The sequence below is a fragment of the Lolium rigidum genome, chromosome 1 (genome assembly GCF_022539505.1).
Source record: "Lolium rigidum isolate FL_2022 chromosome 1, APGP_CSIRO_Lrig_0.1, whole genome shotgun sequence".
NCBI lineage: Eukaryota > Viridiplantae > Streptophyta > Magnoliopsida > Poales > Poaceae > Lolium > Lolium rigidum.
The window spans coordinates 93,977,805-94,049,893 of record NC_061508.1 but is presented as its reverse complement, the minus strand read 5'-3'; the positions used below and the strand labels follow the sequence as shown (position 1 = coordinate 94,049,893).

The 72,089-nt window shown below is 43.6% G+C and overlaps 4 protein-coding genes across 5 annotated transcripts; 3 read left to right on the top strand and 1 right to left on the bottom strand.

Annotated features, from left to right (window-relative positions):
• Positions 1-9,726: 9,726 nt before the first annotated feature.
• LOC124649139 lies at positions 9,727-13,735 on the top strand. Its single transcript, XM_047188808.1, has 2 exons — positions 9,727-10,154; positions 13,166-13,735. Exons 1-2 carry the CDS (start codon positions 9,727-9,729, stop codon positions 13,491-13,493), a joined length of 756 nt encoding a protein of 251 aa, XP_047044764.1. The 3' UTR covers positions 13,494-13,735.
• Positions 13,736-14,812: 1,077 nt separating this feature from the next.
• Positions 14,813-15,883, top strand: LOC124649128 (heavy metal-associated isoprenylated plant protein 28-like). The gene is made up of 3 exons (XM_047188799.1): positions 14,813-14,908; positions 15,384-15,456; positions 15,696-15,883. Exons 1-3 carry the CDS (start codon positions 14,900-14,902, stop codon positions 15,881-15,883), a joined length of 270 nt encoding a protein of 89 aa, XP_047044755.1. The 5' UTR covers positions 14,813-14,899.
• Positions 15,884-51,359: 35,476 nt separating this feature from the next.
• Positions 51,360-54,325, top strand: LOC124677947 (geranylgeranyl transferase type-2 subunit beta 1-like). The gene is made up of 9 exons (XM_047213882.1): positions 51,360-51,483; positions 51,560-51,713; positions 51,818-51,934; positions 52,546-52,612; positions 52,710-52,858; positions 53,282-53,415; positions 53,499-53,597; positions 53,720-53,795; positions 53,914-54,325. The coding sequence occupies exons 1-9, from the start codon at positions 51,421-51,423 to the stop codon at positions 54,012-54,014; spliced, it is 960 nt and encodes a 319-aa protein (XP_047069838.1). The 5' UTR covers positions 51,360-51,420; the 3' UTR covers positions 54,015-54,325.
• Positions 54,326-54,472: 147 nt separating this feature from the next.
• Positions 54,473-58,045, bottom strand: LOC124697412 (AT-hook motif nuclear-localized protein 10-like). Of its 2 annotated transcripts, XM_047230094.1 has the most exons (6): positions 57,702-58,045; positions 56,771-57,425; positions 56,553-56,605; positions 55,635-55,766; positions 55,290-55,451; positions 54,473-55,023 (listed from the first exon to the last, which is right to left on the bottom strand). In XM_047230094.1, exons 2-6 carry the CDS (start codon positions 57,315-57,317, stop codon positions 54,766-54,768), a joined length of 1,152 nt encoding a protein of 383 aa, XP_047086050.1. In that variant the 5' UTR covers positions 57,318-57,425; positions 57,702-58,045; the 3' UTR covers positions 54,473-54,765. The 2 variants fall into 2 exon arrangements, with proteins under 2 accessions (XP_047086050.1, XP_047085989.1); XM_047230033.1 differs by lacking the exon at positions 57,702-58,045 and having other exon boundaries at positions 56,771-57,694.
• Positions 58,046-72,089: the final 14,044 nt, after the last annotated feature.

Here is a 72,089-nt window from a genome sequence, read left to right as displayed (position 1 = left end):
CTTTAAATCTCTGCCACTACGACATAGCTGGAGTTTCGCGAATGTGACAATTTAGTTTTGTAATAGCTGCGTGTTATCACAGCTTTCTAATAAATAATTAAGTAGGCTGTGCTTCCAGATAGTATCTGCTTTGGTGCATCTGCAGTGGTTTTGCATAGCCTGATGGTCAGCCTAAATTAACTAAATAGTTATATGTGCTTAAATCCTCATTTAGAACACTAGGTTTGCTTTTAAGTTGGAAAGCTCGCTAATTTGTGCAAATTCGATATTAAGCAACGATGGTGAGCTTTTCTTATAGCATAATGCAAGTAAAATTTACCAATTCAGTGGTGCTTACTCTCATATGGGGGGAGAGGGCAACACTCCTCTGTTAGATATCTCATATCTGCCCAATCTTGCTGCTATGGTGTCTCTAATACATAGCAAAAAAAAAATAGCAAGAGTCCTCTGTTAGATATCTCATATCTGTCCATTGGGCCTTTAAACTTACAAATGTTCTATATTTAGATTATGAGCATACAGTATGATATCCAAACTTCAGGAAGTCATATATGCATGCAACAAGATTGGGGCTAATTCATCTCTATTGCTATAGTTTCCTCCTTGGTTCATAGGATTTGGTCATCTCCAGTCTTATAGTGTACATACTAGAATACAGAAAAATCTCGAGTTCATCTTCAAAATATATAGGGTCTACATGTCCTGCCACTGTATTTGTGATCTACATTTTGCATTCATAAATTATGCTGGCAAATACGAATACTTCATTGACCCATACGAGAACTTTGTCCATGGGTGGTCGCTGCATATATGTAATTACGCAGATAGATCATTACTTTTTTACATAGGGTGGTGCTGGACTACAGGGCGATGGAGGATTACCTGTGAGCACCAGGTGATCCTGTGCAGTGTTTCCATATTCTGATATGATACGAATTTCTAAATAATGATTGTGCTACTTCAAATTAGATTATAGGTACTCAATTACATTTTGTTTTCATAGTAGTGTTACAACCTTAAGATTGCAATGCCTTTGGTATTTAGCTTTAAACGACAAGGCATATGAGCTTCAAACTAGACCTACCTGTCTGCCATCCATGCATCCATGCAGTAAGTGCTTTTTTTCCTTTTTTTTTATTTACTCCGCCTACTGTGTGATACTTAGTCCTTAGACTGCCCTTAATAACTCAATTGTGCATCTGCTAAGTGTTCTTTCTTACTGTTTGCCATGAATAATACACAACAGCAATGGAGGCATGGTTGATATGCTGATCAATTCATAGGATGCTACCAGGGTTACATTTTTTTGGGACAAGGAGAGGCGCCCAGGTCACCAATTATGGTTTAGCTCAAGCACAATATACAGATTGAATTACATAGGCTGTAAATTTTGCTGAATTAAGAGCAGCACAAATAAGGCATTGGCTATTGCTATGAGCTGACCAATTGTATCTAAAGATAGGCTTTTGAGAGCTTGATGTACAGTCATGACCAACCCAACTGAGGTCTCTTTTTTTGTGAAATATTGCAGCCTGTAGCTGAGCAAGATTCTGAAAGGGGCAAGGACAACTCTAATTCCCTACGTCGCCTGCTGCGTAGAAATGGAGTTTGCTGCTACAGCTCTAGCGAGCCCGAGATTTCTATTTTTTCGGGGGGTAGCGAGGGATTTCTATAAAAAAAAGTGTAGCAACAGTGACTAGCATAGGATTTTCACGAAGTACATGAACTCTTATTTTCTGGAGGCGCGAATCATCTGTATTGGTAGATGACTTATCAGTTTAACCTGGCCAGTTTGTGCTTGGTGTTCAAAACAAGATAGGAACTGTGCAATTATTGTGATTGGTATACGCTGCTGAAATAAAAATTATGATAATTAGGATACATAATTTTCCAGTTGTATGACTGGCATGTGTACATGGGGAGAAATTTTGCGTATACAAATAGTATTTTTGCTGGATCGCAACCCTCTCCGTGTGTTAAACGCTTTCTCTGTATCAGATTATAATTTCCTAATACTGCATGAAATATTATCTGCTTTCAGCTTGCATTTACCACCTAGGCGAGGCGTGCCGACGCGCCATTACATGCTAGTATAAATTATGTATCTACAAAAGTTATACCTTTAGATTCATATTTCTGAAAGCTTTCTAGTGATATATTTTTTTTCTGACGTATGGTTCATATTTTATTGACTAAAACAATGATTGAAGTGTTTTTTAAACTACGTATGTGTCCCTTTAATTGGTTCGGAGGGAGTATATAGAGATGAGCTAAAGGGGATATGATCTAACTAAATACTAGTCATTACCTAGAAAAACTAGACGAAGTGGTATTAAGAAAATAAAATTAGCCTAGACAAAGTGGATATCGCGATATGGTGGCCATATTCGTAGCCGGATACCTACCCAAATGGCACGCAGTTGCTGCTTATAAAATTTTGATACTCTACTATTTCAGGAGTTAGAGCATGTCTGTACATGCCGACCATTAAAAACACATATAAAGAGCAAGGTAAAGATGATTTAAAGGCTGAAAATGTATCACGTACTACCTCCATACCGGTTTACAGAGGTATTACGCATTTCGAGGAGAAATTTTAACTATAAATTTGTTTAACAAAATATGAGATATATGCGTAATTTTTGTGATATACTCCCTCCGATTCAAGGAATAAGGCGCCCTCGTTTTACGTGTTTTTTGTTTGACCAAGAATTGCTTCAAATATATAAATATTTTTTGTATGGAATTAGCATCATTAGAAAGTGCTTTTCAATACGAATCCAACGGTACTAACTACATATAATATAATCAAGATTTTGTTGCTCAATTTTTACGGTCAAAGTTCGTCTTGGAACACGCGTGCGCCTTATTCCTTGGGTCGGAGGTAGTATATCTTATATTTTGTTGACTAAATTAGTAGTCAAAGTTTTGTCTCGAAATGCGTAATCCCCCTATAAACCTGTATTGAGGGAGTAGAACAGATCCTGCAAATATGCCACTTAAAATCCACGTGTAAGTGTTTTTTTCTATTTTCTTTCCTTTTCCTCCTTAACTTCATCTTTTTTTTTTCCTACCGACCACTAGCCGCGTGCACGGCACCGCCCGGGCGCCTGCCCCGCCACCGCCTAGCGCTAGTCCGTGTCGGCTTCCATCGCACACGTAGGTAGGTCGCGCCGCTCCATCCCGGCTGGATTTTGCCAAAATTTGGCCACACTTGAGCGAGTCTACCGGCGGAGGCAGTTGGCGCGAGCTAAAATTTCCGTCCCACCAAAATGCGAGGAGGAGTACATGCCGCACTCGGTTTAGCCGCAAAGACTGAGTATGTAGAGGTCGAGAAAGATCTTTACCGAACCCCTTCAAAAAAAATTACATGTCAAGCGCATTTAGTGCCGATTTTCTGTCAAAAACTGAAAATGAGCAGTTATTTTACAGTTTCGGCGTACTTAGGGGATTTGCTAGTGTTGCTTTTAGTTGATTGTAGCATACTACATCCATTTCAATTAGCAAGACGTACGCGTATTTTAAGATGAACTTTGACCGGAAATTTTTTGCAACAAAATCTTTATTATATTGTACGTGATTAGTGTCATTGGATTCATATTGAAGAAAAAACAGTTTATGATGATGCTAATTTTATACTGACAATCTTTATATATTAACAGTAACATATGGTCATAAAAAAACAAGGAAAACGATAACGTCGTATTCTTTGAAACGGATGGAGTAGTATTTTGCTAACACCAGACTAGAAGGGCATGTTACAATAGTAGAGACTATATGACTTTATTTAGGCCTTCACATCAACAAGAGAAAGCAATAGATATAAGTTCTACGTGCAATGTTTATCTTTTATTGTCATCCCTAGGATTATTTTTTAGTAAGAAATTAATTGGCTAAGAGAAGATATATGGTACATCACCCAAATTATCCTTCTCTTCTCTTATTTCTTAAGAGAACATCCATTGATTAAGAAAAAATGGCCCGTCTTTCGTATTTAATTTATATCTTCTTCAACTAAGCAAAAAAAAAAGTGTGACAACTGTCCTCGAAACAGGTGTTTTCCCTATTTTATAAATAAAGCAACCACGACCGTACAAAGTTTGAGACCAAGTCAGAAAGCGAAAAAAGAGTCTCTTGGAGCAACAACACAAACATGTCCAAACTGAAAACAACAAAAGCGGCGTGCCCCATGGGAGAGAAGAGGTCGCTCAGAGACTAGACAAAGCGGAAAGGCGGTGCCGCCTCAAGCAAGTATTGTAACATGACATCCAGCCACTCTCTGTCCCACTGTCTACACACCGGGTATCACTGCTGCTGCAGAAATAAGAATTTGAATACATATCGGATGCACATTGCGAAAAAAACTTTCTGGACAACCATCTTATTATGAATGGTCCAAAGGAGCCAAGACATCGCAGCAAACAACAACCTGGAGAGGCATCTCGTCTTTCCGGTGCTATTCGCCCGGTCCTCCAAGAACTTACTAAGATCCTTGGGTCTGCTAGTCATGACCCAATGCCTCTTGGGTAAAGCTACAAAAAAAAACAGGTGTTAGGACGGGTAACCATTATGGTATTAAGTGGGTTCCCGACTCAGGCCCACATAATGGGCACAACCTGTCCCTGAACACATCTCGCTTAGCCACTTCGACCCCTGAGGGGTGATCGTGTAACAAGCCAAGAGGGGGGTGTCCCCATAAGTACTCGACCTTAATGAGCCTCAACTCTAGACCACCCTAAGAGAAGGCTAACATCAATCCCCATTGTATATGTCATAACCAGCTTTTTAGACGAAAATAATGCTGGTCCAAACACTAGGACATTAACTTTGGTGCATCAGCTTTAGACAAAGTTCAGCTCGTCGCAGCTCTGGAGGCCCGGCACAGATTGAACAATGATTGCAGATGCCATTTTCAACGTGATGGATTTTTGTAATTTACTCGTGTTTAGGTTTTACTGATGCATACGCATGGTGGACCTGTTGAAGCGGTATGCAATGCAAGAGGGACGGCGTAAATTGGAGCATGGCTCTGCCGTTCAGTTATGGACGTCAGGTTCTGCAGACTGCAGGTCCTTGATCCTACCTGCAGAGTGCAGACGGCCTGCTTTTGTGTTCAATCTTTTCGGATGGAAGTCAGTGAATCAAGGCAGCATCAGCATGTGGCTCGAACGATGGTAGGCCAATGTCCTGAGCTGACCTCGGCTCTCTCTTGATCTCCCCCAAAATTGATGCTCCTCTGCTTTCCGGTCTCCGGCGAGCTGTCCGCCCGGCCGCGGGGAAACGAGATCGACGCTGACAGACCGCCGCACAGTGCAGAGGAAGAGTAGACAATAGAGGTAGAGCGGCGCCGCCCATCTCCCTAACCGCTGGAGCAACGAACGGGTGCAGTAGAGTGGTGCGGGCGTGCAGGAAACAGAGCTCGCAGGGTCGCAGCCTCGGGCGGGCCCAAAAGATTCATATCCGTCATCACTTCGCTTGCCTTTGCCTTCCCTTCCCACCCAAGGGCCGCCCTGGGAGGAGACCCCCTGCTACGCGCACACGCTAGAACCCTAGACTTTCTTTTCTCTGATTGGTACCAACTAGAATGAACAATCGTCTAGAACATGCTTGATTTGGAGTTATACGAGGTTGTTGTTTCACATGATTGCTCATTCGGAATCAGCTTTCAACCATACAAAAATTCCACATGTAACAACCCCCCCCCCCCTCCTCTGAAATTTGATGCATCTTACACAATCAAACAACAATCGCCCTTCCTCTCCCAACCCAACAATTTACATGTTGTATTTTCTAAGGTCAATTTGCATGTAATATTGATATGCTGCGACGCCACATTTTTACGGTGCACATAAACAATGGCATGGGAATAATTTACCATCTGAGTGCAAACTTTTGGCACAACTCAATGACTTCCGCCTCCATGCACCGTCATGACCGTGTATACAACATGAGTTGATAACACACAAGTCACGCTTAGCTTGCCCCGGGCAGTTAGTCGGCAATAACTTAAAATCGTGAATCTTTTGTTTATCTTGTATAGATTTGCAGTACTACATATTTTCCTTTTCTTAAGGGAATCTTTAGTTAGGTGGGACATAAGCCACGAGGTATGGCTTGTCAAGTATTTATCTTAGTTATTTGTGGACCTTTAGGTATTTTGTTTAGATTTGTGACGACATTTATTAGTACCTTTTAGGAAAGTAAAAAATTATTTGTGAATCTTTAGTTATTATTTGTTGAGATTTGTTTGGATCAAGGTAGGAAAACCACACTCTAATACAGGCACGTCATACCTCGTCGCTTAAGAAAATTCACTTAATTTCCCCTTTTTCTTAAGTCAAAATTTCATTTATCGTCGTCGGGTTCAGTTGGGTCCTTGTAAGAAAAAATTTCTTTAATACATGCTACATATTAAAGAAAATAGAAACATTGTGAAAATGAGTTCAAACGCCAGACAAAAATCAGTTGCTAAATGAATCCCAGTTTGTTAAGCATTGTTTATGGTACCATGTTCCACTATTTTGTTTGATTTGTTGTTCAAGAAATTCCATGCAATGACATATCTCGGATAGTAGCCTTATGGCATATCAAATTGCACCGAGTTTTGAACAAGTATTTTGAATGTAACTAATCTTTTCTTTCTCGGTTTGAGGCATCTTAACCACCAAACAACAACTTCTCCATGGCTTGGATAATCTGCATCTTGTGTTACTATTGATATTGCTGCAATTTCAAACTTTACGTTGCACAGAAACAATGATATGAAAAGTATTTATCATCCGAGTGCAAAGTTTTGGCACAACTGAATGTCTTCCGCCTCCATGCACCGACATGACCATGTATAGAACATTGGTCGACAAATACAAGTCATGCTAGGTTGCCCCGGGAAAGTAGTCAATACTAAATTAAAATTTTGAATCTTTGGTTATTTGTCTAGATTTGCAGCATTTAGTATTTTACCTTTTCTTCAGTGAATCTTTAGTTAGGTGGCGCATCAGCGATGAGGTATGGCTTGTCAAATATTTATCGTTAGTTATTTGTCAATCTTTAGGTATTTATTTAGATTTGTGACTACATTTATTAGGTAAAAAAATTAGTTGTGAATATTTAGTTATTATTTATTTAGATTTGTTTCGATCAAGGTAGGAAAAAATCACTCAAATACTTGGCACGTCATATCTCGTCGCTTGAGAAAAAATCACTTATTTTCCATATCTAACTAAGATTTTCTTTCTCGATTTGAGGCATCTGAACCAGCAAACAAAAACTCCTCCCTCACTTGGATAGTCTGCATCTTGTGTTAATATTGATATTGTTGTGATGGCACACTTCTACGTTTCACTAAGACAATGGTATGGGAAGTATTTACCATTTGAGTGCAAAGTTTTGGCACAACTCAGTGTATTCCACCTTCATGCACTGACATTACCGTGTATAGGAACATCGGTTGACAAATACAAGTCATGATCGGTTGCCTCGGGAAATTATTCAATACTAAATTAAAATTGTGAATCTTTGGTTACTTGTCTAGATTTGCAATACTTAGTATTTTCCATTTTCTTAAGTGGATCTTTAGTTAGGTGGTGCATCAGCGATGAGGTATGGCTTGTCGATCAAGTATTTATCTTCAGTTATTTGTGAATTTTTAAGCATTTGTTTAGATTTGCGACTACATTTATTAGTACCTATTAGGAAAGGAAAATTTTATTTGTGAATCTTTAGTTATTATTTGTTTGGATCAAGGTAGGAAAAATCCCTCAAGTGTTTGGCACGTCATACCTCGTCACTTAAGAAAAATCAAGATTTTTTCCCTTTTCTTAAGTGAAATTTTCATTTATCGTCATCAGGTTCAGTTGGGTCCTTGTAAGAAAAAAATTCTTTAAGATATGCTACATATTAAAGAAAACAAAAAAAATTGTGAAAATTAGTTCAAACGGCAGATAGAAATCGGTTGCTCGATGGATCTCAGTTCGTTTAACATTGCTTATGAAACCATGTTCCACTATTTGGTTTGATTTGTATTCCAAGAAATTCCATACAATGACATACCTGGGATAGTAGCATCATGGCATATCAAGTTGGACCAAGTTTTTAACAAGTATTTTGTATGCAACTAAAATTTTATTTCTCGATTTGAGGCACATCTTAACCACCAAACAACAACTCCTCCATGGCCTTGATAATCTGCATCTTGTGTTACTATTGATATTGCTGCAATTTGACACTTTAACGTTGCACAAAAACAATGGTATGGGAAGTATTTATCATATGAGTGCAATTTATTTTGGGACAACTCGGTCAATGACTTCCGCTTCCATGCTACGACATGACCGTGTAGAGAGCATCGGTTGACAAGTACAAGTCATGCTTATGTTTCTCTAGAAAATCAAATACTACTAAATGAAAGTTGTTATTCTTTATATTTATTTATGTAGTGGTGCGTTGAAACTCTACCGCATCGTACCTTTTACGAGGCACATGAGCAACAGGGTATGAGGAGTGTGTGTGCCAAGTATTTGTCATTTGAGTGCAAGATCGATGTCGACGTCGCACAGATGTCTTGTGTTTACAACATGATCCATACAGAGAAACACGGTTTCACCTAGAAGATACAAATCATATGGAAGGTGATTTCAAATAGTAAGACAATCAATTATGGCGTCTCGTGTAGGCAATTAGTTACGACGGCTACTATTTTCGTTTCTGCTCAACCGAAACTCTGTTACATGAACACATCATTTTTCTAGAAAGAGTATTACCTCCGGCCTATGCATCGATCGATGCACGCAACCACCAATACACATGGAGAGCACAAGCGGCCGGGGCCACCTTTAGCACACTTCCTCTTGTGCTGGAGTTTCTTTTTCGAGCAACGTTGAATCTTTTACGCTTCTGCGTCAGAATGGATGTGATAATGCTTGATCGCGCACATGGAAAATTGCATATGTTGACGATCCGTGCTTTGCAACGTGATGACGTCACATACTCCAAACATGGCAAGTACTAATTCCGGACGGAATTAATCGACACGCACAGCCGCTAATCACATGCGTGCGCAGCCCTCCCTCGGCGTCGATTAAATACGACCGAAGGGAGTATTCATCATAGGATTACAGATGTTGGCACCGCTCGATGACACCCGTTTCCATGCACACCTCACATGCATGACAGTGTGGTGTGGAGGACACGATTTGGTCTACTGTACAACAAAACACAGCTCGATCAGGCGTAGGCTGCAAGCCGTAATAAAACGTCCCGCATAGGCAAGCACTAATGGCGGCAATCGGCTGGCCTTCTATTTCCGGGCAACGGAAAACTTATCTGCTGCGTTTCCACCTCGGCTACGCAACGGAACAGCAGAGGCGATCGTGATCCTCGACAGATCACGCGGGGCACGCAAGAAACCTCTTGGCGAGGTGGACCCCACATGTCATCCTCGTACCTCCCGCAACGGTTCGCGCCGGACGGCGGTGCGTGGAGCGTTTATCACGGCTTGAAAATTCGCGAGAGAATCCCAACGCAGCCAGCCCCTCTCGTCTCGTCTCCACCTTCCCCTGCTCCCTCCTTCCCTTTTATTTCCCTCTCCAGAAGAAAATCTTTTGATTGATTCAAAACACACACCGAGCAATCTCTCTCTCTCTCTATCTCGCGCAGGCATAAACAACGCAAGGAGCCGTCCCCGCTTGTCCCCTCGATAAACCCCCGCTTCGTCGGTCCACCCCACCCATGGCGTCGTCGGCGCCGGGCGGCGGCGGCAGGCCGGGCGAGAGGAACAGCAGGGACATACGGCTGACGGTGCAGGAGGCGGCCAAGAAGCTCGCCCTCTGGCACACAGCCACCTTCCGCCCCATAATGACCCACGACGACCTCGACCCCATCCTCGCCGACGCCGGCTTCGTCGCGCTGCCCATGCCGCCCGACCCGCAGCAGGATCAGCCGCAGCCGCAGCAACAGCAGGTTCCGGTGCGGTGGAGGGAGTACGCCTTCCTCGGCTCCGGCGCCGGGAGTAATGCGGTGGTCGGCTGGACGGGCCCGCGGCCGCGCCTGCCCTACCCGCGCGTCGACGCGCTGCACATCCGCACCTACCAGGCCTTCCTCGGAGCCGTCGAGGTCTACCTCGGCGCCGCCCGCGTGCCCAACCTCTTCCACGTCAGGTTCCGACCTTTTCTCTCTCTCTCTCTTTACTTTCTTTTCTTTTATTTTTTGTTCGCTTATAATAATAGCACCAGAATAGGAAACCAGTAAAACAGAACAAACAAGATACCTGTACCTGTATTTATTGTACGCGAGGCCATGGAAATTTGAAGGCATACATACACACACCTCACCCGAAACAAATTCAGCTCTCTGCTCCTACAGCGGCCCAAGCGGTGGCGCGCTTCGTTGACTCCCTCTACTCCTTGATCCCTGAATGAATGGTTACAGACACACCATGTCTCGGTGTCCTGATAACTTCAGAAAAAATGCGCAGTAACTCACGATCACCAGCGTTGGTGTTGCCGACCACAGCTTCTCATTTGTGCCATCACCAGTTAGGTTGTGAACTTACGATGAAAGGAAACAACGTACGTCTTCCGCAGTGAAACACCACATACATCTGTTGTGCTGTATGTATATACCAGATAACAGATCAGTTGCTTCGCTTGCGCCTTGATCCAGAGGTTGACAAATTGGATCACCCAAGCTGCACAATCTCATTATGGTTGTAAATCATCAGTCCATGCATCTTCTATCTTCGATGAGATTAGCCATTGATTTGTTTCCTTTTTCTACACCGTTTGTTCTAGTCCCAACGAAATTGGCGCTAAGCAGTACCTGAATTGTTTGATATCGCTAGGGCCACCTTGTCCCGTGAGTTACGACATTTTGCAAGCCCATCCATCAGTGACGAACCTTCTAGTACCATTTTTTGTCTATCGCTGACGCACAACTCCTAGAAGAGTCCTGATGGGGTAGGCCAAGGAGAATGTTGAGGCATAATTTTTGGGCCAGTCTAGGCCATTGATGATGATGTTAAATAAACGCACCGCTTCAGATCGTATTCTTTGTATCGTTTCAAAATCTAGTTGTTATTTCCCCAATTATAGAGCCTAGTATAGATTATAAATAAAACAAGTGGTTAGACCTAGTATCTCAACGTAAGTATAAAATATCTAATTGATAAACTATTGTGAAAAAGGGAAAAAAATAAAAATTGGAATTAATATCAAATTTCGTAAGTTTGAAGTATGTAAAATACTTGAACTTTTAAATTTTATGGGTCAAATCAGATTTAGCACATGGATTCTCATTAACACATCCAATATTTGCACAAATCAAATCTTCTTTTTGCTGATTCTGGTTTCACTATAATACCCAACTCATAATTATCTCTAAATTTCTGCAGAAGTAACATTCTCAAAATAAAAGCCAAACTATTTAAATATTTTTAAACGCTACACAAATTGTCCTATTGTCGACTGTTTTGCACAATGACAACTAGATAAGTTTGTATGATGTTATTTACTTAAAGTGTTTCATATTTACTCTTTGTTTGTTGGTTTTGGATCGTATTTCATTGTTGCGGGTTATAAGATGTATGGTTGACCCACATTCGTGGTTGTTGCGCCAAAAATTAAAAGTTCTTAAACATTATGAAATTCAACATGCTATTTACATTTTTACCCCCAAACGGCTTAGATATTGCAAACAAAATGATTTTATACGAACTATAATAAGGACTAATGTACAATGATACAACTGTTTGATTATGTCGGGTACATATTTAATCCTACTCATAGTTGAACGCAAAAATATTTGGCTTTTGGAGATACTGAGGTATCCTATTAAAATAAAAGTATACTCATTTAGGAAGCTAGATTAATACGTTCCCATTTGTTGCTCTTACATCCTTGCTTGCTAATCTTCTAACTTACCATATCGAGAGAAAGTGACATGATTATATAGGCACTCATAGTCATTGGATGCTTGACACCGTCACTTTCCAAGATATTAGGATTGACCTTGTTGTTGTTATTTCACATCAAGCTCACATACCCCCTCCCCCCTTCCAAACAAAATAAAAGATCAAAAGGTTGTTTACAATTTTTAAAATGACAAAAATGTTCAAGATCTTACGTGTTACTAAATGTACTTATAAATTGGGTGAGTTATGCACAAGATACAATTAATATAGAGCCAATATAACAACTTCAGTAGGGCATGAAAAAGTCAAACCATGGAAACCGGCTACTGAGAGCTAGCTCAATTTCTTTCACAAATCCAATCTGCACTTCCAATCTAGTACTCTCTCCGTTCCATGGAACATGTCGAAAGTTTATCTAAATTTAAATATATCTAGACACTAAATAGTAGTGCCTTGATACGTCTGAACTTAGACAAACTTCCAACATGTTTCATGGGACGGAGGGAGTACGAAAAATTGAATTAGCTGAAAGCGGTTAAACCATGCCACCGTTTTCGTACACCCTAACGCTAGATACTTCGTAAGTAGCACAAATGGAAAAAAAATTACTAGAGTAAAAAATTGCAAGTGTACTTAGTATCCCCGCATGTACATTTGTATATGTTGATTTTTTTTTTTGGATAATTCCCAAGATTTCTAGGAGGCGGAAAGAGATGAACTTGTGTGCAACTCGCAGACATGACATATCACCACCTTCTAGTAGCTAGAAGGTCGACTATAACTTTCTCTTTCTTTTAGACCTGCATGATTTTAAATTTGCATGGTACAAATATTTTTTTTATGCTCCTTTCAAGTAAAATCTGGAAAGGTTAGAATGATTATAGAAGTTTGCAGTACAATAATTGAACATCAGTTAAAATACTAATTAAATATGGGGTGATATGTTATCGGCAAAAGTGCACTTGTTACTACCTTGTTGGCCTAGAACTACCCCATGGACCCCATTAATTACGATGAGTTGAGAATGCAAAAAAATCGCGGGAATTTAGCATTTCATTTCCTGCTGTAAAGTAAAAAGTCTGTGGTTTCAAAAACAAATAAACCTATTTTTAGCGTCCTCAACCTCCCTTCAACATAGGCACAAAAAAGTCTGTGATGATCCATGGTTGATCAGTGTTTCCTTTTCCACTTGTATTCCTTAAAAACTATCCTGAATAAAAGAGCCAATTCCAATTCTTGCATTGTTTTTTTTTTCTTCAGGTGCATGCCAGTGACAACGAAACAGGACAGGGTGTTCGACAAGGTCTTCCGGGCTATGAGGAGTGACCAGGACGGCATGATTGTCTACCGGGATGGCACCTTGGACGATGCCACCTTCGCTGCCATCTGCAGCGAGCATACCCCCATCGAGGACGTCGGCTACCATGTCATCCCTGGCAACGCGTGCAGCGAGCTTCGCTACCTCCGGCACGGCAAGATCCATGGTGGCAACTGCAATGAGGAGACCTGCAAGGGTTACCCCGGCTACATTGATGTCGTCCGGCTCAAGGATGTCATCCCCAGGCCCTGCAGAAATATGTGGGTCTAGGACAAAATCAATGTCGAGAAATTTCCATTACAAAAATTGGGAAATCCAGTTTGCAAAAGTAGATGAGGTGAGATAGCCAGCTAGTGGCTTGTTAGCGAGGCTTGAGATCAGTGGATGGTATATCGTGGTAGCAGTTTTGTTTTGTTTATTCATTTGTTCTTCTCCAAGTTTTGTAATCTGCTGCATGTATGTCTGCATCAAGAGGTAGCAAGTTTTGTCAGCGTAATAAGGTTTGGAGAGATGTCTGTAGCTGGATTGGCTATCAATAATGTCGAAATGAAAATAAGAAAATTCCTAGTGGTTACCATATATGCATTTACTGTTATATGCTATATGTTCTTCTGTGTTTATCTCTGATCATTTTGATGCGCCATGTACGCATCAATTCAATAGTTCATCAGTTCTTAACAGGGATAATTACTCTGCTGAGATGGTGTGGCTTTTAGTTGGATTGCATCATTAGCCTTTTCTTTGAAGTAGCTTTGCATAATTGTGTTGTTAGATTGGAATCAATTGAAAGCAAATTGTCTTGGCAAAAAGAAAGGGAAAGCAAATAATTGACTCTGTTAATAAATTAACCTGCAGAATAAAATGCATCTGCTGCGAGGACTCAGAGTCCATCTGCTACTAGCTTATTATGCCTGGGAAGCGCTGAAGCCAAGGCAAGAAATACCAAACTTGCACCATGGTCTATTTGCTGTCGATCTCACACGGCTCTCTTTTGCTTCCTTCTAATTGCTTCTTTTACCTTTTGCGCTTTTGCTCTTTTTGTAACCATTAGGTCCTGCAGATCTCCAGACATTCCAATCTGTACTGCAGGTCCAGCTAGCCAGGCTACACTTCAAAAGCAAGCTTGGCTTGGACTCGTCAATGGCGTTCGTACGTCCATGCCATGATCCCTACGACCAATGGCTCTTTCTTGAACCATATCGATCTGCATCTGCAACTGTAGATAGCACATGGTGACATGAAACACTGAAGAGACAGGCACATATATATTTTTGCATCTGTAACTGTAGCTGAAATCAACATTGAGTGTTGAGCTCCGGGATAACTAAATTAGGAGTAGCAGGTAGCAGCAAGAGACCTAGCTAGGCCTCGATCGGTACGACCACCACCGGTCGCGCTCTTCTCCATGTAGACCTAATCTCCCTTTAGGAAAGGGAAAGCAGTTTAGCTAGGTCTTGTAGCTAATAGCTTCAAAACACCAGGGAATCTCTTGGAACACCGTCTTTAACCTTTTCCCTTCATCACATCCTGCCGGTGGTTCTTTTGGCTCTTTTTGCTTTTTCCCTAACTTGTTCAGCTGCTGCTTCTGCTATAAGAGCCCTCCTCCATCGACCTCATCTTGTTCCCTTCTTCTTCCCCCTTCCATCGTCTCGAAGGCAAGATCGATCGCCGGCTCAATGATGGAGGTATGGCTTGCTAATTAATCAATATTTGTTTGTGCACTAAATGTGGTTCTTTTGGTTGCTGCTCACGTAGAGACGATGGTAATTCAGGGATATTGTATTGGTTTCTACTTTTTTTCCGATGTTTCTGCAATGATGAACTTGACGCTAATAGGATGAATGTGCCTCTTCATGCACCTTTTTTTACATACATTGACCATTTATCAGCAGTGTCTCTCTATCAATAGTGCATTTTTTCCAACGGGGCATGTCGGTTGCGAGCTAAATATGATCCTAATTTTATTTCATAAACCCTACAATGCCCTGGAAGCGGAGGGCGTCGTAATATACTCTGTTTCACAAGATGTTCATGCAACAATTGCCCAAAGATTTTTTTTGAAAAACATTTGCCACTATTTTTTTCATGTACTTTTTCTGATGATGCATGTGCATGCATGCGTAACCTGCGCTCATTCCCTGATTTCCCCCATGCACGCAGAGCACCGAGCTGAAAGTGGAGATGGTGGCGCTGCATGAGAAGAGGGTACGGAAATGCCTGTCCAAAGTGAAAGGTAAAATCTAAAACTAAAGTCACTTCATTTCACCCATGCATTCATTCATCCATGAAGATCTGAACAACCTGATGATGCATAGATCCTTTCTTCTTTTACAAAAGCTATAGTCATGGATGCCTTTCTCACTGTAGCTACGATTCATTGACTGATACGGCTGTGTGCATGGGTGCAGAGGCAATAAGACTTCTTTTGTCTCAACAAAAACGGTTAATTGATTCTGCTGTGTGTGGGTGCAGGGGTGGAGAGAGTGGAGGTGGAGGCGAGCATCCAGAAGGTGGTGGTGACGGGGTACGCAAACCGGAACAAGATCCTCAAGGCGCTCAGGAGGGTCGGGCTCAGGGTGGAGCTCTGGTCGCCACGAAACGAGCTGCTCAGCGCTTACGCAGCCGGGAGCTTTGCCTTCAGCAACTACGGGTTCTTCTGACCTGATCTGATCTGATCTGAGGAGAAGCTAGATAATACTTACATGATGATGATGGTAATAATAACTATGAAGATATATATACCCTGGATCTGGAGCTTGTGTGATGGGTTGTTGCATGTTTTGTTGTTGGTTTATCTGTTTTGGATGGTTTCCTTTTCCTCCCATGTGTATATATGTTAAAAAAAAAATCTACTTTGAGGGTGGTCAAGAAGAAACATATGTGGGATGTCCCTAAGACATGGTATTAAGTCGGTGCCAAATTGCATGCATGATCAAAGATTCCAATGTTATTATGTGCACTCGCAAAGTACCCATGCGATTGCTACAAATCGACAAAAGACATGAATGATTCAAGAATATTTATATTTCACTATGCATCACAAATTCATTTAAGAGTAAAGACTGTGGTTCTTGTCGAGAAACCGGTGTAGTTGCTTGATGCGAACAAGAAATCACAAGAGAGAGTAACAAGAGGCCTCATTAAAAAAGATATGGTTCACATTCATCGCTATATTTCTAAAGGCAAAGTTAATTTAAATTTGTATCAGCTATTTTTAAATCATGATCATTCTCTTTTCTTCATAACCCCCCATCTAATCTGATCCACCACAAGGGCCAAACCTATGAGTTGTCATTGTTCGCATGTATTCTCGCCCCTACCTTCACGCCTGACATGGCTCATGAGTGCCCCTATATACCTCCACGGTTGCGTGGCACCATACACAGATGTGCCTCCATGGATCCTTGGCCTCTATCGCTCCCTCTCCCCCTGACATGGCTTATGATTATTTGCGAAACTTAACACAATTGACACCTAATGGCTTAATTTCTACTAGTTTCATGTAAACACCCTAATCATGCAAACTGCAAAGATAAACTTGTGAAAAAGAAGATTGCACAAAGTAAAGGAGCTCACGTTGAGAGGATTGCAACAAGAAGGATGCAAGATCAAGGTCCGGGCTATTGACACAATCCCACACCCTCGTTGGAAAATGAACTGACACAAAGCCACACATAGTCTCCAGTCATGAATACGCTAATTTATATATCCCAGAGACCCAATATACATAAATTCACGACGAGGATGAACATAGGAACAACAATGGTTAAACAAAGTGAAGTGCAATAAAAGTGGGAATAAATAGCAAGGACACGGACGAACTGAACCCAGTACAGTATCCCCCTAATGGGTAAGTATTTGGGTATCAAACTCGAATCATCCACTAGTAGGGAAAGGGTCATCTGTGGCGCACCTAAATGCACATTATGTGGCGCACGGGTGGTGCGCCACAAAATTCTCGCCATAAAATATGGATTTCTGTGGCGCACCAGCCCATGCACCACAGAATATCGCCTTTCTGTGGCGCACTGGTGCGGCGGTGCGTCACAGAATTAGTGTTAGGTGCGCCACATAATTGGCTCCTATTATACATGATTTTGTATTGCCTGCTATACACATACATGTTATATACAACAATATACATATATTATACAGATTATATACAGAAGTATGCAGATATAATATAAATAGCATGTATATTGCACAAATATAATATAAACATCATCATCACATTACTTAGAGCCCGATCGAGATACACATATAGTGCCAAGTGTCAATTTTTTTACATACAACTCTTAACTCATACAAAGTTCATCATCTCGAGATACAAAATGGTCTTCATCCGGTTCCTCCTCTGTTCCCTCCTCTCCCCCGCCAGGTTCGCTTGCATCAGGGTCTTCATCCGGTTCCTCATCTGCTCCCTCCTCTCTCCCGCCAGGCTCGCTTGCACCGCTCCCGAGTGTGTAGTGACTAAAATGGAAGAAAGACCAAAATAAACGATGAAGACCAACACAAATAAGAGCCAACTAGGATATAATAAATAAATGTCTCATACATTGTTGGTCAAAACAAATATTAACATTCAGGGATTGCGTAAGTGAGGCCAAGTCTGATGCACAAGAGATTGATATTTGTGTCATCTTACCAGGCTCACTTACGCCACCCCAGAGTATACAGTGACCAAACATTCTAATTATCGGACCTATCTCGAAGAAAGATCAAAATGAACGAATAAGTCCAACTCAAATACGAGCCAAGTAGTATCAACTAAATATCATGCCTCATACTTTATTGGTCAAAACAAATGTTAACATTCAGGGATGGAGTCAGTGAGGCCACGTAGGATGCACAAGAGATTGATATTTGTGCCATCACACCAGGCTCTGGCTCCACCCCAGAGTGTACGAGTGACCAAACATTTTAATCATCGGCACTAAAATGGAAGAAATACCAAAGTTAATTAAGAATGCCAACTCAAATACGAGCCAAGTAGTATCACCTAGATAGCATATGCCTCATACTTTGTTGATCGAAACAAATATTAAAATTCATGGATGGAGTCAGCGAGGCCAGGTAGGATGCACAACAGATTGATATTTGTGTCATCACACCAGCCTCGCTGGCTCCACCGCCCAGTGTACGAGTGACCAAACATTCTAATCATCGGCACTAAAATGGAAGAAATACCAAAGTTAATGAAGAATGCCAACTCAAATACGAGCCAAGTAGTATCAACTAGATAGCATATGCCTCATACTTTGTTGGTCGAAACAAATATTAACATTCATGGATGGTGTAAGCGAGACCAGGTAGAATGCACAAGAGATTGATATTTGTGCCATCACACCAGGCTCGCTTGCACCACCCCCGAGTGTATAGGTGACCAAACATTCTAATCATCGACACTAAAATGGAAGAAAGACAAAAATTAATGAAGAATGACAGCTCAAATACGAGCCAAGTGGTATCAACTAGATAGCATATGACTCATACTTTGTTGGTCGAAACAAATATTAGCATTCAGGGATGGGGTAAGCGAAGTCAAGTAGGATGCACAACAGATTGATATTTGTGCCATCACACCAGGTTCACTCACCCCACCCCAGAGTGTAGTGACCAAACATTGTAATCATCGGCAAGTGCAAATAAAACTAAAGACCAAATCCTTATGAACTTGCACCCAATTTATTTTAATTCATTGTCAGTAATAGACCATCATATGAATTCAGTGTTATATATATCCCGTTAGTTCTTAAAAAACCAACCACGTGTCATGGGGAAAAATCTCATGCCATTTTATTGATCATACACTAATAAAAAACTCACCAATAGCATAAACAAAAACAGGGCAGCAGGTAAACCCAGTAGCATATGAAGATTCATGTTGGAGTTCTTGACCAAGAAGTTGATCAAACAATCAATTAGAATAGTAAGGAATTTAGTCCAGCAGGTATGGATAAAGAGATGATGTATAGCTCATACATTTGAACACCCATCTACGCTTCACATACAGTAGCAGATTCTAAGTAACCATGTCCTTGTATAAAAAGATTGTCAACTAGCGCTAATTAAGCATACACCTAACTAAACATTGCTCCCATTTTCCAGAAGAGATCAATGAAAGCCCAAAGTTGAGATGACCGAAGCTAAACCAAAGAACTTGATTTTTATTTATCACCAGCACACTCAGTAGATGCATCACCATGTACATCAGCAGTATCACCAGTTCATTTTTATTGAACCATGTACATTAGAGGCTCACCTCCAATTCATTTTCAAAGTAGCAGTACATAAATTTTAGTACTTCAAAGTAGCAAAACCTACTGCATTTTAGCATTTTATTCAAAGTAGCAGTATATAAATTCCAATAGCATCTCAGCATTTTATTGAACCATGTACATCGGTAGCTCACCCCCAATTCATTTTCATTCTCATTTCAGAGAGAAAATTTTACTAGCAATTTCATTAGAAATTCATAAAGTTCATTTTTAGTAATCAGATGTCATTTTTATTCATTTTTAAATTCTCTAAGAGCAATTTCAGAGAGCAAATTCCTAAACCTAAACCTAAAAATCAAATTTCATCTAGAGGGAGAAATGTTGGAGATATGCCCAAGAGGCAATAATAAAATGGTTATTATTATATCTTTGTGTTTATAACCGAAACATTGATATATGTGTGTTATGTAAACAACAAGGAGTCCCTAGTAAGCCTCATGTATAACTAGCTTATTGATTAATAGATGATCATGGTTTCGCGATCATGAATATTGGATGTTGTTAATAACTGTTGCGGTCAGAAACCCACCGGCGAGCAGCGACGGGCAACACAGTAGAGCCGGGAGGCTCCCAGGACTGCGGCTGGCCCTGGTCCCTCGAGCGACGGCCCGCAAAGCCTCGGCACGCACGTCCGATGCTGGTGCAGGGCGTGCCACCCGACCTATACCTGGTCGGGAAGGTGATGGATTTGCTTCGCTTAGTTTCCCGCATGGCATACACGTAAACATTAAATACGAGCCTCGATCGGCTCTCGAGTTGTCCCGTGAATCGGCTCAAGGAGCCGATCCACCCATGATCCGTATGAGGTATACGATCACATGGTGGTCCTGCTTGATCAATATAAAGCTAAAACGACCTACGATGATTTAGGGTCTTCACCACATAATCGGAACATCCTACGCGTGATTGGGCCTGGCAGCCACGCACGGTGATAATAAACCGACCCTAGACAAGGCCTAAAAACCAACATGAAGTTGATCCCCGGAACATCTCATCTAGGGTTAGCAAACTACACCCTACGTGCTACTGGATCCTTCAACCCGTTTGCAAGGCCTAACTATGCAGATATCAAACTAATCCTTGAAGAACAAGGAGCAATCATAACGGATCAGATCTACTAAATAATGATCAAGCGAGGTGCCGCCCCTACACCTAAGATAGGTGTAAGGGCGGCTAGATGTCTAAGGGTTACATGGACGAAAGCATATGATACGATGAAACAAATGCTAACCCTAACACATCTATGATAACTACGTTGCTCGCCATCAACAAGGCTTCAGCACGAGCAACGCATGAACAACGAATAACGTGTACTCGCCTAGATCGCAAGATGCGATCTAGGCAGCATGATGCTTACCCGGAAGAAACCCTCAAAACAAGGGGTTGGCAATGCGCCTAGATTGGTTTGTGATGAACGTGATTGTTGTCTTTCTCAATAACCCTAGATACATATTTATAGTCAGTGGACTTTCTAACGTGGGAATAATCCCAACCGTGCACGAGCCAAATTCTATCTAACCGACACGTATCCTACTATATTTACAGATACACGGGCAAACTAGCCCAAACTTTGTATACAAGGCCGATTCATGTATTTCTTCCAGGTATATTCTTCAAGCCCATCTTAATCGCGACCCACCTCTGATCCGGTCAAATTCTGGTGATAACACATGCCCCCCTGGTTTTGGAAATGACAATTCCAAAATCACTCTGTTTATTTTCTTCGTCGGGTCATGTCGTGGCAGAGCAGAACCGTCGCAGTACCCATCATCATGATGCCTTGCCTCCTCAACTTCTCCGCGTGATTTGATAGTTTTAACATCACTTCCTCGGAAACCGTAGCGGCATTAAATCTCCACTATACCCCCCTTATTTAACTGTGCCAAGCGGCTCGCCTCTTCATCCCCTTGTTCTGTTCCAACCATCGGCACAAAAAAAAACCCTCTTTCCCTGTAGCAATGTCTTCCTCTTCCTCCGTCTCATCAGGCCTCTCTTTCCAATCTTCTTCCTCGAGCGAGCAAGAGTGGGACTTTGACTATGTGCCAGATGGGCCACCCGAGGCCCTCGTCGGGTCAGATGGCGACTTACCCCTGACCGATGGGGAGGACGACCTCCGAGTTCCTCATCGAAGGGGAGCTCGGAGAGCGAGAGCGAAGACGACCTCCACTCCTGGGCGAACTTCACCTCCTACGACGAGGGGGAGGAAGAAGAAGAAGAGGAGGAAGAGGAGGAGGATGATTCCTCCTCCTCCGCTGGGTATCCGCTGGCGAAGCGCTTCCGTGCTTGGGCGGACAGCGAAGACGATGATGATGACGAGGAAGAAGAGGCTCCGGCCGAGGGCTGGGGCAGCAGCGACGAGGAACTCTCCGGAAGCAGCGCCGACGGCAGCTACGATGCCGACGACGAGGCCAGCGAGGATTAGTAGTGTAGGATTAGTAGCTCCTGAGCAATCGGCTCTTCTTTTGTTCTTCCTCTCTTGAGCAATCGGCTCTTCACTGTAAAAACCCCTATTATTAATAAAGAAGTGTTTCCAGTTAATTTTGCCGATAGTCAAAGTCAACCAATCCCCCAAAAGAGCCGATGGCATCGCATCGGCCTTTACCATAAAACACGAGTAAGGCCAACCTAATTGCCCCTCCAAACGGTAACCTGCGACCTCCGTACGAGAAAGCAACCTCAGATCCCCAAATCGCCGCCCAAGCAGCTCCACGAATCTCGGATCTCAACCGCGCCGTCCCAACTCCACAGCGCATCAAATGGCGGAATCATTCAACGCCAACGCCATGGTTTCCGGTCTGAAGGTAATCCTTAACCGCTTCTTCGCCATTCGAATCAATGTTAGGATTAAACGACAAACACCTGAATTAATGTCCTATTCCGTTATTAATTTTAGGTTTCAGACATCTTGCTGCCGCATCCTTCTCTCCCAAACTCTATGTGTCTTGGCCCCCGTTCTTCCGAGAGTCCCGCTCACTTAATCTCATGCGAGGCCAATAGAATCCCCTTCGTGAACCAGAATTTAGATCCGACTTCCGGGCCGACCGCCTGCGAGCCCGGCCTAATCCACTCGAAGGTTGGGTGGCATGGTACGATAGAGTGTCTAAAACCCATTATGCCACCCGGGAAACGATAGGGATAGCCGATGCTTTGTCATTATCATTGTCTCCTCTTGAAAAGAATGAGAACATTCTGAAAACCATCGGCTACTTTTGGTCTGATGCACTGAATTGCTTCATGTTCGGCCATGGCCCCATGACACCAACTCTGCTGGACGTAGCCATGATCACATGCCTGGATATTGCATCCTCAAGCCCCTCTGCCTTTAAATTGCCGAAGGTCCCTTTCACCCTCTCCTCTAAAACAGAGTGTACAAGCTGGGGCGCCTACCTGAGGCGTTATATGAAAACCAAGGGCCCTGTGACAGAGAAAGAGCACACGGCCTTCTTGAACTTCTGGCTGGAGCACTTCATATTTTGTGGTCCTTCACTCGCCCCAACCAAGAACTACCTTTCCCTGGCCTATGAACTCGCCAAAGGCACACAACTTGGCCTTGGCAAACTGTTCCTTGGAGAGGTCTATCGATCCCTTCAACTGATGTCTGTCAAATTTTTTTCCCAAAAGACAGTTAAAACAGGAGGCCCCTGGTGGTTTATTCAGTTATGGGCTCAGCTGTACTTTCAGAACCAGATCCCAAACTTCCCACCTTTGGCCACCTGCACCTTCCCAGATGCTAATGGGAAGGAGATCCGATGCACTAGCTATGGCCAAGCTCCGTATAGCCTCCCGGGCCGCAGAGCTGATCCCTAAGGAAGCGACGAGTGGTTCAAGATCTTCTTCCAAGGCTTGGACAACCCCCTGTTCCTTCCTTACACCGAATCGGAGAACTTTGAAAATCCAGTCTCCTTCCGGTTAGACAGACTTCGCCGATGACGCTAGCACCGGCACTTGTACTCTATCATGATCCGTCCTTGCTTTCTCCCGGTTGGCATGAGTACCTCAAACAGGATCATCAAGCCCGGTTATGAGTCTTACCAACCGGTGGTAGTAGCCCGGCAGCTTGGTCTCGGGCAAGTGCCCCCACACTTCTTTCTCCATCACCCGACGACAGCGGTAGCCGAGATGCCTGACATCCTTACCGGCCAAAGGTGCTATACCTTCTTTGACGCTCTGGCTGTTCCAATTCCTCACAACCTCTGCTTCACCATCACTACCGATGGTTTCGAGACTTGGTGGTCCATGTGGAAGACCCACGCCTTCAGAAGAGCTCTAGGACCGTTGCTGAAGCAACTTGATGCTGAATATGACGTTCCTGCACACCAGGTACCATTACATATAAATTTCTTGCAATGGCTCATGATGATTGTCTGTAACCTGGCTCTCATCTATTGGCAGCAACAAGATGGCCCAGAGCCCACGCAAGCCGATGGCTCCCCCTTCAAATTCCTTCCACCAGCCCCGGTGGTTCTCTTCTGCCAGAGCTCGCCACCCCTGAAGAAGGTCATAATGCAAAGCCAGCCGATTTTGGTGAAATCGGCTCCCAAGAGTAAAGCATCCTCGGGGCCAGTTGCCCCCCGAGCCTCAATCCAAGCGAGGAAGGCCGTGAGGAAAGTAGCTATCAGAAAGACCCTGAAGCGCAAAGCTCCTGCCCAAGAAAGCTTGCATGTAAGCTGACTCGTGCCTTAACTAAATCTATCTGTCCTCCCAGTTCTTCGCAACATGCTTGAACTTCTTTTTACAAACTTCCACCGAAGAGAATTCCAGCGGGGAGGCATAGTCCAGCCAAAGGGACTCAAACCCGGGCAACTCCGGGAGATCCACCACATAGAGTCAGACGGACTCGCCAGCGTCGGCTTCTGGGAAAAAGTCGACTCCCGAGCCTGTTGCTCCTCAAGCTCCGACCAAAACGGGATCACGCGTGAAGCGTCGATGCGTCAAAAGGGCTCGCAAAGACCCACGAGTTTCCTCGCCAAGCCAGGAGGTTTCAAACGTAATTGCCTCACCAGTTCATATTTCATGCCGTCCCATTGCTACTTGGATCGACTCACCATTTCTTGTGCAGACTAATGAGACCTCTAGCGGGGACGTTGAAGAGGTATCGATGCCATCCGCCACGCTAGACCTAGCCACCTCGACGAGCGTGGCTGACCAAGTGGCTACCCTAGCCAAGTCCACCGAAAAGCCGATTATCACAACATCGGCTGCTCCTCCTGCTTTGGGAGAGGTACACTCCACTCCCACGGCTCTACCCTTTTCTTTGTTGTATACTAATACTGCTCTTGTTCGTCTGTCAGGGTTGTGATCTTTCAAGCTTGCTGACGTTCGACCCTGAATCCATCGAGCCAGCTATTTCCAAGGCAGGTGAAGAGCCAAGCCCTAGCACAGTCCATGGTCCACTCCAGCGTCTCAAGGCTTTGCTCTCCTCCTCAGTTGAGATCCTGGTCGAAAACCCCGAGGCAGTCAAGGGCATCCTCGAAGACATCCAGCCCCATCTCCCGGTGACACTGCAGGTTAAGCTTTGGCCAGCCGTGACTCGTCGGTCTTCGAGTCAAGGGTGCAGTCGGCTCGTCAAAGAATTACCCTTCGTCGCGCCCAGCTCCCGTTGAGAGCCGATATTGCAGACAAGTGTCAACGGCTCAACGAGAAGAAGGCTGCTTTAGACGCCAAAACCGACACTTCTGCCAATAGTGCCGAACTCGAGACCCTGCGCAAGGAAGCTGGAGAACCTTGAAGAGAGGGTCGGGGAGACCAAGCAACTTATCCAAGACAAGGAAACCCTCATTGCCCGCTCTCAAGAGGAAGCAAAAGGCCTCACGGCCCGATCTGAAGACCGATCTGGCTGAAATTCGCGCCCTGAGCAGTCATCTGGTGACGGGCAAAGACGAGGACGACGAGGCTGAGATCGCCGAGGTGGATCGTATCCGTGCCGACGCCCTTCGCGCCCTCAACGCGTTTCTTCAGTAGAGCCTCTCTGTGTAAACTGATAAATGTTTTGCTAAACTTGTCTAAAGTCAATGGCTGTGCATCGGCTTTTTACACTCTGAAGTCGATGTTTGTGCATCGGCTGTGACTTGCATACTGTTGTCTTCGCATCTTTTCTCAAGTCGATGTCTGTGCATCGGCTGTGATTTCGCATTTTGTTTTACTGGCCGATTTTTCTATCGGCCCCCACTATTTCACTGCACATGTATCGCACATGTTCATCTGATTAGGTGCCCCCCGAGCCGAATCTGTCAGGTAACTGCAGATATCGGCTCTGTAGTTAGCCAAGGCACTCGTACTTGAACATCGGCTCCGTCAGGACCAGTGTTGACTTCTTCCAGCTCATCAGCCGACGTAAACCTGTATCCCCGCTTTCCGCCGCCCGTTAGATCGACGTTGAACACGGGCAGAACGTATGGTGAGGATAATTTTGGCCGATTGCTGGAATCGGCCTCCATATTGATTGAATTGCTCAATGAAGGTTTACATCTTGGTCTTGCTTTATTATAACCACGTGACATGCTTGAGACAAGATTATCCCTTTTATTTTTTGGGGCCGATCACAAGGATCGGCCTTGCCACGTACGTCCATAGATTTTGCTCTTGTTACACGGTCAGGCCAGTGGATAAGACCAGCCTCACCCCGTCCTTCATCACATCGATGCGCTCGCGATCGTCCAAAGTGATGCCCGAGAGTGGCTCTTGGCTCTGTCGTCTCCCAAACGTTCATGCCGGCCGTTGAAATCTCGGCTGAGTCATCCGCTTGGAAGACCTCTACTTCATCTCCATCCCACTGTATTAAACATTGGTGCATCGTGGATGGAATGCAACGATTGGCGTGGATCCAATCTCTCCCTAGCGAGGACAGCATAGGTGCTCTTGCTATCGACAATAAAGAACGTCGTAGGGATGGTTTTTCTTCCTATGGTCAGATCCACGTTCAGAACACCTTGTGCTTCAGATGCTTGGCCGTTGAAATCGCTCAGTGTAACGTTGGTCTTGATCAAATCCGAGCTAGAGCGTCCCAACCGACGTAGCATGGAGTATGGCATGATGTTGATCGCCGCTCCGGTGTCCACCAGCATCTTGTTGACAGGCTGCCCATTGATATAACCTCGCAAGTACGGGGTCTTCGAGTGTCCGTAGCTTCTTTCTCGTGGCTTCTCAAAGATAAGCGGCCGTGGGCCGCAGTCAAGTTGTGCCACAGGTGCTTCGTCTAATCCTGGAGCACTAAACTTCGCCGGAAGGATGAACACCATGTTTGTGCCAGCCGATGTCTCATCATCGGCTTTCCTTTGTCTTGGGCGCCACTCTTTCTTTTGTGGCCGACCTTCTTCGTCCAGAGTTCGCTGAATTTTCGCGGCCAGATCAGGCTGCGCCTTCCTTAACGTGTGTAGGTATAACCTTTCGGCTTCCTCCAAACCACGTAGTCGCTGAACCCTACACTTTTGGGAACGGCTGAGTCCATCAGGGCACCACCTTGGCCGGTGGTATTTATCTTCTTCTTCTTCATCATCGTCTTCTAACTCCTCGAGATCTTCCACCCGAGAGGACTCAGCGTGCTTGTTCCGAGGCGGGAGAGGCCCTAGACGTTTGAACACGGACACGTCACCTGCATCCTTCTTCTTCGTCTACATTCGAGGCGATTGCCGATTGTAGGCAATCGGCTCATTCCCGAATCCCAACGAGTGTCTGAAGAAGGGACAGTCCCAGTGCCTATCCACGTCGTCTTGCTCTCTCAACTTTTCCTTGGCATGGCGCTCATATCTCTCCTCGTCGCGATCATGCCGACGAGGTCTCCTAGCGTCCCTGTTAGCCAGACGATCTCTTTCGTCACCGTTGTCGTATCGTCGGCGTTGGTCGTCGTCGACTCACGTATTTGTTGAGGAGGTGATCAGAGAGAGGTCGCTGATATCTCACATTCTTCACTTCTCCCTCTGTGATGTAGCGCTTGCCATCGTGCCGGAGCCGGTCGCGTGGAACAGCTTCCTCTTTGTCCTTGTTATGAGAGCAGCTGCCCTCGTCTCTGTCCTTACCAGAGTGGTGCCCAGGTCCTAGCATGTTGATGCTGAATGAGAAACCTGGCTGGCACCTCCCAGGGTAAGTGCACTCCACCATGTTAACGGCGGGGAAGGGGTGTGTGTCGACTTTCATGGCGTACTGGCTAAAAATTAGACGCCCTTGTTCTATCGTCATTTGGATCTGCCGACGCCACACCCTGCGGTCGTTGGTGGTATGGGTGAACGTGTTATGCCACTTGCGGTATGGCTTTCCGTTCAGCTCCTCGCGCCGTGGGGATTTTGTGGCCTTCGGGTACCTTTAGTCGCTTCTCCTTAAGTAAGAGGTCGAAAATTTGCTCAGCCTTGGTCACGTCGAAGTCAAACCCTCTTGGAGGACCTTGTGGCTTAACCCATTTGCAGGACACGGGGCTTGCCCCCGAGTCCATTCAGCCACCGCTACCTCTTGACCTCCTGCAGAGCCTTCATCTTCATCTGCCTCAACCAGGACCACCGCACGCTTGAATTTATCCTGGTACACCTCTGGGTGGCGCTGTTCATATAATGACAGCTTCTGCACCATATGCGCCTGATACGTCTCCGACGTATCGATAATTTCTTATGTTCCATGCCACATTATTGATGATATCTACATGTTTTATGCACACTTTATGTCATATTCGTGCATTTTCTAGAACTAACCTATTAACAAGATGCCGAAGAGCCGATTCTTGTTTTCTGCTGTTTTTGGTTTCAGAAATCCTAGTAACGAAATATTCTCGGAATTGGACGAAATCAACTCCCAGGGTCCTATTTTGCCACGAAGCTTCCAGAAGACCGAAGAGGAGTCGAAGTGGGGCCACGAGGCGCCGCCACACTAGGGTGGCGCGGCCCTGGCCGCGCCGACCTGTGGTGTGGGGCCCTCGTGTGGCCCCCCGCGTTGCCCTTCCGCCTACTTAAAGCCTCCGTCGCGAAACCCCCGATGCCGAGAGCCACGATACGGAAAACCTTCCGGAGACGCCGCCGCCGCCAATCCCATCTCGGGGGATTACGGAGATCTCCTCCGGCACCCTGCCGGAGAGGGATTCATCTCCCGGAGGACTCTTCACCGCCATGGTCGCCTCCGGAGTGATGAGTGAGTAGTTCACCCCTGCACTATGGGTCCATAGCAGTAGCTAGATGGTTGTCTTCTCCTCATTGTGCTTCATTGTTGGATCTTGTGAGCTGCCTAACATGATCAAGATCATCTATCTGTAATGCTATATGTTTTGTTTGTCGGGATCCGATGGATAGAGAATACTATGTTATGTTAATTATCAAGTTATTACCTATGTGTTGTTTATGATCTTGCATGCTCTCCGTTATTAGTAGAGGCTCTGGCCAAGTTGATGCTAGTAACTCCAAGAGGGAGTATTTATGCTCGATAGTGGGTGCATGTCTCCGTGAATCTGGAGGAGTGACAAGAACCTCTAAGGTTATGGATGTGCTGTTGCCACTAGGGATAAAACATTGGTGCTATGTCCGAGGATGTAGTTATTGATTACATTACGCGCAATACTTAATGCAATTGTCTCGTTGTTAGCAACTTAATACTGGAGGGGTTCGGATGATAACCTGAAGGTGGACTTTTTAGGCATAGATGCAGCTGGATGGCGGTCTATGTACTTTGTCGTAATGCCCAATTAAATCTCACTATATTTATCATGACATGTATGTGCATTGTTATGCCCTCTCTATTTGTCAATTGCCCGACTGTAATTTGTTCACCCAACATGCTTTTATCTTATGGGAGAGACACCTCTAGTGAGCTGTGGACCCCGGTCCATTCTTTTATACTGAAATACAAATCTCTTGCAATACTTGTTTTACTTGTTTTCTTGCAAACAATCATCTTCCACACAATACGGTTAATCCTTTGTTACAGCAAGCCGGTGAGATTGACAACCTCACTTGTTTCGTTGGGGCAAAGTACTTTGGTTGTGTTGTGCGGGTTCCACGTTGGCGCCGGAATCTCGGTGTTGCGCCGCACTACATCCCGCCGCCATCAACCTTCAACGTGCTTCTTGACTCCTACTGGTTCGATTAAACCTTGGTTTCTTACGAGGAAACTTGCCGCTGTGCGCATCACACCTTCCTCTTGGGGTTCCCAACGGACGTGTCAACTACACGCATCAAGCAAATTTCTGGCGCCGTTGCCGGGGAGATCAAGACACGCTGCAAGGGGAGTCTCCACTTCCCAATCTCTTTACTTTGTTTTTGTCTTGCTTTATTTTATTTACTACTTTGCTTGCTGCATTATATCAAAACACAAAAAAATTAGTTGCTAGCTTTACTTTATTTACTGTCTTGCATTCTATATCAAAAACACAAAAAAATTAGTTTACTTGCATTTACTTTATCTAGTTTGCTTTATTTACTACTGCTAAAATGGCTACCCCTGAAAATACTAAGTTGTGTGACTTCACAACCACAAATAATAATGATTTCCTATGCACACCTATTGCTCCACCTCGCTACTACAGCGGAATTCTTTGAAATTAAACCTGCTTTCTTGAATCTTGTTATGCGAGAGCAATTTTCCAGTGTTAGTTACGATGATGTCTGCTGCCCATCTCAATAATTTTGTTGAACTATGTGAAATGCAAAAGTATAAAGATGTATATGGTGACATTATAAAATTGAAATTGTTTCCTTTCTCATTAAGAGGAAGAGCTAAAGATTGGTTGCTATCTCTGCCTAAGAATAGTATTGATTCCTGGACTAAATGCAAGGATGCTTTTATTGGTAGATATTATCCCCCTGCTAAAATTATATCTTTGAGGAGTAGCATAATGAATTTTAAACAATTGGATAATGAACATGTTGCTCAAGCTTGGGAAAGAATGAAATCTTTGGTTAAAAATTGCCCAACCCATGGATCGACTACTTGGATGATCATCCAAACCTTCTATGCAGGACTAAATTTTTCTTCGCGGAATTTATTGGATTCAGCTGCTGGAGGTACCTTTATGTCCATCACTTTGGGGGCGGCTACAAAGCTCCTTGATGATATGATGATTAATTACTCTGAATGGCACACGGAAAGAGCTCCACAAGGTAAGAAGGTAAATTCGTTGAAGAATCCTCTTCCTTGAATGATAAGATTGATGCTATTATGTCTATGCTTGTGAATGGTAGGACTAATGTTGATCCTAATAATGTTCCGTTAGCTTCATTGGTTGCCCAAGAAGAACATGTTGATGTAAACTTCATTAAAAATAATAATTTCAACAACAATGCTTATCGGAACAATTCTAGTAATAACTATAGGCCATATCCTTATAATCATGGTAACGGTTATGCTAATTCTTATGGGAATTCTTACAATAATAATAGGAATACACCCCCTGGACTTGAATCTATGCTTAAAGAATTTATTAGTACACAAACTGCCTTTAACAAATCTATTGAGGAAAAGCTCAATAAAATTGATATTCTTGCTTCTAAGGTTGATAGTCTTGCCTCTGATGTTGATCTTTTGAAATCGAAAGTTATGCCTAATAGGGATATTGAAAATAAAATTGTTACTACAGCAAATGCCATCCAAGTTAGAATTAATGAGAATATAAGATTAATGGCTGAACTAGCGTGCTAGGTGGGATAGAGAAGAAAATGAAAAACTAGCTAAGGAGAAAAATGTAGCTAAAGTTTGGACTATTACCACCACTAGCAATGCTAATGATTCACATGTTGCTGCACCTCCTACTATTAATGGTAAAATAATTGGTGTTGGCAATGTTTCTACTCCTAGTGCAAAGCGCGCAAAATTACACGAAACTGCTAAAACTGCTGAAGCCGCTTGTGATAAAGCTGCTGAAATTTTTTCCAACCTTGGGGATGATAATCCCATTGCTTTAGATTGTAATGATTTAGATTTTGATGATTGCCACATCTCTGAAGTTATAAAGTTCTTACAAAAACTTGCTAAAAGTCCTAATGCTAGTGCTATAAATTTGGCTTTCACAAAACATATTACAAATGCTCTCATAAAAGCTAGAGAAGGGAAACTAAAACTTGAAACTTCTATTCCTAGAAAGCTAGAGGATGGTTGGGAGCCCATCATTAAAATGAGGGTCAATGATTTTGATTGTAATTCTTTATGTGATCTTGGTGCAAATATTTCTGTTATGCCTAAGAAAGTCTATGATATGCTTGACTTGCCACCATTGAAAAATTGTTATCTGGATGTTAATCTCGCTGATAATGCTAAAAAGAAACCTTTGGGGAGAACTGATAATGTTCATATTATGGTTAACAATAACCTTGTCCTCGTTGATTTTGTTGTCTTGGATATTGAATGCAATGCATCTTGCCCCATTATATTGGGAAGACCTTTTCTTCGAACCATTGGTGGTACTATTGATATGAAGGAAGGTAATATTAAATATCAATTTCCTCTCAAGAAAGGTATGGAACACTTCCCTAGAAAGAGAATGAAGTTACCTTATGATTCTATTATTAGAACAAATTATGATGTTGATGCTTCATCTCTTGATGTTACTTGATTTACACTTTACGCGCCTAGGCTGAAAGGCGTTAAAGAAAAGCGCTTATGGGAGACAACCCATGTTTTTACTACAGCACTTTGTTTTATATTTGAGTCTTGGAAGTTGTTTACTACTGTAGCAACCTCTCCTTATCTTAGTTTTGAGTTTTGTTGTGCCAAGTAAAGTCTTTGATAGTAAAGTAAATACTAGATTTGGATTACTGCGCAGAAACAGATTTCTTTGCTTTCACGAATCTGGGTCTAATTCTCTGTAGGTAACTCAGAAAATTAAGCCAATTTACGTGAGTGATCCTCAGATATGTACGCAACTTTCATTCAATTTGGGCATTTTCATTTGAGCAAGTCTGGTGCCTCAATTAAATCCATCTTTACGGACTGTTCTGTTTTGACAGATTCTGCCTTTTATTTCGCATTGCCTCTTTTGCTATGTTGGATGAATTTATTTGATCCATTAATATCCAGTAGCTTTATGCAATGTCCAGAAGTGTTAAGAATGATTGTGTCACCTCTGAACATGTTAATTTTTATTGTCCACTAACCCTCTAATGAGTTGTTTCGAGTTTGGTGTGGAGGAAGTTTTCAAGGATCAAGAGAGGAGTATGATACAATATGATCAAGGAGAGTGAAAGCTCTAAGCTTGGGGATGCCCCGGTGGTTCACCCCTGCATATTCTAAGAAGACTCAAGCGTCTAAGCTTGGGGATGCCCAAGGCATCCCCTTCTTCATCGACAACATTATCGGGTTCCTCCCCGAAACTATATTTTTATTCGGCCACATCTTATGTGCTTTGCTTGGAGCGTCGGTTTGTTTTTGTTTTTGTTTTGTTTGAATAAAATGGATCCTAGCATTCACTGTATGGGAGAGAGACACGCTCCGCTGTAGCATATGGACAAGTATGTCCTTAGGCTTTACTCATAGTATTCATGGCGAAGTTTCTTCTTCGTTAAATTGTTATATGGTTGGAATTGGAAAATGCTACATGTAGTAATTCTAAAATGTCTTGGATAATTTGATACTTGGCAATTGTTGTGCTCATGTTTAAGCTCTTGCATCATACACTTTGCACCCATTAATGAAGAAACACTTAGAGCTTGCTAATTTGGTTTGCATATTTGGTTTCTCTAGAGTCTAGATAATATCTAGTATTGAGTTTTGAACAACAAGGAAGACGGTGTAGAGTCTTATAATGTTTACAATATGTATTTTATGTGAGTTTTGCTGCACCGTTCATCCTTGTGTTTGTTTCAAATAACCTTGCTAGCCTAAACCTTGTATCGAGAGGGAATACTTCTCATGCATCCAAAATCCTTGAGCCAACCACTATGCCATTTGTGTCCACCATACCTACCTACTACATGGTATTTCTCCGCCATTCCAAAGTAAATTGCTTGAGTGCTACCTTTAAAATTCCATCATTCGCCTTTACAATATATAGCTCATGGGACAAATAGCTTAAAAACTATTGTGGTATTGAATATGTACTTATGCACTTTATCTCTTATTAAGTTGCTTGTTGTGCGATAACCATGTTTTCTGGGGACGCCATCAACTATTCTTTGTTGAATATCATGTGAGTTGCTATGCATGTCCGTCTTGTCCGAAGTAAGAGAGATCTACCACCTTAATGGTTGGAGCATGCATATTGTTAGAGAAGAACATTGGGCCGCTAACTAAAGCCATGATTCATGGTGGAAGTTTCAGTTTTGGACATATATCCTCAATCTCATATGAGAATAATAATTGTTGCCACATGCTTATGCATTAAAGAGGAGTCCATTATCTCGTTGTCCATGTTGTCCCGGTATGGATGTCTAAGTTGAGAATAATCAAAAGCGAGAAATCCAAAATGCGAGCTTTCTCCTTAGACCTTTGTACGGGCGGCATGGAGGTACCCCATTGTGACACTTGGTTAAAACATGTGTATTGCGATGATCCGGTAGTCCAAGCTAATTAGGACAAGGTGCGGGCACTATTAGTATACTATGCATGAGGCTTGCAACTTGTAAGATATAATTTACATAACTCATATGCTTTATTACTACCGTTGACAAAATTGTTTCATGTTTTCAAAATAAAAGCTCTAGCACAAATATAGCAATCGATGCTTTCCTCTTTGAAGGACCATTCTTTTTACTTTTATGTTGAGTCAGTTCACCTATCTCTCTCCACCTCAAGAAGCAAACACTTGTGTGAACTATGCATTGATTCCTATATACTTGCATATTTCACTTGTTATATTACTCTATGTTGACAATTATCCATGAGATATACATGTTATAAGTTGAAAGCAACCGCTGAAACTTAATCTTCCATTGTGTTGTTTCAATACCTTTACTTTGATTTATTGCTTTATGAGTTAACTCTTATGCAAGACTTATTGATGCTTGTCTTGAAGTACTATTCATGAAAAGTCTTTGCTTTATGATTCACTTGTTTACTCATGTCATTACCATTGTTTTGATCGCTGCATTCATTACATATGTTTACAAATAGTATGATCAAGGTTATGATGGCATGTCACTTCAGAAGTTATCTTTGTTATCGTTTTACCTGCTCGGGACGAGCAGAACTAAGCTTGGGGATGCTGATACGTCTCCGACGTATTGATAATTTCTTATGTTCCATGCCACATTATTGATGATATCTACATGTTTTATGCACACTTTATGTCATATTCGTGCATTTTACGGAACTAACCTATTAACAAGATGCCGAAGAGCCGATTCTTGTTTTACTGCTGTTTTTGGTTTCAGAAATCCTAGTAACGAAATATTCTCGGAATTGGACGAAATCAACGCCTAGGGTCCTATTTTGCCACGAAGCTTCCAGAAGACCGAAGAGGAGTCGAAGTGGGGCCACGAGGCGCCGCCACACTAGGGCGGCGCGGCCCTGGCCGCGCCGACCTGTGGTGTGGGGCCCTCGTGTGGCCCCCCGCGTTGCCCTTCCGCCTACTTAAAGCCTCCGTCGCGAAACCCCCCAGTACCGAGAGCCACGATACGGAAAACCTTCCAGAGACGCCGCGCCACCAATCCCATCTCGGGGGATTCTGGAGATCTCCTCCGGCACCCTGCCGGAGAGGGGATTCATCTCCCGGAGGACTCTTCACCGCCATGGTCGCCTCCGGAGTGATGAGTGAGTAGTTCACCCCTGCACTATGGGTCCATAGCTGTAGCTAGATGGTTGTCTTCTCCTCATTGTGCTTCATTGTTGGATCTTGTGAGCTGCCTAACATGATCAAGATCATCTATCTGTAATGCTATATGTTTTGTTTGTCGGGATCCGATGGATAGAGAATACTATGTTATGTTAATTATCAAGTTATTACCTATGTGTTGTTTATGATCTTGCATGCTCTCCGTTATTAGTAGAGGCTCGGCCAAGTTGATGCTAGTAACTCCAAGAGGGAGTATTTATGCTCGATAGTGGGTTCATGTCTCCAGTGAATGCGGAGGAGTGACAACAACCTCTAAGGTTATGGATGTCTTGTTGCCACTAGGGATAAAACATTGATGCTATGTCCGAGGATGTAGTTATTGATTACATTACGCGCAATACTTAATGCAATTGTCTCGTTGTTAGCAACTTAATACTGGAGGGGGTTCGGATGATAACTCGAAGGTGGACTTTTTAGGCATAGATGCAGATTGGATGGCGGTCTATGTACTTTGTCGTAATGCCCAATTAAATCTCACTATATTTATCATGACATGTATGTGCATTGTTATGCCCTCTCTATTTGTCAATTGCCCGACTGTAATTTGTTCACCCAACATGCTTTTATCTTATGGGAGAGACACCTCTAGTGAGCTGTGGACCCCGGTCCATTCTTTTATCTTGAAATACAAATCTGCTTGCAATACTTGTTTTCTTGTTTTCTTGCAAACAATCATCTTCCACACAATACGGTTAATCCTTTGTTACAGCAAGCCGGCGAGATTGACAACCTCACTGTTTCGTTGGGGCAAAGTACTTTGGTTGTGTTGTGCAGGTTCCACGTTGGCGCCGGTATCTCTGGTGTTGCGCCGCACTACATCCCGCCGCCATCAACCTTCAACGTGCTTCTTGACTCCTACTGTTTCGATTAAACCTTGGTTTCTTACTGAGGGAAACTTGCCGCTGTGCGCATCACACCTTCCTCTTGGGGTTCCCAACGGACGTGGCAACTACACGCATCAGCGCCAGTGAAGGGTAGTCTGCTTGGGAGGCCACATCCTTGATCGGTGATGCGAGACCCACAACCGCCAACTCGACTGCTTCTTTTTCAGTCACACGAGCCGAATAGCATCGGTTCCTAACGGTCCTGAAGCGCTGGATGTATTCTCACTACTGTTTCTCCGCGCTTCGTCGTACTTGTGCTAGATCGGCAATGCCGGCCTCGGAAGCCTCCGAGTGATACCGCATGTGGAACTGTTCTTCCAACCGCTTCCAAGTCCGGATTGAGTCCGGTGGCAGCGATGTGTACCACCCGAAAGCCGATCCTGTGAGGGACTGTGCGAAGAACCTCACACCTAGTTCATCCGATGCTTGAGATCGTGCCCGACTGCGCCAAATATCGGCTCACGTGTTCGATTGAGCTGGAGCCATCCGACCCACTAAACTTGGAGAATTCGGGGAGCCGATATTTGGGTGGTAGTGGGATCAAATCGTACTCGTTGGGGTACGGCTTGGAATAGCCGATTGCCCTCCTTTTCGGCACCATGCCGAACTGGTCTCTCAAGATTGTACGATCCGATCCGCGGTGCTGGCTACGGAGTCGAACTCCGAAGATTCGCCGGAGTGGCATACTTAGCCAGCCACGCTTGCTTCTCAAGCTCTGAACCAAGCTGCAGGAGTTGAGCTGCGGAGGTTCGTCGGAGTGGCATACTTAGCTAGCCACGTACGCTTCTCAAGATCCGTTCCGGAAGTTCCTCCTGCTCGTTCCGAAGTCCCCGCTTGTTGCGGTCCGGTTCGTGAGTGCCCGATTCTTGCGGTCCGGCACGTACGTGCACGTGTACCCGTGAGGGATCTCCTTAGGCGCCTCATACAAGAACTGGTAATCACTAGGGTCACCACCGATCTTGTAGACGACGTATGCCGGTGAACTCGACACTTCTGGTGCTGCCAACGCGAACGGCAGCGGTGGTCGGGACTGGAGTGGTATCTCTCCTTGATGAGTCCCTAGAGAAGGTCCTGACGGCGAGTACTGATGTCTCATGATTTCCTGGACCACCCGAAGGGCGACACGCTCCAAAGTGTTCACCAGGCTCTCAGAATGGCGGTGCAGCGAATGAGCTACCATGAAATTAATCTCCTGACGCGAGACTCGGTGCGTTCTGAAGGGGCGGACAGGTCCACTCCATCGAGCGCGCCTTCAGGTGAGAACCCTTTCCACCTGATGCCGTGTGAGCGGGTTCTCTGGAAAGAGCCGATGAGGTCGGCTTCGAGGATGGCTTTGACCTCGTCATACTTCTTCTTGAGCTCCTCAGTCAGATCTTCGTACGTGACTGGAGTACCTTCCGCCATCTCAGATGTAGATGGCGATGCAGTTGACGTCGAAGACTGTCCCATCGGGCGTGCCAGAATGTGTTGCGGTCAGAAACCCACCGGCGAGCAGCGACGGGCAACACAGTAGAGCCGGGAGGCTCCCAGGACTGCGGCTAGCCCTGGTCCCTCGAGCGACGGCCCGCAAAGCCTCGGCACGCACGTCCGATGCTGGTGCAAGGGCGTGCCACCTGACCTATACCTGGTTAGGAAGGTGATGGATTTGCTTCGCTTAGTTTCCTGCATGGCATACACGTAAACATTAAATACAAGCCTCGATCGGCTCTCAGGTTGTCCTGTGAATCGGCTCAAGGAGCCGATCCACCCATGATCCGTATGAGGTATACGATCACATGGTGGTCCTGCTTGATCAATATAAAGCTAAAACGACCTACGATGATTTAGGGTCTTCACCACATAATCGGAACATCCTACGCGTGATTGAGCCTGGCAGCCACGCACGGTGATAATAAACCGACCCTAGACAAGGCCTAAAAACCAACATGAAGTTGATCCCCGGAACATCTCATCTAGGGTTAGCAAACTACACCCTACGTGCTACTGGGATCCTTCAACCCGTTTGCAAGGCCTAACTATGCGAGATATCAAACTAATCCTTGAAGAACAAGGAGCAATCATAACGGATCGGATCTACTAAATAATGATCAAGCGAGGTGCCGCCCCTACACCTAAGATAGGTGTAAGGGCGGCTAGATGTCTAAGGGTTACATGGACGAAAGCATATGATACGATGAAACAAATGCTAACCCTAACACATCTATGATAACTACGTTGCTCGCCATCAACAAGGCTTCAGCATGAGCAACGCATGAACAACGAATAAACGTGTACTGCCTAGATCGCAAGATGCGATCTAGGCAGCATGATGCTTACCGGAAGAAACCCTCGAAACAAGGGGTTGGCGATGCGCCTAGATTGGTTTGTGATGAACGTGATTGTTGTCTTTCTCAATAACCCTAGATACATATTTATAGTCCGTGGACTTTCTAACGTGGGAATAATCCCAACCGTGCACAAGCCAAATTCTATCTAACCGACACGTATCCTACTATATTTACAGATACACGGGCAAACTAGCCCAAACTTTGTATACAAGGCTGATTCATGTATTTCTTCCGGGTATATTCTTCAAGCCCATCTTAATCGCGGCCCACCTCTGATCCGGTCAAATTCTGGTGATAACACATGCCCCCTGGTTTTGGAAATGACAATTCCAAAATCACTCCGCTTTTTTCTTCGTCGGGTCATGTCGTGGCGGAGCGAGACCGTCGCAGTACCCATCATCATGATGCCTTGCCTCCTCAACTTCTCCGCGTGATTTGATAGTTTTAACATCACTTCCTCGGAAACCGTAGCGGCATTAAATCTCCACTATACCCCCCTTATTTAACTGTGCCGAGCGGCTCGCCTCTTCATCCCCTTGTTCTGTTCCAACCATCGGCACCAAAAAAACCCTCTTTCCCTGTAGCAATGTCTTCCTCTTCCTCCGTCTCATCAGGCCTCTCTTTCCAATCTTCTTCCTCGAGCGAGCAAGAGTGGGACTTTGACTATGTGCCAGATGGGCCACCCGAGGCCCTCGTCGGGTCAGATGGTGACTTACCCCTGACCGATGGGGAGGACGACCTCCAGTTCCTCATCGAAGGGGAGCTGGAGAGCGAGAGCGAAGACGACCTCCATTCCTGGGCGAACTTCACCTCCTCCGACGAGGAGGAGGAAGAAGAAGAAGAGGAGGAAGAGGAGGAGGATGATTCCTCCTCCTCCGCTGGGTATCCGCCGGCGAAGCGCTTCCGTGCTTGGGCGGATAGCGAAGACGATGATGATGACGAGGAAGAAGAGGCTCCGGCCGAGGGCAGGGCAGCGGCGACGAGGAACTCTCCGAAAGCGGCGCCGACGGCAGCTACGATGCCGACGACGAGGCCGGCGAGGATTAGTAGTGTAGGATTAGTAGCTCTGAGCAATCGGCTCTTCTTTTGTTCTTCCTCTCTTGAGCAATCGGCTCTTCACTTTGTAAAAACCCCTATTATTAATAAAGAAGTGTTTCCGATTAATTTTGCCGATAGTCAAAGTCAACCAATCCCCCAAAAGAGCCGATGGCATCGCATCGGCCTTTACCATAAAACACGAGTAAGGCCAACCTAATTGCCCCTCCAAACGGTAACCTCCGACCTCCGTCGGAGAAAGCAACCTCAGATCCCCAAATCGCCGCCCAAGCAGCTCCACGAATCTCGGATCTCAACCGCGCCGTCCCAACTCCACAACGCATCAAATGGCGGAATCATTCAACGCCAACGCCATGGTTTCCGGTCTGAAGGTAATCCTTAACCGCTTCTTCGCCATTCGAATCAATGTTAGGATTAAACAGCAAACACCTGAATTAATGTCCTATTCCGTTATTAATTTTAGGTTTCAGACATCTTGCTGCCGCATCCTTCTCTCCCAAACTCTATGTGTCTTGGCTCCCGTTCTTCCGAGAGTCCCGCTCACTTAATCTCATGCGAGGCCAATAGAATCCCCTTCGTGAACCAGAATTTAGATCTGACTTCCTGGGCCGACTGCTGCGAGCCCGGCCTAATCCACTCGAAGGTTGGGTGGCATGGTACGATAGAGTGTCTAAAACCCATTATGCCACCTGGGAAACGATAGGGATAGCCGATGCTTTGTCATTATCATTGTCTCCTCTTGAAAAGAATGAGAACATTCGAAAACCATCGGCTACTTTTGGTCCGATGCACTCGAATTGCTTCATGTTCGGCCATGGCCCCATGACACCAACTCTGCTGGACGTAGCCATGATCACAGGCCTGGATATTGCATCCTCAAGCCCCTCTGCCTTTAAATTGCCGAAGGTCCCTTTCACCCTCTCCTCTAAAACAGAGTGTACAAGCTGGGGCGCCTACCTGAGGCGTTATATGAAAACCAAGGGCCACCGTGACGAGAGAAAGAGCACACGGCCTTCTTGAACTTACGGTCGGAGCACTTCATATTCTGTGGTCCTTCACTCGCCCCAACCAAGAACTACCTTTCCACTGGCCTATGAACTCGCCAAAGGCACACAACTTGGCCTTGGCAAACTGTTCCTTGGAGAGGTCTATCGATCCCTTCAAGCGATGTCCGTTAAGCTTGTTTTCCCAAAAGACGGTTAAAACAGGAGGCCCCTGGTGGTTTATTCAGTTATGGGCTCAGCTGTACTTTCAGAACCAGATCCCAAACTTCCCACCTTTGGCCACCTGCGCCTTCCCAGATGCTAATGGGAAGGAGATCCGATGCACTAGCTATGGCCAAGCTCTGTATAGCCTCCCAGGCCGCAGGCTGATCCCTAAGGAAGCAGCAGAGTGGTTCAAGATCTTCTTCCAAGGCTTGGACAACCCCCTGTTCCTTCCTTACACTGAATCGGAGAACTTTGAAAATCCAGTCTCCTTCCGGTTAGACAGCTTCGCCGATGACGCTAGCACCCGGCACTTGTACACTATCATGATCCGTCCTTGCTTTCTCCCAGTTGGCATGAGTACCTCAAACAGGATCATGTAAATCACTTACACCGGAAGGATACTTTGATTACATCAAACGCCATTTCGTAAATGGTGGGTTATAAAGATGGGATTAAGTATTCGGAAAGTGAGTTGAGGCATATGGATCAAGAGTGGGATTTGTCCATCCCGATGATAGATAGATATAGTCTGGGCCCTCTCGGTGGAATGTCTTCTAATTAGCTTGCAAGCATGTGACAAGGTCAACGGAGATGACATACCACGGTACGAGTAAAGAGTACTTGCCGGTAACGAGGTTGAACTAGGTATGAAGATACCGATGATCAAACCTCGGGCGAGTAAAGTATCGCGTGACAAAGGGAATCGGTATCATATGTTTATGGTTCAATCAATCACTAAGTTATCGCTGAATGTGTGGGAGCCATTATGGATCTCCAGGTCCCGCTATTGGTTATTGGTCGGAGAGGCGTCTCGATCATGTCTGCATAGTTCACGAACCGTAGGGTGACACGCTTAAGGTTCGATGTCCTATAAGTAGATTTGGAATATGAGATGGAGACCGAAGTTTGTTCAGAGTCTCGGATGGGATCCAGGACATCAGGAGGAGGTCCGGAATGGTCCAGAGAATAAGATTCATATAAGGGAAGTTGATTTCTAGGTTTCGGAAAAGTTCGAGATTTTTCCGGTTGAAGACCGGGAAGGTTCTAGAAGGTTCCGAGGGGGTCCACCATGGGGCCCACGACCCTAGGAGGGCCAACATGGGCCGAGGGGGTGCTTCCTTGCCGTAATGGGTCAGGCGCACCAAGCCCCAAGGCCCAGGCCAGCCACCCCTTTAATCCCCTCCCCCCTCTTAGCCACTGGCCCTTGATGGGATGGGGGTGCAGGGGGCCACCCCAACTGACCTCCCCCCTATATAAAGAGGGGAGGGGGCATGGGGCGCAGCCCACCTCTTACACCAAAGTCTGCCGCCCTCCTCTCTCCTCCACCGCAAGTCTGCTCCGGCTTGGCGAAGACCTGCAGCTTTTCTCCTCCACCACCACCACCACGCCGTCGTGTTGCTGGGATTTGATGTCTACGGGAGCTTCTATTCTTGTAGACAGTGTTGGGCCTCCAAGAGCAGAGGTTTGTAGAACAGCAGCAAGTTTCCCTTAAGTGGATACCCAAGGTTTATCGAACTCAGGGAGGAAGAGGTCAAAGATATCCCTCTCATGCAACCCTGCAACCACAAAGCAAGAAGTCTCTTGTGTCCCCAACACACCTAATAGGTGCACTAGTTCGGCGAAGAGATAGTGAAATACGAGGTGGTATGAATAAGTATGAGCAGTAGCAACGGTGCCGGAAAAGTGCTTGGCGTGTAGTTGATGGTGGTGGTATTGCAGCAGATAGTAACGCGATAAACGATAAACAAGCAGTAGTAACTCAGCAGTAGTAACGCAATAGTAGTAAACAAGCAGTAGTAACTCAGCAGTATTTAGGAACAAGGCCTGGGGATTACACTTTCACTAGTGGACACCCTCAACATTGATCACATAACAGAATAGATAAATGCATACTCTACACTTTTGTTGGATGATGAACACATTGCGTAGGATTACACGAACCCTCAATGCCGGAGTTAACAAGCTCCACAATAATGCTCATGTTTAAGTAACCTTTAGTGTAAGATAGATCAATAGACTAAACCAAGTACTAGCATAGCATGCACACTGTCACCTTCATGCATATGTAGGAGGAATAGATCACATCAATATATCATAGCAATAGTTAACTCCATAATCTACAAGAGATCATGATCATAGCATAAACCAAGTACTAACACGGTGCACGCACTGTCACCTTTGCACACATGCAGGAGGAATAAACTACTTTAATAACAAATCACTAGAGTTGCACATAGATAAATTGTGATACAACATGCTGCAATCATAAAGAGATATAAATAAGCACCTCACTACACCATTCAACAGTGAATAAGTATTCTGTGAAATCTAGCCTAAGAGACCCACACGGTGCACACACTGTCACCTTTACACACGTGGGACTAGGAGTCTCCGGAGATCACATAGGTAAAACTCACTTGACTAGCATAATGACATCTAGATTACAAGCATCATCATATGAATCTCAATCATGTAAGGCAGCTCATGAGATTATTGTATTGAACTACATAGGAGAGAGATGAACCACATAGCTACCGGTACAGCCCCGAGCCTCGATGGAGAACTACTCCCTCCTCATGGGAGCAGCAGCGGTGATGAAGATGGCGGTGGAGATGGCAGTGGTGTCGATGGAGAAGCCTTCCGGGGGCACTTCCCCGCTCCGGCAGGGTGCCGGAACAGAGACTCCTCGTCCCCCAGATCTTGGCTTCGCGATGGCGGCGGCTCTGGCAGGTTTCTGTGGGTTTCGTCAATTGGTATCGGGTTTTCTGATCCAGGGGCTTCTTATAGGCGGAGAGGCGGCGCAGGAAGGTCGAATGGGGGCCCACACCCTAGGGGGCGCGCCCCCCCCTTGGCCGCGCCGGGGTAGGGTTTGGTGGCCCTGTGGCCCCCCTCTGACCCCTCTGGTGTGTTCTGGATGCTTCCGGGGATTCTAAGATCTTTGGCGTTGATTTCGTCCGATTCCGAGAATATTTCGTTACTATGATTTCTGAAACCAAAAACAGCAGAAAACATGAACTGGCACTTCGGCATCTTGTTAATAGGTTAGTTCCAGAAAATGCACGAATATGACATAAAGTGTGCATATAACATGTAGATAACATCAATAATGTGGCATGGAGCACAAGAAATTATCGATACGTTGGAGACGTATCAGCATCCCCAAGCTTAGTTCTGCTCGTCCCGAGCAGGTAAAACGATAACAAAGATAATTTCTGGAGTGACATGCCATCATAATCTTGATCATACTATTTGTAAAGCATATGTAGTGAATGCAGCGATCAAAACAATGTGTATGACATGAGTAAACAAGTGAATCATAAAACAAAGACTTTTCATGAATAGCACTTCAAGACAAGCATCAATAAGTCTTGCATAAGAGTTAACTCATAAAGCAATAATTCAAAGTAAAGGTATTGAAGCAACACAAAAGAAGATTAAGTTTCAGCGGTTGCTTTCAACTTGTAACATATATATCTCATGGATATTGTCAACATAGAGTAATATAATAAGTGCAATAAGCAAGTATGTAGGAATCAATGCACAGTTCACACAAGTGTTTGCTTCTTGAGGTGGAGAGAAATAGGTGAACTGACTCAACATTGAAAGTAAAAGAATGGTCCTCATGGAGGAAAAGCATCGATTGCTATATTTGTGCTAGAGCTTTGATTTTGAAAACATGAAACAATTTTGTCAACGGTAGTAATAAAGCATATGCATCATGTAAATTATATCTTATAAGTTGCAAGCCTCATGCATAGTGTACTAATAGTGCCCGCACCTTGTCCTAATTAGCTTGGACTACCCGGATTATCACCGCAATACATATGCTTTAACCAAGTTTCACAAAGGGGTACCTCTATGCCGCCTCGTACAAAGGTCTAAGGAGAAAGCTCGCATTTGGATTTCTCGCTTTTGATTATTCTCAACTTAGACATCCATACCGGGACAACATAGACAACAGATAATGGACTCCTCTTTTAATGCTTTAAGCATTTGACAACAATTAATTCTTTTCTCATTAGAGACTTGAGGATATTTGTCCAAAACTGAAACTTCCACCATGAATCATGGCTTTAGTTAGCGGCCCAATGTTCTTCTCTCACAATATGCATGCTCAAACCATTCAACTCGGTGTAGATCGCCCTTACTTCGTACAAGACGAACATGCATAGCAACTCACATGAAATTCAACAATGAGTTGATGGCGTTCCTCAAGAAGCATGGTTATCGCACAACAAGCAACTTAATAAGAGATAAAGTGCATAATCACATATTCAATACCACAATAGTTTTTAAGCTATTTGTCCCATGAGCTATATATTGCAAAGGTGAATGATGGAATTTTAAAGGTAGCACTCAAGCAATTTACTTTGGAATGGCGGGAAAATACCATGTAGTATAGGTAGGTATGGTGGACACAAATGGCATAGTGGTTGGCTCAAGTATTTTGGATGCATGAGAAGTATTCCCTCTCGATACAAGGTTTAGGCTAGCAAGGTTGTTTGAGACAAACACAAGGATGAACCGGTGCAGCAAAACTCACATAAAAGACATATTGAAAACATTATAAGACTCTACACCGTCTTCCTTGTTGTTCAAAACTCAATACTAGAAATTATCTAGACCTTAGAGAGACCAATTATGCAAACCAAATTTTAGCATGCTCTATGTATTCTTCACTAATAGGTGCAAAGTATATGATGCAAGAGCTTAAACATGAGCACAACAATTGCCAAGTATCACATTACCCAAGACATTATAGCAATTACTACATGTATCATTTTCCAATTCCAACCATATAACAATTTAACGAAGAGGAAACTTCGCCATGAATATTATGAGCTAAGAACACATGTGTTCATACGAACCAGCGGAGCGTGTCTCTCTCCCACACAAGCATGATGTAATCCAATTTATTCAAACACAAACAAAAATAGAAACAAACAAACAGACGCTCCAAGCAAAGTACATAAGATGTGGCCGAATAAAAATATAGTTTCGGGGAGGAACCCGATAATGTTGTCGATGAAGAAGGGGATGCCTTGGGCATCCCCAAGCTTAGACGCTTGAGTCTTCTTAGAATATGCAGGGGTGAACCACCGGGGCATCCCCAAGCTTAGAGCTTTCACTCTCCTTGATCATAGTATATCATCCTCCTCTCTTGACCCTTGAAAACTTCCTCCACACCAAACTCGAAACAACTCATTAGAGGGTTAGTGGACAATAAAAATTAACATGTTCAGAGGTGACACAATCATTCTTAACACTTCTGGACATTGCATAAAGCTACTGGACATTAATGGATCAAAGAAATTCATCCAACATAGCAAAAGAGGCAATGCGAAATAAAAGGCAGAATCTGTCAAAACAGAACAGTCCGTAAAGATGGATTTTATTAGGCCACCAGACTTGCTCAAATGAAAATGCTCAAATTGAATGAAAGTTGCGTACATATCTGAGGATCATGCTCGTAAATTGGCATAATTTTCTGAGCTTCCTGCAGGGCAGTGGGCTCAGATTCGTGACAGCAAAGAAATCTGGAACTGCGCAGTAATCCAAATCTAGTACTTACTTTTCTATCAACGGCTTAACTTGGCACAACAAAACACAAAACTAAGATAAGGAGAGGTTGCTACAGTAATAAACAACTTCCAAGACACAAATATAAAACAAAGTACTGTAGCAAAACAACACATGGGTTATCTCCCAAGAAGTTCTTTTCTTTATAGCCATTAAGATGGGCTCAGCAGTTTTAATGATGCACTCGCAAGAAATAGTATTTGAAGCAAAAGAGAGCATCAAGAGGCAAATACAAAACACATTTAAGTCTAACATGCTTCCTATGCATGGGAATCTTGTAAATAAACAAGTTCATGAAGAGCAAAGTAACAAGCATAGGAAGATAAAACAAGTGTAGCTTGAAAAATTTCAGCACATAGAGAGGTGTTTTAGTAACATGAAAATTTCTACAACCATATTTTCCTCTCTCATAATAACTTTCAGTAGCAACATGAGCAAACTCAACAATATAACTATCACATAAAGCATTCTTATCATGAGTCTCATGCATAAAATTATTACTCTCCACATAGGCATAATTAATTTTATTAGTTGTAGTGGGAGCAAATTCAACAAAGTAGCTATCATTATTATTCTCATCAAGTGTAGGAGGCATAGTATAATCACAACAAAATTTACTCTCAGCAGTAAGTGGCACCAAAAGACCACTATCATTATCATCATAAATAGGAGGCAAAGTATCATCAATGAAAATTTTCTCCTCAATGCTTGGGGGACTAAAAATATCATGAAAACCAGCTTCCCCAAGCTTAGAACTTTCTATATTATTGTCAACAATGGTGTTCAAAGCGTTCATACTAATATTACTACCAGCATGCAAAGAAGATTTCATATGTTTTTTAATTTTCGCATCAAACAATCCATGTTTTAAATCAGGAAATAGAATAAGAAGCTCACTCTTGTACATTATGCCAAACTAGTGTAAACAAGAAACAACAAGATGCAATTGCAGGATCTAAAGGAAATAGCTTTGAGCACACACACGACGGCGCCGGAAAAATACTTTACCTGGGACCGTAGTATGAGTGCCTTTTTACCTTTCCTCCCCGGCAACGGCGCCGTAAAAGTGCTTGATGTCTACGGGAGCTTCTATTCTTGTAGACAGTGTTGGGCCTCCAAGAGCAGAGGTTTGTAGAACGAGCAGCAAGTTTCCCTTAAGTGGATACCCAAGGTTTATCGAACTCGGGGAGGAAGAGGTCAAAGATATCCCTCTCATGCAACCCCGCAACCACAAAGCAAGAAGTCTCTTGTGTCCCCAACACACCTAATAGGTGCACTAGTTCGGCGAAGAGATAGTGAAATACAGGTGGTATGAATAAGTATGAGCAGTAGCAACGGTGCCGTGAAAAGTGCTTGGCGTGTAGTTGATGGTGGTGGTATTGCAGCAGTAGTAACGCAGTAAACAGTAAACAAGCAGTAGTAACTCAGCAGTAGTAACGCAAGTAGTAGTAAACAAGCAGTAGTAACTCAGCAGTATTTAGGAACAAGGCCTAGGGATTACACTTTCACTAGTGGACACTCTCAACATTGATCACATAACAGAATAGATAAATGCATACCCTACACTTTTGTTGGATGATGAACACATTGCGTAGGATTACACGAACCCTCAATGCCGGAGTTAACAAGCTCCACAATAATGCTCATGTTTAAGTAACCTTTAGTGTAAGATAGATCAATAGACTAAACCAAGTACTAGCATAGCATGCACACTGTCACCTTCATGCATATGTAGGAGGAATAGATCACATCAATATATCATAGCAATAGACCAATAGTTAACTCCATAATCTACAAGAGATCATGATCATAGCATAAACCAAGTACTAACACGGTGCACGCACTGTCACCTTTGCACACATGCAGGAGGAATAAACTACTTTAATAACAAATCACTAGAGTTGCACATAGATAAATTGTGATACAACATGCTGCAATCATAAAGAGATATAAATAAGCACCTCACTACACCATTCAACGAGTGAATAAGTATTCGTGAAATCTAGCCTAAGAGACCCACACGGTGCACACACTCGTCACCTTTACACACGTGGGACTAGGAGTCTCCGGAGATCACATAGGTAAAACTCACTTGACTAGCATAATGACATCTAGATTACAAGCATCATCATATGAATCTCAATCATGTAAGGCAGCTCATGAGATTATTGTATTGAACTACATAGGAGAGAGATGAACCACATAGCTACCGGTACAGCCCCGAGCCTCGATGGAGAACTACTCCCTCCTCATGGGAGCAGCAGCGGTGATGAAGATGGCGGTGGAGATGGCAGTGGTGTCGATGGAGAAGCCTTCCGGGGGCACTTCCCCGCTCCGGCAGGGTGCCGGAACAGAGATCCTGTCCTCCAGATCTTGGCTTCGCGATGGCGGCGGCTCTGGCAGGTTTCTGTGGGTTTCGTCAATTGGTATCGGGTTTTCTGATCCAGGGGCTTCTTATAGGCGGAGAGGCGGCGCAGGAAGGTCGAAGGGGGGCCCACACCCTAGGGGGCGCGCCCCCCCCTTGGCCGCGCCGGGGTAGGGTTTGGTGGCCCCGTGGCCCCCTCTCGACCCCTCTCGGTGTGTTCCGGATGCTTCCGGGGATTCTAAGATCTTTGGCGTTGATTTCGTCCGATTCCGAGAATATTTCGTTACTATGATTTCGAAACCAAAAACAGCAGAAAACAGAACCGGCACTTCGGCATCTTGTTAATAGGTTAGTTCCAGAAAATGCACGAATATGACATAAAGTGTGCATATAACATGTAGATAACATCAATAATGTGGCATGGAACACAAGAAATTATCGATACGTTGGAGACGTATCAGGATTCCGAGGGGATCTACCACACCTCCGCTGCCCGTTGGAACAGGGATAGGAAGGACTTCACCGACACCGTACGCGCGACCGAGTACGGAAGTGCTGCCGGATTGCACCACCGGGACGATCGACTACATCAACAACGAGATCTGATCTCGTAAGGCTTTGGATCTTCGAGGGTTAGTCTTCATACATCTCGTTGCCTCGATCTTCATAGATTAGATCTTGCTTCTTCCTAGATTGGATCTTGGTTTTTGTTCATGTTCCCGGTAGAATTTTTTTGTTTTCCATGCAACGAACCCATCAGTAGTATCAGAGCCGTGTCTATGCATAGATCTGTTGCACGAGTAGAACACAATAGATTTGTGGGCGTTGATGCTTTTGTTGTTTTTAGTCCTTCACGTTGATCATTCATCGAATCACACCTTTAACATCGTCTTGTTCATCACTTGATCTTCTTAATGCTCTATCACAATCTCTAGAGGCATACAATGTGTTCTGGTTGTTATCGCAATCTCGGGTCCACTTAACTGGTGTTTTGACCCACATGCGTCCTGCCCGTTGCACGAGTGTCTCGGCCCACCAACCCAGCTCAACTGGAGACCACGTGGACTTATAAGATGTATTGAGAACTCTTCTCCTAAATGACTATCCTCTTAGGAGAGGACACCCTCACCCTTATAAGACGATTATGATCTCCTACCACAGCCGATGCAAGACTAAACTCATTCACTTTATTGCATGCTCCAACCCGACCTTGGCCAACCATGGCTCACACATGTGATCATTATGAGTGACTTAGGGACAAATCATGAATTCTTCTCTTGTAGTCATCTTTTCAATGTATTGATCTTTCATGGCTTAACTTATAAGCTATAGCATGACTTCGTTTAAGTCCCGCGAAAAAAACGTCATTTTCTTTCATCCTTGAAACCACCATATGATCTTCAAGCATTGCCTATGAAAAGGCACTTCAAGTATGACTAAGTAAAAACATTAGTACATTGGGTTAAATACCGAAATCATACATGGTGCTCCATGCATTTTCACTAGGCCCGTCCCTAAATTCCGCCTTGTTCTTCACTATTCCTCAGAATGTACAACCTCTTACTATTAGATTTTTCACAAAAAGAAATCGATCACATTTATTTCAATCCATTATCATTCTTCGAAATGCAATGATTAAAATTATACCTTTAAATTTTATAGGGTAAGACTAGCAGAAAACCAACCTACCAGGAGGTCAGCCCTTAGTGCTTAACCACCGTTGGATTGACATGTCTCATCCGGACGAGCAGAACGTGCATACCAATTGTACCTTTCCATTGGGCCCTCTCCTCTTTTACTCTTTTATGCTTACTTTTGCTATATTTATTCTGTTTTCTACTTTTTTGCTCTATCTTTTTTTTCAAAATTTATTGAGTACATATGCACGATGTACATGGAGCGAGGTACTGTGAATATTTCTCCCACAAAAATGCTTGAAGCACACACCGAATACACGAAGTCATATTGTGGAATACATTTCACAAAAAATTGAAGTACATTGTGTGCAAATATAACAAATAGTATTTTGTAGGAAGCCAGAAGTTTACTCCACAATGTAGCCCACAACCGCCCACGTACTTCGTGGTGCAGTACATGTACGCTAACATACTAAGCACACATACACTTCAACATAGAAAAACAAAAGTACACTTCGAAGTACTAGTATACTATTTTTCTAATAAGTACTTAAAATAATTCACTGAGACCTATCAACATGGTACCTAATTTCAAATATCTTGACGCAAGCAACACAATGGTGAAGTTCATAATGTAAACGGTCGGTTTCATAGATATTTTATCTTAAATTTTGAATCTGGAAAAAAATTGTGCGACAACAAACCAATCATACTCGTGAGAAGAGATCCCCTAAACTTTAAGCTTTTTTTCCTTCCTTTCAGTTAAACTTTTAACCAGTCTTTTGTTCTTCCAATGCTGAAAATGCTTCGGTTTTCTCATTAGGACACTTATCGAACATGTCAGGTGCCACATGTGGTAAATAGAAAGTAAATAAGCCAATCTTTTTTTTTCTTCTAACGAATTCGATAATATTGTACCCATGAGTCTGTAGTTTTGTGGCCCAATCATATCTTGTTATTCCATGGCCAGATTCTAGCCCTGCACGCTCCAAACGGCCCATCTCTATATCCCGTTCGGCCCGGCCTCCGGACTTCCCCGATCCCACCACGCGAACCCGCGGCGGAGCAGAGCAGAGCAGAGCAGCCGTCGACGGAGCAGCACGGATCAAGCGAGGAGGAGGAAGCCATGGGGGAGCAGGGGGAGCTGGCCGCGGACCAGCACGTCCGCTACATCGTCACAGCGGAGAAGGTACGCAACCGCCCGCCCGGACGCGAACCGTCTCCGGCGACCACTCATCCGTGCCCCTCGCGCCGTTTTGCCGCAGAAGAAGGACTCCTTCGAGTCGCTGGTGATGGAGCACCTCCGTGCTAGCGGCGCGTACTGGGGGCTCACCACGCTCGACCTCCTCCACAAGCTCCACGCCGTCGACTCCGCCGAGGTCGTCGACTGGATCATGTCGTGCTACCACCCGGAATCTGGTACCGCCACAGCCGGACAAATCTCCCGTTTTCCTCACTAGGCTCCTCGAAAGATTGGTTCTTGAATGATTCGGTTTGTGTGTTCTCGGGATGTGGCTGTGCAGGTGGATTCGGGGGCAACGTGGGGCACGACCCGCATGTCCTCTACACGCTCAGCGCCGTGCAGGTCCTCTGCCTCTTCGATCGGCTCGATGTTCTTGATGTGGAAAAAGTTGCTGACTGTATCCTTCTCAAGTTCTTGAGTGAGCTTCATGCTGCAGCAGTAGTTCTGCAAATGTTAAATTGCCAGTGTCCTAATTAACGTTTACAGCCAATCTCTCATCTTGTTTTCCGAGCTGCTTGATTTCCCTGAATACTAAAATTTTGCTAGTAAGAAAGCTGAAACATTGTGATGCATTTACATTTCCTTTTCTTTCAGCAGCCCAGGAGAGAATATTGCTTCTTGAAATATGGATGGCTTTATAGAGTTATGTTAAATCTGCAGCTTAGATCTCGCATCCACGGATTTCCTCCGTAACTGCAGCATGTCAAAATTTTAGTCTACTGCTCCATCCAGAATACAACACCATGTAAGATAGTGCTTGCTGGATGATCGATCTTGTGTGGCTGTGCCACAGTAAAATTTGGGAACATTAATTCACTGCGGTACCCAGTTCTAGGTATTTGGTTATCTTCCGGTCTTAACTTAAATTGCATGCTATATGTCATGAAATAAAAGATTATTTATATTGTAAGTTTCTGCAGCCCCTTAATTGTCTAAATGAATTGATGTAGCCGCATTCTGAGCTCAAAGCCGGGTATCCTGTTAGTTTTCCTATCTAAATTGCAACAGATGTTACTGGACTTCAGAATGAGGATGGATCATTTTCTGGTGATATGTGGGGAGAAGTTGACACTAGGTAAAACCCTTAACTATTTCTTCCGAGTTCCTATGTGTTCTATTTGAATGCCGCTTATATGTGAGATACTGATACAAACTTAATATATATCTTGTAGGTTCTCGTATATTTCCATATGCACGTTGTCATTACTGCATCGTCTGCACAAAATTAATGTGGATAAGGCTGTAGAGTATATTGTTAGCTGTAAAAACTTGGACGGAGGATTTGGAGCTATGCCAGGAGGGGAGTCTCATGCTGGGCAGAGTATGTTTTGTGTAGATTTTTCTCTTAAATCATACTGTTAGGGTACCAGAGTAGAACTGGAATTTAATCGAGTGTTCTAGTATTATACCTTATCAGATCATGTAAGATCTTCTATCTGTAATTCAATTCATATTGTGACAGAAGAAGAGGCATAGAATTGCTAATTCTTGGTTGCATTGTCGGCTTGACAAACATTTCCTTCTGAAAAATACAAGATATCTACAATTGTAGCCTAACAATATAGAGTAATTATTACTGCGGCACTTCAATATTTCATCGCATCATCTACTATTGTAGCCTCAAAATACAAGATAGCTATTCCTATGATGAACTGAAATCTACGTTTGCTCGCAAGATTATTTCCTTATTCTTGTTATATCTCTTCAAGCTGTCAGATAACCTGAAAGCATATACTTCATGCAGTATTCTGTTGTGTTGGTGCTCTCGCAATCACCGGCTCCTTGCATCACATTGATAGAGACCTCCTTGGATGGTGGCTTTGTGAGCGCCAGTGTAGAGACGGAGGGCTCAATGGGCGACCTGAGAAACTTGCCGATGTGAGATTTACTTTTCTTTTCTCAGATTATGCGCCTTTGCATTTCGAACTGTACCATATAACTAGTTGAACTGCTCGCAATAGGTGTGCTACTCATGGTGGGTGTTGTCAAGCTTGATAATGATTGATAGAGTGCACTGGATTGACAAGGAAAAACTTGCAAAATTTATACTGAACTGTCAGGTAACTGCTCGTGATTCTTGCCCTGAAATTTTGATAAGTATGTATCCATCAACTATAAGATATTCTTTTAATCCCCTGTTAACTAGAAGGTCATATACTGCATAAATCGTATTCATTATCAGGATAAGGAAAATGGTGGAATTTCAGATAGACCGGATAATGCGGTAGACATCTACCACACATACTTTGGAGTTGCAGGTATTTACATTTTTCCCCTCGGTATGGTATTTTATTATACGGATCTTGTAGTATGGTACTTGAACAATTCGAAGCCATATAAACTCCTTGCTGAATTAGTGTAGCATCTTGCAAGCAGGGCTTTCATTGATGGAGTACCCTGGAGTGAAGCCTATGGATCCTGCCTATGCACTGCCGTTGGATGTTGTCAACCGAATTTTCTTGAGCAAACAGCAGTAAATTACATGCATGAGATCTGCTCGACAGAATGACCGTTGAATGTTGATGATTCATTCCTGACCTCATGTATACCCGAAAATTTGGACACTTGGCTCTGTAAAAGAGTGTAATGTTCAATGGTGTAGAATCTACTTCAAATTCTGTCAACAGTCTCTTGTTGGAATTGTATTTGTTACGAACATGTCTTAGTTGACTGCACACCTTTTACTAACTTAAGTTGCAATTTAAATGTAGCTGAAGACAATGGTTGACATACTTTGTAAGAATATTTTGCTCCAGCACCTGCCAGTTTTGATAGACTTCTTACGATACATTTTTGGTCAAATTCTTGTATTGCTTGGGCAACTGTGCGTTGAATTCTCGGAGATTCTGGTCACTAAACTATGTGCTTCGGTAAAACCAGGCATGTGAGACAGCGAGACAACTTTTGCAGGGCATACATGGAAAATACATAACAATTGACTGAACATAAGAACATTATTATTCTGATAGCTCCTCATAGGGTCACATTATCATATCTAAATACATCATCTCAAGACAACAACAAACAATTACCTGATGTAGAAATTCAAACTGAAACGACCTACACAACAGCTGCAGTTACCATTTACCAGCTACAATGCAACATAATTAAACTTCTGATTTATACTACATAAGAGCTAGTTAGACAGAAGTGACATTTCTACTTCCTGCTAGCAAGGCAGTTCCCTGACAGTCTATCGCAGTCTGAATTTGGTCAAGGATGCTCAGTTCATTTCCAGGACATGCTGGACAAGATAGGTGGTTGGTTATTGTTGGTAGAGGCATAGCCTTGATGTCGCGGGCTCGTGGTGCCACCTGACGATTCGCTCAATGTACCTCTTGACGGGGGGCTGTTGGCCCCCATCCCAGTGCTTGGAATGTTGCCCCCCATCCCAGTGCCCGGAACGATCTTCAATGGTACGGGTTCAGAATGAACCTGCTGCTTTGGCTGTTTTTTCCCCTCAGGATCAAAGCTTCCTATTACTATCTGCAGACACGAGTAAAGCTGGTAAGTGACATGACTGTTTTGCATGCTGTTAGAGCATCCCGTGCAATTAAAGCTTTTCCTTAGGACATGAAAAATGTTGTGATGATGTCAAAACTAATTGACATCAAACCATGTCCAGAACGAAACTGTAGTTTGATTACTGAGTGTAAACGTTGCAGTGCAAATCAAAACCCATGAATGAAATTTCTACAGCTGAGATGTTTCTAATGACGAGCTTGGGATTGCTGCAGGGTAGAAAATAATACCTGGATTGGAGAAGCAGCTATGAGAAGTCCTGCGACCCCACCACCCAAGAGACGACCATCAGGACCAGCCAATGATACACTGAGCCCTCCAGTTCGGGTACGCTGGCCTCCAATGTCCTTTACAAAGATCGACCCAGAGAGTGACAATATCTCAAATCGGCCCTGTCGAGCAAACAAAAAGTAATCAGCATTTGCAATCGGTTATTGGTATCACGTAACTTTGCAGGAATTCGCACCACTAATTATACCATCTTAGGTGCTTTATTATTAGCATCCCACGATAAGGTATCTATTTCAGAGTGGTTGCCTTCTACTCTATTAGCTTCCACTAGTTAAAATACAAACCTCATATGTTACAGTTCCACCTGATGTACCAGTTTGGCGAAGCGTTACATTTGATATGGTGCCATTTGCTGAAAGAACGCAAACTGCACGAGTTCCATTCTGAGAAAATGACATAATCTTTCCTGACACATCCTGAAAAGTGAAGAGTTCAATGTTTTCTCCGTTAATTAAAGGAAAACATTGTTCATACTTTCAGAACTCGCTTCCTTAACACTTTCTAGAAGAATATGATGGAGCATCCAAGTTAATTAAAGAGGTAAACTGGAGTGTGGCATTTTGTAGCTCGAGCTACATGGAGCTCGTTTTTTCAAAAATTGGAAAATAGCATTTAATAGTTTCAAGAAGTGAAGAGTTCAATGTGTTCTCCATTAATTAAAGGAAATCATTGTTCATACTTTCAGAACTCGCTTCCTTAACACTTTCTAGAAGAATATGATGGAGCATCCAAGTTAATTAAAGAGACCTAAACTGTGTGTATATAGCATCAATTAGAAATAAAATATTTTGGTCAAATTATAAATGTCCTAAAGCACAACATGAAAACCAGGCCAGAGTAACATTGGCTTAATGCAGACTGAATTTTGTGCTCTTTGACCAGGTAAAAGTAATTTGATATAATTATCATAAGAGGTCCTAGAGAAATGTTACTAAAGGTCGATTGAGATTTACAGGGTAAAAATGGGAGGATAAAATAGAAAAACTGCACATGGCCAGGAGGGGACTTTGTGCCAAAGCATTATGACGCACTCAGAATAACCATCAGCGATATATCATAGAAAGGTATCTAAATGCAACATGATAAGCTTAACAGGTTTAAATTAGTTCATGCTTCAAACAGTCTCCGGCAAACTTGAATCATATAAGTTATTCCTTCAAACAACAAAATGAAAATATTGACAAGTTCAAATGTTATTATACCTCTCCAGCTTGAACTGTAATAACATGAGGTGTGAATCCAACTCCTGGCGGCCCTGCAAAATAGGTTGAAATTAGGGGAAACTCAACAAAGGTTAAGTCAATAGACATTCATTTCTCATTAATTAACATGGTCAAAACTAAAAAAACATGAAACCAAGACACTCCAAATAAAACAAAATGTAGTGACGCAGAATATTGATAGGGAATCGAGATGTTACCGGCAACACTCATGCGGGGCTTCTTGTTGGTAGATCCTTTAGGCCGGCCGCGTTTCTTCCCTCCGTCCGGCGGCGACGCAGATGGCACGAAGTTCGCCGGTAGGGTGGGCGAGAACGGCCCAGAAGCACCCTGAGCATCCTGTGGCCCAACTGTCGATCCAGGAGCCGTCGGCACAGTCACCAGTGCGAGCGACATGGGCGCGTCGGGCCCGTACTTCCTCGGCCGCCCGCGCTTCTTCTTCCCCAATGGTTCGCCCATGCCCGGCAGCGTCGCCACGCCATTGCCTCCAGCGGCGACGGCGGTGGGCATGTTAGAGCGGGGCGCCGCAGCAACCGGTTGCGGTTGGTAACCGGGCGGCGCGGCCGCAGAGCTCACCGGGGCGAAAACAGGGGTGCCGTCGGCGGTGTACGCCATGCGCACGCTCTGCATGGCAGCCGAAGATGGCGGTGCTGCCGGTGCCGGCGCCGGCGCCGGCGCTGGTTGGCTCTTCGGCAAGCCGAAGAGATCCCTTCCCGCCATTAGCCCTTGCTCGGACCTCACCTCCATGGCTGGCAGCAACCGATTCTTGGACGAAAGCACGAAACGCTGCGATTTTTACACCGCAAACTAGAGCTCACGAACGCTCAAGCGAGGTTAGGACGATGGATTAGGAAGCTGCAAAAACCCATAAACCCATCGCTAGTCAAAGATGAGATCCTTCTTGCGAGTTTTACAGCTGAAGAAATTACTCCCAAGAAACTGAAAAGGGGAGCGGTAAAATCTTAGAAAAGAGAAAGAACAAGCTTAAGTGGGCAAAGAAATGGCAGATCCCCTTCTTTCCCCCGGATTTAAAGATGAAATAAACCACAACAGATTTGGAGCTCAACAGTTGCAGCAAAAGGAAACGAAATATCTGAGTGAAAACAGAAAAGAAAATAAAAAGAAGCACACTTGCACACTCCTCTGTCCTAAAATGGAGACATCACGAGCTCACTCCAGCGCTACAGAAGGAGAAGATCAGAAGAGGAGCAAAGAACAAATTGAGGGATTTCCAGGCTACCCAGCTCCCATAATTTCCTGTCTACAGCCTCCACTATATCCCCTTTTTTTCCACCTCTTCTCCAGTTCACACGCACTCTTTCTTCTTTTTCCTAATTAACAAAAAGGATTAACTTTTTTCTGTCAGGGGAAGAAAAATAGGCAGCTGGTAAGTAAAGCACGCTGAAAATGCCTCGGGGGGAAATATATAATTGCTGCTGTAGCAGATAAGAAGGAGAGGGGGAAGTAGTAGATGGATCATGGATTGATGCAGGTGAGTATCTGATCTGACCCCCATGAATATGTGGTATTTGCTTTGAGATCCTCCTGTCTGCTTTTGGCCTCACTTGCCTAGGCTACTACCTCTGCTCTTTTCCACTGTGGCCACTTGGCCTATTTTCCCACCAATGCACCAAGTTGGCATGCACAGTCCAAGACTATGAGCACGTTTTTGTTTGACCAGATTGGCACGAGGAATCTTGATTTTTCAATGTTTTTGTTTTCTGATTTTTAATGGAATTCTGTATTCCGTTCTGTCGGTGAATGTTGGATTTAAATTATGCGTTTGTGATGTTTACTGTTAAATTGTGTCAATTTTGTGATAAAGTATTGTTATCGTGCAAAAAAAAAGTAGAGTTATGATTGCATTTATCGCCCAGTTTGTCAATTTGCTTGAGACAAATACATCGTAACACCCAAAACATCAACATTTTTTATGAAACTACACCTGACCTTCCACTGCAAAGTTTGTTTTTTTTTTCTCTTTTAACAATGTATGGTAGTACTTGTTGAAAACTCTAGCGTGTTTGTTTTATAAACTTAAAGGGCTACAAATAGGTTGGCAGTGGCATCCGCATCCCGCAAACACCAAATTAAAGCAAAATGAATTATGGAATAATATCAAAATTAAAGCATGATTAACGAAAACTTTCGCCCGCATCCGCTTCATCCCTCACCACTTGCCAGCCCAGCTATAAAAGATGATGTGGATTTTTTGTAGTCTGAACTAACAGAACTAATAAAGCTTTTCACATTCTATATTCTTATGTTGACTAACTAGCAAATTGCATGCGTCTTCACGGCTTTTTTCTCTCTGCTTGCTTCATTCAATTTTCGATTATGCATTTCCATTTGATATCATATTTGGTCCACTCGCTTGTAAATAAATGATTTCCTTAAAATCATGCATTCTCAAACTTTGATTGTTAGTATATAAAGAAGTATTTGAATTGGTTCAAAATACTACTATTATTATTCTCCCTCCATCTCAAAAAGGATGTCACGAACTTTTCTAAATTTGGATGTATCTATACACTAAATCACGTCTAAATTTAATTAAATTTAGATAAATCCGTGGTATTTTTTTTTTGATAGAGGAAGTATTATCATTAAAAACTTTTGTAGCTTTGTAAGTTATAATTTTGTACTCCATTTGATCCAAATTATGTGTCACATATTTGTTCAGGAGTTTTGGTGCTTGTAACCATTTTCAAAGCTATCAATCCATGAAGTATTACTTATAGAAAAAGTCCAACTTGACAACCAAAAGAAGACATTCGACCAAATTTAGTTTTACATCGACCGGTTGGTCAAATACAAGCTTGATAGCTCTCTCCACTTACGATAACTTGAGCCTAAACCAAATTGCAGTTGGCTACAACATTTGTTTTGTTCTCTCTATTTGCTTCTTGTTGCGATGGGTGATTGGTGGGCACATTGATTTGGACGGTGAGAAATCGATGTGCACCAAATTGGATGAGCTCTAGACTTACCCATATTTAGCGAAATGAAGTTCGGAAAATACCAAAAATACACATAGGAGTACCAGCAAGAATGTTGAAATATTCCATGCAACCTATAATGATGCACATACATGTTAAAACTAGTCACGAAAGAACAAAAGTAAAATATAAATAAGCATACTTTGCGAGCACCCCTATTGCTGCATGAAGCACGACCCATTCAGCATCATGGTTTGCCGTGACTCTAAACTAGAATACTTTTTGTCTAATTGCCTGCAGTTGGCGGGACACACACCAGGTCGAAACAATGGACACGTCTGCCGGGAACATGCGTCCTGTTTTCGCGCGCCCTTGTGACGCATACAGAAACAGGTGTATTGAGGTTTTTTAATAAAAGAGAAAAACAGGTGTATCATGGAACTGGTTTTGTTAATGGCCAGCGGTGCGTACCTCCAAAATTTCCGACGGACATATCCTCTGCCTCTTTCAGATTATTATTTTATCATGGATCCATCGAGCTATCCTGAAATAACGCGGAAAAAGGTTCACAAATTGCGTTTTTGGACACACAAGAGATGAGAACAACACGTAGGTGTCTTTAGGCCAAATATACTATGGACTTCTTTTTTGCTGCTCTTAAGCAGCTGATTAAAACACTATTGGCTCCTTATGTCATGTTGCTCTGTTATCTTCTCCTGAAAAATAGGAGAGCTGCTGGTTTTGCAGTTTATGGTCAGAATTCAGGGTTGGGGTGTTGCGCCGTTGCTGTCTCAGAAATTGAATTGCTAGCGGGGAAAATATCCCGATGAGCTCATGTGCACCGATGCAGAATTCATTGAGAACTCGCGTGGTTTTAGGTCTATCTGTGGCTAATTAATTGATTAATTTTCTTTTCCATTTTCAATAAAATGAGATAATATTTCCGGTTGTGTGGAGTCTTTAGTAAAAATGTTATTTATTTTTTACAGGATGTAGTAATATTTGTTATGCTATGAGCATTCGAGCCGCGTCCTTCAAACGGCGTCTGGTGAACACGTCGGACACACTATTTGGTGGTGCCGCTCTGGTTCGCTTTTGGAGGATGCCTCAGGTCCCCCAACCAACCGATCAGCGAGTGGTTTTGCACTATTTTTTCTAATTTCAATCATGTTTATAAAAATAAATAGTGTAGCACATAAATAAGTAGTTGTAGCACACAAATAATAAATGGTTTTACAATATGTAATAGTTGAAATAAGATAAATAACTCATATCACTGGTAGGAATTAATTTATAGGAGGAAAAATGGTAGCAACGCACTATGAAAAGATCACGCCATCGAATTTGGCCAAAATACTGTACACTCAACTTCTTTTAAAGCAACTGCTATTTTGCTATCGGCGGCGTGGAGGAAACATAGAACACCGCTGCTATGGTGGGTCCCAGCGACCCGAGCCGCACCAAATAATGGGCGACGTTGTAGGGTGTGCCACTCCGCCGATACCGCGCATCTGCGGCATAGCCATATGGTGACACCGCGAATTACCCCCGGCCCAGCCCACCACAGCACAGCCACATACATAGCCGGTGCCCTAATTATGCACACACACAGGCGTGCACACAACACGTCTCTTACACTCCACTCCACCGCACGCCCCCCATTGAGCCACGCCACCCTAGCCACTGCTCCGCCCCCATATACGCAGACCCCATGAAGCCACGTTTGCCCGCAAGCCCCGCCGAGAGGTTTCCCTGACGATTTTGTGTTGGTTAGCCGAACTCTAGCCGCCATCGGGATGTTGCCGTGCCGCAGCTCTCCCTTGAGCTCCACCGGCTTCCGTGGAGAGAGTGTGTGGCGTCACGCACATTTGCGGTTGAGATCTCGGCCACCGGGATGAGCCTGTGGCTCGACACGTTTCACACTATGCACGTGGTCGCATCCGCGTACGACGTTGCGGCGTGGAGGTTCGGCCACAGCCTCCTCGAGCTCAACTTACCCGAGTGAGAGTCTCAGGCCGAAGCCGAGATGCTAGCGCCGCCACTCCTCTTGTGACGCGCAAGGACTAGAGGCCACACTGCCGGGTGCAGCAACGACTTGCCATCGCCGAGGTAGATGAGAGGGCCATGGAACAGTGGAGGGCACATTTCCCAGAAGATGTGTATGCAGAGTTTTTTCTTGAAGGGAATCAGTGGGAAAGGCTCCCACTGCATTTATATATATATAAGCAACCAAACTGTACAGGGGTATATATAAAAAGGAAAGGAAAAGAGAAATTAAAAAACAAGATCTATGTAATGCTGATCTCTAAGCCAACTTTCAAACTGAACTTTCTTTTTCTTTTCATTCTGTAATTGAGCATCCTCATTTCTTTCAAAAAAATAGCTTTCCAACATTGGAAGCTTGGGTTCTGATTTCTAAAGATCTCATTGTTTAAGGAAATCCAGTTAGCCTAAGAAGCAATAATGATTCTTTCCATTGAGAAAGGTACTTCCAATTTAATGTTCAAGTCCTGGAACGACTCATTCACTAAAAGATTCATCAACCTTTATGGACAGATGAAGTCCCAGCAATTAGCAGCAAAAGGGTAAGTCCAGAAGAGGTGCCGCAGAGTTTCTTCTCTCTTACATTTCATAGTGGCACAATTATAGAATTACATAAACATCTTTTATCTTCCAAGGAGAATCCTTGTATTTAATCTATCACTAAGCAGCAATTAGAAGAAGAACTTGTGTTTTGATTGACATGAAGACTTCCATAACCATGAAAAATGGGGAATTTTGGGTTGAGAACCTATCAGCACCTTGTAAGCCTTTTGAGATGAAAACTGTGAATTTCCCCAAATGTAACCCCAATTATCCTTTTGTCTCAATAGCACCTTTTCAAATGCACTTTGACAAATAATTTCCAGCTCATTGAACTCCTCATAAGCTTTCTATGAAAGTGGGAGGTTGAATAGGTCCTCGGTAAATTCAGTAAGAACTGCCTCATTAACAGAAAGATTTGTATTCTCCGCAAAGGTGACCAAGTGTGGAAAATTTTGGTGCAAACACTGTTCTTCCCATAAATCTGTCCAAAATAATGCAGACTTTCCATCTCCCATATTACATCTTGCAAGAGCTTTATAATTGTCTAGAATATTTAAGTGAGCTTTCCACCAAAAAGATTCTTGCTGATTGTCTTCACAAATGTCGGTCATTTTGGAAGATGCCATTGGCATGATAGTACCCTTTGGTATATTTGTGACCATTAACCTCATAGTCGCAAGGTAGAGCATGGGCCTTCTGTGAGTTTTTACCATTTTTTTTGGAGGGGTTTTTTCCAAGTTAAAATATTTGTGTCCTGTGTTGATTTGATTTGCCTTCTTCCTTTTTACATGTCGTAATTATAAAAACGTTTTATAACTGATGTGTCGATGGAAGATAATTAGAGATCATCTCCCTCTCTTGGCATCTTGTGTTCATCCGTTTTCCATCTCTCGTGGAAACAGACGCCGGCATGGGGATGCTTTCGGCTGGTAGGCAGAGTCAAGTTGAAAAACCTGTCCATGTCTGATCGGCGGCTCAACTGCATACATGCGCACATAAGTAGAGGAACTAATCAAGCTTTCACATTACAAAATGTCTAGTCCAACTTAGTGATAAAGTATATATTTTTTCGAAGAGAGCGATAAAGTATATGAATCCACAAGAGCATCAAGTCAGAATTACGTGCCAAACTTCCCCGCAGAAAGAAAAGGAATTATGTGTCTATCTAGACTATCTAGTACCACAACAGAAAACATAAAAGGTGTCCAATCATTGACATTAGCAATTTCTCATTTTTGCAAGCAGGAGCACATCGTTTTGGTGGAGCCAAATGCGTCAAAGTGGTAGAAAAATGCACCAAGCTAGCTACACAATAAATGACCTAACATCGGAACAGAAAATACAAACTTTTGTTGAGTCATCTTTGCAACTAAGACCTGCCAGAACACAGTAGGTTGCTCAAAAGAAAATCACAGGAGGGAGAAAAACAAGAGCACGGCTGTTGCTGAAAAGAGGAAAAAGGGCGGGCAGAAAAAGAAGGCACTCCCCATGTGACCCTCCTCTCCAAAATGATCAAAATCCGGCTCACCTGCCCGCGAAACAGCCATTTCTTGATGGCTTATTGGCGTAGCCTTTGGATCCTTGCGTGACCTAACAATAATCGGTCCATTTGGCACTGCAGCATGCAGTAGCGGCATCGGATCCTCACAAGATAAATCCATTTCGGCAAACCACTTGATTGCTCGCGCAGAAAGACGTCCCAACCGTTTCCTCCTATGTTTCTTCACTACACCGTGACTATAATTAAGGTCGTGGTACCCTTTTTTCTCTGCTACTCCAGTCGAGGGGTCCATGAATATAATCTCACGCAAGATTTTTTACTCTCTTCTTCTTCAATCATTGCATCATTTCATGGTACTCTTTCTAGTAAAAAAAAATTACAAGTATCTCAGTATTATTTATAGTTAAGATACTGATATGAATTTAGTGAACCAGGGTGCGTGTGAACTCTTTCTGAACAATAAAATCGAAAAAATACTACTCCCTCCATTTCTAAATATAAGGCATATAGTTTTTGGCACGAATATTAAAGAACGCACGTTGAGGAAAAATTACACCATGCTTGAACGGGGTTAACCCTCGACAATTGACGTAATCTAACAGAGGACTTTGCATAAGATAAGGAGACGTAATCAAATCCCTAATAATATGATCCATAGAAGTGGTGGAACGCAATATACCTTATATTATGAAAATATTCTCAAAAAACTATATGGCTTATATCTAGGAACGGAGGGAGTACTAAAACAAATAAAATACAGGATAAATCATGCGTGTACAAACTGGTGCATGTCATCTTAGAAAGCATTTAACTTGTGTAAATAAGACAAAATATTCAGGTAACAATATATGGAGTGGATTTGTACTATTTAAAGAAATGTAAAGAAATATGGAGTTTTATTTTCTCTTTTTGTGTAGGTCAATATTGTGGCATTCTTCCTTGAAATTTTGCATGAGTAAGTATCACCATAATATGTACGTGTGTGAATCATTTCAACTTTCTAAAACATTCAAACAACATTTTTTGATATTTTGAAAACAGATCCACCTACACCCGGGTTCCACCGAGCTATTTTCGGTTAAGATACTCACTCTATTCCAAATACCTTTGATAAAATTCAAACTTTTACAATTTTACCAAGTATATAGAATAAAAATCAACTCTACCATATCAAGTATTCTGTAAACCCACATGTGTTCCCATGTGCCATAAAACCATGCTACGATCAAGTGTGCGATTTGCACATGTGATCAATCGGATCCATAAATTAAAATCACAAATACAAAGTACTATCAGTTATGACCATTCCAAGGCAATTATCAACTAAATAGTTAGGGTATTGCTCTATCTCCCCAATACGATCTCCATCCCTTATGCTTTGTTTGTTCTGATACCCCTCTAGTCAATTCCTCCACTTTCCTACGAGAAGCTTCTCCTCATAAATGTTTATATCTTCACCATCCTTTCCTCCTCGCTACTGGTTTTCCCTCTTCCACTCCGAATGGAGGCCACAAGCCTTCTACCATGGATGGCTTCATGAGTAGAACTCGACTTTGAACTTCGTTGCATCGTTGAACTTGTAGAAGATGGGGGTGCGGAGGAACTAGTTCAGGCTCACCAGATCTATGAATAACGAGGCTCGGGGGAGTCCTGTTTGTCATCGACCAGCAGAATACAATGTTGTATATGCCCTAGAAATGTTTGTTGTAAAGGTTTAGCTATTTAGATTTTCAATGTTGCATAGGTTGTCCTAACATATTGCAAGCTCACATATGTTTTTCTACGTATCAAGGGCGATAAATGTTGCAGTTATTCTAGGTGTCCATTGACATGTATCTTTCATGCTGCAAAAAAATCTAGTTGTCGCTGATGTTGGTTTCTATGTTGCATGTATGGATCAATCCTTTCGGTGATCTGTTGCATTCAATCGGGATTTATTGCATACATGTAAACATTTTTTCGCATGGATGTGTTTACATTGTTGCACCATGTCTGCACCTATTCTGACAGCGCCTAGGAAAACATGAAACGATGTTGCATATGTAGCATGCAAGTGAAATCAGACTGCAGGGAGATAGCCCATGAAGGGCTCCATTCGCATGTCTGACACCTAGTGCGCACCAATAAGAGAGTCTCTCCCTAGTTTAATGACCACATGTACTTCCTTCATTCACAATTACCTCTCGTTTTGGGTTTAGTCAAAGTTAAATATTCTAAAGGTTGACCAAATATTTAGCAAAAAATATAAACATCAATAACGTAAGATCTATTGTATTAGAACCGTCATAAAATATAATTTTATATTATTTGTATTTGCTATTTTGGATGTTTATTTTTTTTTGTTAAACTTTGTAAAATTTAATTTTGACTAAATCCAGAACGTGATCTAATTATAAACGGACGGAGTATATATTTTTACCACCTAATTTTTTAAACATTATACCATGCCTTTGAAAGCTTCGTCAATTCTAAGTTTGGCAGAAATTTCTATTCGATTTCTACGTGGAAATGTAATTTTTTTCCGGCATGATAAAATGTCTACCATGTTTTGAGCAGTTGGGGCCAACTTGACGTGGGATTTTTATGTGGACGGGGAAAGGCAAATGCCTGAGCTGAGAGCTCCCGTGCTCGTCTGACTTGAATGCTGTTGTACCGAGTCCGGCCAAATGTAGGGCCTTGATCCAGTAAATGCAAGCGCTCAAAGGGAGAGATAGACGATCAATGGGCCATGGCCGTGCATGCGCTAGAGTAGTCCCTCTCCTGCACTTTCCAGTTATTCCTAATTGATTCGTTTGTTTGGAGTACTGCTCCATCCGATCTACTGTATTATACTCCCTCCGTAAGAAAGTAAATAATACCGAATATATCTACACACTAACATACTAAAAATACGTCTAGATATAAGAGAATCTAAACAAAGCTAAGTTACTTATTTATGGATAGAGTATTATGTAAGATCAAAGATTTATTTTAAATAGTATAAGCTAATTAAAAATAAACCTCAATACTTATTATAAATCGGATGGAGTACAAACTTTAAAAAATTAATCTGTTTTTATGAGATTTGGCAGAGATCACTGGCCGGGTAAGCAGGGGACAAGCACATAGATTTTCTTGGCCAGGCCCCTGATTTTGAGCAGAAGCCTCCTTAAGCTTTAAAATATTTTATTTTTGGTTCTCCCCAACCAAAAAAATTTCTTTGTTTTATTCCATCGGTCCCTATGTGTTTTTCCTGCCTCTACAGTTTTTTTTAATAGATAAAAGGCACTTTCCCTTTAAATTAATAAAGCCTCAGAATTACAACTCACAGAAACGCTATGGCCTACAGCTTAAAGCATCTCGAGCTGTCTCCCCGACTAGGCCCCCGACATGCGTTTTTTCATTCGGACGGCGTTATTCGGCCCAGCCTCACCCCCGGTTCTGGTCCCCCACCCCCCGAATAGGCCCTTAATCCATCCGGAGATCCCGGGCCATCTCCAGTCCTCCCGGGTACGCTCGGGGACTCCGGACGAGAGAAAAGCGGGGACGGGCCCGCTATGTCGGCGAGAGAACACACGAACCCCACCACTTTCTCGTCGCAAACCCCCCCCCTCTCGTTGCTCTGTCGCCGCCGGCACCACCCCTTGCCAATCCGCCGGCCGGTTGCCTGAACCCTGCCATCCCTCCACCCAGCAGCCTATATTCCGCCGTCCGTCGTGCCGTCTGCCTATATTCCACCGTCGGGAAACTCCCTCGCGTCGCGTCTCGTCGACACGCCCGACATGTGTTCGTCCAATTGCCTAACCAGACATGGACTCCGACGACAAGGAGGAGCAGATGTTCGCCGAGATTTTTGAAGAAGAGATGGCAGCCGCCGCCCAAGACGAGGAGCACATGTTGATCCTAACTTGCCTGTCCGGCTTGTACGCCGAGAAGGCCATTGGTCGCCGTGGTGGGTCGGCACCAGGTCGCCGGAAGTGCAAGCCGAGGCAGCGAATGGAGGGCTACTGCACGCTCTATGCCGACTACTTCGCCGACAATCCATTGCATGGTGAGGTTGTTTTTAGGCGTCGTTTCAGGATGAGCTGGAAGCTCTTCATGAGAATTGTGTATGCCCTTCGAGAGTACGACTCCTATTTCAGATGCAAGTTGGATTGCACCGGCATGGCAGGGTTTTTCGCCCTCCAAAAGTGCACCGTGGCTATGCAGATGCTGGCATATGGAGCTCCTGGTGATTCTGCCGATGACTATCTTCGGATGGCGGAGTCAATCGCCCTTGATTGATTCTACCGGTTCGCGCGGGCGGTGCTAGAAGTGTTCGGGGACATCTACTTGAGATCACCCATTGTCGAAGACACTTGGTCAAATCCTCGCTTTCAATGAAGCTCGAGGATTTCCAGGGATGCTTGGAAGCATTGACTACATGCATTGGAAATGGAAGAACTGTCCGTTTGCCTAGCAGGGAATGTACAAGGGTCACAAAAAAGGCCGCACTGTGATACTTGAGGCAGTGGCTACCCATGATATCTGGATTTGGCACCCCCTCTTTGGTATGCCGGGATCCAACAACGACATTAACGTCTTGCAGTGCTCGCCGATCTTCTCCAAGGTTGTTGAGGGTCATGCTCCCCGGTTAACTTTGTGATCAATGGTCGGCAGTACAACAAGGGATACTATCTTGCAAACGGTATCTATCCAAAGTGGGCAACATTTGTGAAGACTATCTCAAGCCCCGTCCTCCCGAAGGAGGTGGAGTTTGTCAAGGAACAAGAAGGTTGCCGAAAGGACGTCGAGCGTGCATTTGGTGTCCTCCAGCAGAGATTTGATGTAGTCAGGTTCCCCGCTTTGACTTGGTCCAAAGATCAGATGTGGGAGGTGATAAACTGTTGTGTGCGCTTACACAATATGATTATCGAGAATGAGCGAAAGTATCCGGTTCCTCCGAGCGAACAAGCTGCACCATATGACAGAGAGGGTCCTCTTGCACAACCTAATCACTAGGTGCCAGCATCGTGGGCTGCGTTCATCGCTATGTGTCAGGAGATTCGAGACTCCACAATGCATCAACAGCGGCAGGATGATCTGGTGGAGCACATATGGAGGCTTGGAGGCAACACCAACTAGTTTCCATTTGATTTGTTTGAAAACTTGTCAAATTATTTGCTTGTTTTGTTGAACTGTAACGTTTATTTGTAAAATAAGCCAAAATGTTGGCAAAATTTGTTAAATTCACCGAACTGTAAAATGTTTATTTGTGAAACTTAAGACAAAAACGCCGATCACCGGGCGTCTACACGGGAGACAGCTGGAACTTCGACGCTCCCCACGCCAAAGTTTTATCCAATCTGACGTTATTAGCGCCGGATTTGACCGTGGGGAGCGCCAACGGCTAGAGGTGCTCTTAGCCAAGCACGGAACAGAATAAACGCAAGGCAAACAGGGGTCGGCAACCCCACAACACACCGATATTTAACATACTGGTGAACTCCGAGGCATATTGGGGTTAGAACTTCACGCTTTTGGCCTCATGGCAACCCCCTTAGCTCACACTCCATCCAGCACAACCCTTTCTTTTCCATTCCCTGACCTGCCTCTACAGTTGGTAGAGATTGCTTGATTTTTTCTAAGCGTAGCTCATATATACAAAAAAAAAATATATACATACGAAGTGGCGTGGGAAAAGAGTCTTGTACCTGCGAGAACGGACTGGCTGAGAGACTGGGTAGAAGATGTTTTGGTAAGCCATAATAGCTTACCAAAATGTCCTATATCATGGAACAGCAGCACTTGTCGTAGCCATCTACCTCTTCCAAGGGCCGACATTTCAGTACCTCAGTCGACGCCTCCAAATACCTCTCCATATGCCTATTGAGCATGTGTGACAAAAAAAGTGTCCATTCGTGCTTCCCAAAGACTCGCTTCATGCCTACGTGTCTAATAAAATGTCCGGCGCTTCCAGCCCGACCAAAACCTCTCTCCCACGCATGAAATGTGTTCCACCCCTACCAAATCGCCGCCTCCACCACATTCTAAAATGGGTGATCCTTCCTTCTTGCCGAGATTTTGGAGGTCGGCGCCCTTCTCTGCCTTTACCAATGGTTCGTTGCTCGCGTCAACATTGGTTGACTCGCGGCGGTTGTGTTCCCACCTCGCGTCCATCTTGCAAGTAAGGGGTTCGACTATTTTCCTAGGTATGCATGCTTATTTTGGAAGAGGAATCCATGTATATCAGTGATGGTTGTAGTTTGATTTCTTGATTATTTCTTTCATAGCTATGGATAGCGATGACAAAATGATGATCCAAGCTAATGATGAAGAGGAAGTAAATGCCACCGCCAATGAAGATGAGAACTTTTATCTAATAGCGAATGCTATTTTTAAGATATTTCAAATAAGTAATTTTACGCGTTTATCTTTTTTTGTCTTTCCTCGATGGAGGAGTTTGCCCCTTCCAGTTTTGATTCTTCCCCGCAATTAAGATCCCTATTAAGAAATAATATCTTGTTTGTGCTTTATTTGCAAGAAATCACTTTACTTTTTTTCAGGAGACACCTGTGGGAGCTGGAAAAAAAATCTGAACCATGACGCTACAATACCACTTTCACGTTCCTTGATCAGTACTTCAAGACCAACACTTTGCATTACTTAAGATAACCCAAATGTTGTAATACTTTTAAAATAGTATAATAAATAATGTAGCAGTTAAGGGCGGCGACATGAGTTAAGGGCGGCGACATGCCACGGCAAATTCCCCGGCTGTTAGAGCATCTCCACCGGAGCGTCCCATTGATACGTCTCCAACGTATCTATAATTTCCGATGTTCCATGCTAGTTTTATGACAATACCTACATGTTTTGCTCACACTTTATGACGATTTCATGCGTTTTCCGGAACTAACCTATTAACAAGATGCCACAGTGCCAATTCCTGTTTTCTGCTGTTTTTGGTTCCAGAAAGGCTGTTCGGGCAATATTCTCGGAATTGGACGAAATCAACGCCTAGAACCTTATTTTTCCCGGAAACTTCCAGAGAGCCAGAGTGGGACCAGCGGGGAGCCCTGAGGGCCCCACACATGGTGGCGGCGCGGCCTAGGGGGGCGCCCCCTACTGTGAGGGGGGCCCGTGGCCCTTCCGGCTCCGACTCTTCGCCTATTTAAGCCGTCCTGACCTAAATCTTCGATACCAATTGACGAAACTCTAGAAAGACTCCAGGGGCGCCGCCGCCATAGTGAAACTCCAATTCGGGGGACAGAATCTCGTTCCGGCACGCCGCGGGACGGGGAAGTGCCCCCGGAAGTCATCTCCATCGACGCCACCGCCACCATCATGCTCCGTGAGTAGTTCCCCCATGGACTACGGGTTCTAGCTGTAGCTAGTTGGTATTCTCTCCCCCATGTACTTCAATACAATGATCTCATGAGCTGCCTTACATGATTGAGATTCATCCGATGTAATCGGTGTTGTGTTTGTTGGGATCCGATGGATTGTTACATTATGATTAGTCTATCTATAAAGTTTGTGAAGTTATTGTTGCTTGCAATCTTGTTGTGTTTAATGCTTGTCACTAGGGCCCGACTGGCATGATCTTAGATTTAAGCTCTATACTTATTGCTTAGATTGTATCTACAAGTTGTTTGCACATGTCTATGTCCGGAACCCGAGGCTCCAGAGTGACAGCAACTGGGATAACTGGAGGGGAAGGCTTAGGTATGAGGATCACATGTTTTCATGGAGTGTTAATGCTTTGCTCCGGTGCTCTATTAAAAGGAGTACCTTAATTTCCAGTAGATTCCCTAGAGGCCCGGCTGCCACCGGCTGGTTGGACAAAAGATGTTGTACAAGTTTCTCATTGCGAGCACGTATGACTATATATGGAAAACATGCCTACATGATTAATAATCTTGATGTTCGTCTTAATGCTATTTCAATCCTATCAATTGCCCAACCTGTAATTTGTTCACCCAACACTTGTTATTGGAGAGTTACCACTAGTGTAGATAGCTGGGAACCCCGGTCCATCTCTCATCATCATATACTCGTTCTATATGTTATTGGAAGTAGTATCAACTATTTTACGGTGCCATTGCTCTCATATTACGCTCTACTGTCTGTCGTGTTCATCGTTACTACTTTGCTCTCATATTACTGCTGCTTTCACATCACCCACTGTTACTAGTGTTTTTCCAGGTGCAGCTGAATGGACAACTCAGTTGTTAAGGCTTATAAGTATTCTTTACCTCCTCTTGTGTCGAATCAATAAATTTGGGTTTTACTTCCCTCGAAGACTGTGGCGATCCCCTATACTTGTGGGTTATCAAGACTATTTTCTGGCGCCGTTGCCGGGGAGGCATAGCTCTACTCATAAGTTCACCTGGGGAGTACACTCTACCTCTCTCTCTGTTTTATTTTATTTTGTTTTGCTTAGTTTACTTTTGTCTAGTTTATTTGTGCTTAGTTTATTTCTGTCTAGTATTATTTTGCTTAGTTTACTTTTACTTAGTTTCTTTTTGTCTT

Coding starts and splice junctions, on each gene's coding strand:
- LOC124677947 (XM_047213882.1), top strand. CDS start 51,421: ATGGGGGAGCAGGGGGAGCTGGCCGCGGACCAGCACGTCCGCTACATC. Junction 52,859..53,281: donor GGAGTCTCATGCTGGGCAGA/GTATGTTTTGTG, acceptor TACTTCATGCAG/TATTCTGTTGTGTTGGTGCT. Junction 53,416..53,498: donor GACCTGAGAAACTTGCCGAT/GTGAGATTTACT, acceptor TGCTCGCAATAG/GTGTGCTACTCATGGTGGGT.
- LOC124697412 (XM_047230094.1), bottom strand. CDS start 57,317: ATGGAGGTGAGGTCCGAGCAAGGGCTAATGGCGGGAAGGGATCTCTTC. Junction 55,767..56,552: donor TTACAGTTCAAGCTGGAGAG/GTATAATAACAT, acceptor TTCACTTTTCAG/GATGTGTCAGGAAAGATTAT. Junction 55,452..55,634: donor GTGGAACTGTAACATATGAG/GTTTGTATTTTA, acceptor TTTGCTCGACAG/GGCCGATTTGAGATATTGTC.
- LOC124649128 (XM_047188799.1), top strand. Junction 15,457..15,695: donor ATGCCTGTCCAAAGTGAAAG/GTAAAATCTAAA, acceptor GTGTGGGTGCAG/GGGTGGAGAGAGTGGAGGTG.
- LOC124649139 (XM_047188808.1), top strand. CDS start 9,727: ATGGCGTCGTCGGCGCCGGGCGGCGGCGGCAGGCCGGGCGAGAGGAAC. Junction 10,155..13,165: donor CCCAACCTCTTCCACGTCAG/GTTCCGACCTTT, acceptor TTTTTTCTTCAG/GTGCATGCCAGTGACAACGA.